At 32.2% G+C, this 72,089-nt stretch overlaps 4 protein-coding genes across 4 annotated transcripts; all 4 read left to right on the forward strand.

The window, feature by feature from the left end:
• The first annotated feature begins 10,748 nt into the window (after window positions 1-10,748).
• On the forward strand, window positions 10,749-11,238 carry LOC110632435 (uncharacterized). Its single transcript, XM_058128558.1, has 2 exons — window positions 10,749-10,815; window positions 10,910-11,238. Exons 1-2 carry the CDS (start codon window positions 10,749-10,751, stop codon window positions 11,236-11,238), a joined length of 396 nt encoding a protein of 131 aa, XP_057984541.1.
• Window positions 11,239-11,258: 20 nt separating this feature from the next.
• On the forward strand, window positions 11,259-11,920 carry LOC131169341 (uncharacterized). Its single transcript, XM_058128559.1, has 2 exons — window positions 11,259-11,724; window positions 11,817-11,920. Exons 1-2 carry the CDS (start codon window positions 11,259-11,261, stop codon window positions 11,918-11,920), a joined length of 570 nt encoding a protein of 189 aa, XP_057984542.1.
• Window positions 11,921-25,913: 13,993 nt separating this feature from the next.
• Window positions 25,914-34,240, forward strand: LOC110632434 (uncharacterized). Its single transcript, XM_058128560.1, has 10 exons — window positions 25,914-26,085; window positions 31,401-31,554; window positions 31,646-31,711; window positions 31,828-31,933; window positions 32,200-32,242; window positions 32,496-32,568; window positions 32,711-32,798; window positions 33,723-33,779; window positions 33,861-33,997; window positions 34,186-34,240. The coding sequence occupies exons 2-10, from the start codon at window positions 31,484-31,486 to the stop codon at window positions 34,238-34,240; spliced, it is 696 nt and encodes a 231-aa protein (XP_057984543.1). The 5' UTR covers window positions 25,914-26,085; window positions 31,401-31,483.
• Window positions 34,241-37,479: 3,239 nt separating this feature from the next.
• Window positions 37,480-53,196, forward strand: LOC110632429 (aconitate hydratase, cytoplasmic). The gene is made up of 20 exons (XM_021780657.2): window positions 37,480-38,053; window positions 38,778-38,882; window positions 39,227-39,387; window positions 39,465-39,557; window positions 44,740-44,925; window positions 45,104-45,265; window positions 48,190-48,334; window positions 48,416-48,558; window positions 48,634-48,690; window positions 48,815-48,894; window positions 49,034-49,109; window positions 49,491-49,676; window positions 49,857-49,924; window positions 50,038-50,156; window positions 50,293-50,414; window positions 50,490-50,588; window positions 50,681-51,160; window positions 51,704-51,802; window positions 51,919-52,161; window positions 52,864-53,196. The coding sequence occupies exons 1-20, from the start codon at window positions 37,741-37,743 to the stop codon at window positions 52,930-52,932; spliced, it is 3,006 nt and encodes a 1,001-aa protein (XP_021636349.2). The 5' UTR covers window positions 37,480-37,740; the 3' UTR covers window positions 52,933-53,196.
• Window positions 53,197-72,089: the final 18,893 nt, after the last annotated feature.

The following is a 72,089-nucleotide window of genomic DNA, read 5'->3' on the forward strand; positions in this document are numbered from 1 at the left end:
ATTTACATATTTACAACATCTCATGCTTAACAATTATTCCTAAGAATATCTCTTAAATTAATTGCATCTTATGCAACTATTTAAAATTTCTTAAAATAATTGCCCCAATGGAGGGCCCATGTTATAATTACTTTAATTATAGCATTTCCAACTTAATCATTTCTTTGGAAGATTTTATGGTCATCCTAATTACTATTAAGGTCTCACTATGCACATTATCCATTTAGCATGCATATATCATATACTGCATACATTCACATACATCTCATGCATTCATGGACAATAAATAAATATGGTATGATCATGAACTTTCTAAGGGATTCAATTCTGAGCCACCATGAATTGAATCAGGGCATTCTTAGGTGCATTTCATTCATTCATATTACTAGAGTTGCTGAAGGAGTACATAATCAACACTTGATATTGAATTCCTCCCACTAGTCCCACCAATGCTCTTGACCTCCTTGATCTTCTTGCAATCCAATTACATAGTAATCCTTAGCATACCAAGGCAAAATTACAAGAACTTAAATAAATGAAATTACAACCCAAAATTATTACAACCGTAATAATACATGTCCAAAATAAATTAAAATTAATTAATTAATTTACAATCCCAAAGAAACATAAAAGAAATAAATCCAATCATATTAGTCTTTTATAGTTCAAGATCATCCATCATGCATATCACTATTTAACAATTAAATAAAACATACATACTTAAATTAAATTGAATATCTCATATTCAACTTAAAAATTCATATTTGAATATGATTCAAACAAATTTAAAAATTCAGATTTGAATCACATTCAAACAACCTTAAAAATTCAGATTTGAATCACATTCAAACAATTTTTAAAAATCATATTTGAATCACATTCAAACAATTTTTAAAAATTCAGATTTGAATATTATTCAAACAACTTTAAAAATTCAGATTTGAATATGATTCAAACAACTTTAAAAATTCAGATTTGAATCACATTCAAACAACTTCTAAAATTCAAATTTGAATCATGTTCAAACAATTTTTAAAATTCTGATTTGAATCAAAATTTAATTGTGTGATTAAAACTCTAATTAAACAATTTAATTAGACATAGGATGAACTTTTAGATCATATAATAATTGCAAATTAAAAAGCCAAACCTTGCGCACACCATGGGAGGAGCCAAACCATGCGCACCCATGGTGCACTCCACCATGCCGCCACCTTGTTCATTCCAACCAGCAATGAATTGATCAACTTTTGATCAAATCACACAATCAAATCTCATATTGAATAATCTAAATGGCAAATATAGTGGCTCTGATACCAATTGAAGGAGCGGAAGCATGAAAAACACAAGTTTAGATAATTGAAATTCAAAATTTTTCTTCTAGGGTCACATGCATCATGCAAGATTTATTTTTATCTATTTGATTTCAATGATAAACAGCATATTAAAACTCTTTTAATATATTTTTGAATCTATATTTACTATTTAAGATTTTAGAATTAATAGATTAATTCATTAGAACCCTAAATTAGATCAAGAATAAGTGCACTAACCTGTTTGATGCACTGCAGTGTGTTTGGCACCTTTGGGATGCGCCTAGGACACTAGATGTTGTCCCTCTAGTTTTTCCACACCGAGATCACCAATGGCAGCCCCTTGAACAGCTTCTAAAGCTTTTCCAATCAAGTAGAAAATCAGGTTTTGCCTTTTAAGAGATTACAGATGTAAACAGGACACTAGAAACGATTTTTAGTATTCTTAATTGAAGAGATTGTTGGGAAATCTCTTTGAATTGATGAGAAATGAAGAAGATGAAAGAGAGAGGTGCTTTGGGGCGGCACCAATGAAACAAATAGCAGCTAGGTATTTTTCTTTTCATCCTTTCCCTTATATAGCTAGGTCACCACTTAAAACCCTTGCCACATGTCACCTTCTGATTGGCTCTAGGTTTAATTGACCCAATCACATTGTGACAAGTGTCAAACCTATATTTAATCTTAATTTTAATCATCTTACATGATTAAAAGATATTTGGCAAGCTTATGTGTAATGCCATGTGTCACCATCTCATGGTGCCACATGTCACCTTGTGAAATGACCAAAATGCCCCTGTGTCTTAATTTTGAGTTCTCAACCCAAAATAATTATTTCTCTCATTCTAATCAATTTATATCAAATATAAATCAATTTATTAATCTTTATTAATTAATTTCTCATTAATTAAATTCATATTTAAACACTTTAAATATAAATTTAACTTATACTATATATCCAATAATCTAGATTTGGTTTCAAGTCATGCTAGGGACTTTGCAATCTAATTACAAACCAAACCTATTTAATTAATCAATTAAACTCTTTAATTAATTAATTAAATCATATTTAATTTGGTGATTACTTGTGTATGTGTGTGACTTACTAGGCTCATCACTAATTGGCAATGAGATATGATATCAACTCTTAATATTATCAGAACTCTTTCTTACCATAAATGATATCTCTAAATCATTTTATGCATCTCATAGACCATGATCAATACCTAGCATAGTATGCCATGGCCACCCAATTAGTAATAAGGTTTACCTTAAATGAACCTATAATCATATGTTACCATGCACTAGAATCTCTCTGTTACAAAATCCCAACTCAAGCTGGAGTCATGGTTTATGTTAAACCCCATTTGCTATGAATATTATGTTCTCTTTTAATTCCAGTTCTTGATTAAAAAGATTTTCTCATCAAAAACTCTTTTCTGATTAAATCTATCTGTCCTGGCCAGGAACTTGAAACATCAAGAACAATTAAATGAACATAGGATTTTATCCCTATTTACTTAGAGAAACAGATTCCATCTTGATCAACACCTACCTCCATATATAACTAGTAGGAGCCAACACATGCCCATATACCCATACATAATATAAGTATGAAAGCAGTATCAAACTCAAACCACCTGTATACAAGATAACTGTGCTATTTCAGGTCTAAAGATTATATGCACTGATATGATTTATGACAATACATTGACAAGAGTAAACTCCATGTGCTTGTCATAAGTGTCACTGGTTCAACCTACTTATCATATATAAGTGCCTATCATGTTTGTTATATGGCATGAGACTCACCATTTCATCTTATTTATATCTCATATAAATAACTTGGGAACAAACATGAATACAATCTTTCAGGATAAGTCATGTCCTTATTGTGAAGTATCCTCGATTGTGAACCTATTTATGATACTTTGTACTAGAAATACTATCACTCATATTCTTAACAACTTAAGAATAGAATTTCTAACAAAATATCAATGGACCTTTTCTATTACACATAAATATATTATGTAAACAGAAAAGTGGAAATGCCTTTTATTAATAAAAATATGTACAAGATACATACTAAATGATATGCTCTAGGGCATACTATTAACAGGTTTCACAATAATTGGAGTTGTATAACTCAAGTTATGCATAATTGAAGTCACTAGACTCAAGCTATCTATAACCAGTCTCATTACACAACATCACATTCTTCCATTTGTTTTGCCATCTCATTATCATATCTTAATATTTACACATCCAATAGCCATAATATTGACACAATTGCATTAAATAGGTCACGAACAATGAAAACCCTAATTTAATTTACCATATACTTCAAAATCATGAAGTTCTATAACACTAACCTTGTGCACAAGCTTCAATCAACCTTCCAATCAACCAAAAACTTGCTCTTCCAACTAGTCTCACCCAATCAAAATTCCCCTCCTTCATTACAATCCAAAGATTTCAATTAATTCAAAAGGAAATCACAAAATCAAGCTTAGAATTCATGAAATCACCATTAACTAAGCTTAGAACATGGTTTACCTTGATTTGATCACACTTCCTCTTCACCAAAACTTCCAACTTCCTTGAATTTCTTGTGTGTTTTCTTCAATTCAAGGTTCACTTTAGTGTTTTCTCTCAATTTCCTAAGGAAAACATGGAAGGATATTAAGGATTCAAGCTTGGTTGCAAGCTTTAATGGTGGAAATAAGTGAGAGAGAAGGGAGAGAGAGTAGCAGACTGTCTTAGAGGAAGAAGATGACTTTTTTATTGATTTTTATCTCTTTATTTATTATTTATATTAATTAAATTATATAATGGCAATTTTGTAAATAATAAGAATGGCAAAGTTATAAATATTAGAACATTCATTATCATTGGATTTGACTAAGTAAAGAATTATATATTAAATTTTTATAATCCTATTTAATTAAATTAATCCTACCTTATAAACTTAATTACTCTCATTTTAGGTCAATGTTAGATCTTTAAATTTAATTGACCTAATTTTTCTTTTACCAAGTTTATGTTCATCTTTTCCATAATACCCGATAAGTCTTTAACTTCATTTTTCACCCTAGCTTTTACTTTACTTATTTGTGCTTATTTCTTTTCATTTTCTTGACTTATTAGTTCATAATAATATCTCATTTAAACTTTAACTCAGGTCTTACAAGGTCCTGCAAGAGTTTGGAGTAGCGACTGAGTCCACAGCCGCTTCCCCGTAGGGTTACCCATCACTAGAATCTTGTGCTCATTTAACCGATTGGTTCTTCACTTCTTTTATTTTTCTTCAACCTTACTTGATATTTATTTGATTTAATTATGACTCCTCACTCTAGTTTAAGTATGGTTCCAAATATTCTGGCTGTCCAAACAGACTTTAGCTTGGTTGGAATTTGAATTTATCAAATTCTTTTGTAATGTTGACCGACATTTTTTCTTCAACACTTTTTTCATCCCTTGCCTTTAGTTCATCAAGGACTCTTGACTTTTTCTCAATATCAAATTCATCTAAATCTAAACTAGAATAATAAAATATCAATCCTCTCACCCTTTCATCTTCCTTCACTCTCTTTCCAACAAAAATGAAAAGTTTTTCAAACAAACTTTCTACCCAAATCTCACAATATCTATGTGTACCTCACTCAAATCTGATGGTATCGTTCTATAGATATCACCAAAACAGGAATTGTAAAGGAAGAAAATAGCCTATAAAAATATTAAATTCTAACTAAATCTGGGGAAGAATAATATATACTCATGTGTAGCAAAAACTCATCAGCTGAATCTTATTTCACTTCTTAAAGAATAAAGTTGAATATTTTACATTAATGATACCAACAATAAGTGTCAAAGGAGAAAATGCTTTCTACACCCACCAATATTATTCATAGAAAAAAAAAATTAAAACACAAACCTTGGATGACATCTATGTCTTTCGCAAGTCTGTTGACTTGCTGCTAAATGGCCTCTGCTGACCGGCAAAACAAAGGAAAATTTGAATGACTATGCATAAAGTAAATTTTAAAGAAGAACAGAATTCACACGTTGATATGTGCATAATTTATTAATTTTACTCCCATCACATTTAATGTTTCTAGGGTATCTTTATGCCTAATTCAGTTGATTAAAGTATAATTATCTATTAGGCATTTGTTTAGAGAGTTGTTGAAATAATTGTGTTAAATGGAGAAATTTTCAGCATTTGCATTAATTTGACTCTTGTTGTATTTTGCAGGGTTTTGGTGAAGTCCCAGAGCATAGAAGTGTGTGGAAGGAAGCTTGAAAAGGTCGAAGGATTGAGAAGCGTTGTTGATACAAAGTACACGAGTCGTGTAAGCACAACCATAGACCCGTGTAACATTCTGCCAGAAGAAATCTAGAGAACCAAGGAAGAAACAAAGTACACGGCAGTGTAACTTGACCCGTGTAAATCCTGAAGGCCCGTGTAACCTTCTGTGCCAATGCAAGACATATCCATTCAGCTCCAGTAAGTTACATGACCATTCGTTGACTATCAGTTTCCTGATTTTGCTCCAATTGCAGTTTTTTACAGAGAGAAAGACTCTTAAACCTAATCCTAGGCCATTTATTATAAATAGAAGAGGCAGCAGTTGACACAAACCATTCAGCAGCCTCTCGACCGGGGGAGGGAATCAGACTTTTGTTCTCCATTCACATTCTAGATTTCTTCAATTTTCTTCTTTAATTTTCTGTAAGCCATGAACATGAGTGGCTAAGTTTTTAATTCAGTTCAAGGGATTCAAGTTCTTTTGCTTGATTTGTGAGATCAGGTTCTTAATTTAATTTATGTCTTTTGAATATCTATTTTTTTCTGATTTCATTGTCTTTGATCTATTGAATGATTTGCTAAAAAGGTCTATTAGTTAATTATTTGATGTGATCAATTGCTAGTTCATCTTCATAATCCGTAATTGTTGTGAAAGATTAAACATGAGTAGCAATTAGGTTTTATTGATTATGATCCCAGTTTTTGATAATAACCTAAGGAAACAATAGGGTAATTAAATGATTTATGCTTCATAAATTGTTGTTCAGTTTAATTACTTCCTATTCCTAAAGCAGTTATTAATTTGATGAGGATTGCTTAATACCAATTCCGTTAATAATTAAAGTCAACAAGAATGTTGGGCTCGAATTGATGAGTATAGAGAAGTTAGGGATTTTACCTCGTTGTTTGGTAAAATTTATGTTAAGTATTCAATAAGAGATAATTGTATTTCTTTTATCTATGATCGAATCAATACATTGGAATGCGAATTACCTTGGACTGAAGTTTGTTTAATTTAAGAGCTTCATATTTAATTTTAGTTCTTAATTTCTGATTTTTTATTTCTTCTTTGGATTGCCAATTACCCCCCCCCAAACCTTTGTTTCTTTTTCCATTACATAAGCGCACAAAATTTAATAATTCAATCTCTAGGGTTCAACCTGGATTTACCACTTACTGCAGAAAATATTTCATAATTGGTAATTTCAGTTAATTTAATTTCTGGTGGATTCGACAGCCATCACACGTTATATTCATCAGTAACAGACTACGTTAATGAGATAATTCAACTGAAGTTAATAGATAGCAATTTCACAAACAGAAAATTTTGCATTCCCATTGCTAACTTACTAAAGAGTTTGCTTGCTAATCTCTCAAGTGCAGAGTACCTTATCACTTATTGTACTTGAAAATTCTTTCAATCAAATGAATTGAACAACTTTTTTAATTCTTCCTCCAATATATTCTACCACAACAGGTGTTCAAAGCATGAAATATTATTCACTTATTGAAGCCAACAACACATATTTTTGGCAAATCAATGTCACTTTAGTAATTAACAAAACCATGAAATACATAGGAAAATATATAAAAAGATAGAGACAAAAAAGAAGCTATAAACTAATGAAAGAGGATCATATTAAAGAAAGATACATAGCTATCTTCAACATCGGCACAATCATCTACAACATAAAAAAGAATAAATTTTTAGTTTCAACATCATTTCTGTAAGTTAATTATTGTAGGATTCTTCAATAACTTGTTCCTAGTACATCATTATATTGCTATCATCTGCAACTGATCATATGGGTAAAGAATGAAACCCCTTAAATAAAAAGATGAGTTTTTCTTCCAAAAATAGAATGAAATAATTTAGTTCCTTCCATGCCTAATTATGTGGAATTAGTTCATAATTTTTACAATTAGATCTTTCTAGATTTAGCCAAAAAGCTAACTCTTCCCACACTTATTCACATTCTAAAATCCTCTGTTTAAAATTCCCAGGCTGCACCACTGCAACATCTCCACAAAAATATTAGACTTCATAAAGTAAATCAAAGGTTCTCATGGCCCACCAAAATCCATTCCATTATCAAATGTCTATAAACAAACATTGAACTTCCATAAATGCTCCAAAAATCTTCCTTATATGATGATGCTTAAAAAGGATAGAAAAAAACATTTACATGTAGGATTGTGCAAAACATGTGCAACCAAGCAATTTTGCTACAAACTTAAATATAGTAATGACAGCATAGGCCAAAATAAACTAATACAAATGTATGTAATGTAGAAAAAAAAATTGATAAAAATTAAAAATGAAATAGAACAACAAGTGGAGGCAACAATGTCAAGCAAACCCATTAAGAAAATATACCCAAAGGATGCTTCCACTAGTCATGCCACCTTTTACCTTATCAACCTCAAACCCATGCTTCTATTTGTTGAGGATCACAATAACTTACATTGCCTTAAAAAGTCATCAAGAAAACAGCTTAGGCGAATCACCTACAATCAAGAGTTCTATATATCACTAGTTGTCTCATTTATCTATATACACATTTATAATTTTTTTTTATATGTTAATGCAGATTAATATGAAAGAGCTTAAGGACCTAGCTTTGAGTTGTTATTACATGCCCAGAAAGTCAACACTGCAAAGAAATGGGAAGGGTTAATCAAATATCTACATTCTATTAGTGTTATCAAAGGCGTGGACAGGCCCAGGCAAGGCCAGGTGCCTCTCTGCTGCCTCACTTGGGACGCCTCTCTTGGTAGTTTGAGAGGCGACGCCTCAGGTCGGCAAGGTGAGGCACGACACAGGCAAGAGGCGTCACCTTCTTCAACGCAGCAGTAGCCCTTTTTTTTAATTTTTTAAGATAAAAAATAATAAAACCCTAAAACCACTTACTTGCTGACAAAAATGAGTTGTAGCCTTACTTCCTCTCTGCGTCGCAACTCCAAGTATGTCTCTCTCTCTCTCTCTCTCTCTCTCATCTTCTTCTTCTTCTTCCTCTATTTACTCTGCTATCCTATCTCTCTCCCTCTCCTACTCTTTTCTTTCCTCACACCTCACTCCTCATGGCACAGCAGCAATTTTCCTTTTTTTTTTCTTCTCCTTCTCTGTGGTTGGGTATTATTAATTAGTTATTTATTTATTATTAATTTAATTATTTTACTTTTTATTTTTATTAATTAATTGTTTAAATTTTATGGGTATTGTCAAATTTATTATTTTACTTGTTAATTAGTTGATTATTTAATATGAGTGTTGTTAAATTAATTATTTTACTTGTTAATTAGTTGATTATTTAATATGGGTATTGTTAATTTAATGGTAATTACTTTACTTTTTACTTATTATTCTTGTTAATTTGATTAGTTTTGCTTTTTGTCTTGTTAATTAGACATTAGTTCTTATTAGTTGTTTATTTTATATAGTAATTATTAATTTATTGTTAATTTGATTATTTTACTTTTTGTTCTTATTAATTAATTGTTTAAATAATATGGGTATTGTTAATTTGTTTGTAATTAGTTTACTTTTTAATTGTTATTCTTGTTAATTTAATTAGTTTTGCTTTGTCTTGTTAATTGTTTGTTTTATATAGGAATTATTAATTTATTGCTAATTTGATTATTTTACTTTTTGTTTTTGTTAACTAATTGTTAAAAATATTTAGGCATTGTTAATTTGTTGGTAATTAATTTACTTTTTACTTGTTATTTTTGTTAATTAGTTGTTAGTTTGATTAGTTTTACTTTCTTTTCCTATTAATTAGACATTAGTTGTTAGTTAGTTGTTCATTTTATATGGGTATAATTTGATTACTTTACTTTTTATTCTTGTTAATTAATTGTTTAATTTATATAGGCATTGTTAATTTGTTTGTAATTAGTTTACTTTTTTAATTGTTATTCTTGTTAATTTGATTAGTTTTACTTTTTGTTCTTGTTAATTAATTGTTTAATTTATATGGGTATTGTTAATTTGTTGTTAATTAATTTACTTTTTACTTATTATTCTTTTTAATTAGTTGTTAGTTTGATTAGTTTTACCTTTTTTTTCTTGTTAATTGGACATTAGTTGTTAATTAGTTATTTATTTTATATGGTAAAATTTGATTACTTTACTTTTTATTCTTGTTAATTAATTGTTTAATTTATTTTTTATTCTTGTTAATTTTTTTGTTAGATTATAGATGGATAATAAGGGTAATACAACTGGATCTTCTACTAGTAGTAGAAGAATGGACCCAGGATGGGCATATGCAATTCAAGTTAGTGAAAATAATACCATTGACCTTCAATGCATATACTGTATGAAAGTTTATAAAGGGGGAGTTAATAGAATCAAGCAATACCTTACTGGAGGCTACAAAAATGTAGTTTAGTGTCCAAAATATCTAGAAGATGTAAGAAATCAAATACAACAATTCATTACTAAAAAAAAAAGAGCAGAAATCAGTTATGAATATGGAAAGACCACCTAAATTTGCTGATGTTGAAGTACTAGGGTTTATGAAAATGAGGAAGAGGAAGAGTTGATGTAAGAAATTGGCAATGAAAAACGAAAACAAATAATTGATGTTAGTGACACTAGTACTGGTGCTTCAAAAAAACTAAAACTTTTACCGCCCCAAAGCAGTAAAGGGCCTATTAACTGTTATTTTCCCCCCTAGACCGGCTGTTATGGAAAAAAATATGATGCAAACTACTATTGATAAAAATAGTCCAGTTAAGAAGAAGTTAAGAGAGCGTGCTTGTGTTGACATAGCACAATGGATATATGATATGGGAATAGCTTTTAATGCTGTAAATTATGATAGTTTCAAGGAAATGATTCAAGCAATTGGAAATTATGGGAGGGAAATGACACCTCTAAGTTTTCATGAGGTTAGTGTTCAGTTACTTAATAAGGAAGTGCAAACCATAAATGATCTTCTTGAGTCTCATAAAGAAGAATGGGAAAATTATGGATGTTCATTGATGTGTGATGGATGGACGAATAAAAAAGGGAGAACCTTGATTAATGTCCAAAGGGAAGCGTATTTATTAAATCAGTTGATGCAAGTGATGAATCAAAGACAACGACATTGTTGGCTAGTTTGATTGAGAAATAATTGATGGAAATTGGTCCTAAAAAAGAGGTTCAAGTGGTTATAGATAATGCATCAAATAATATTACACCAGGTAAAATTTTCATTTAATTTTTTTTATTACTGAAAAAAAATATCATTTTATTTTTATTATTAATGAAATGAATTTTTCTACTTATTTATGATAGGGAGAAAATTGGAAGCAAATTTTCCTCATCTATACTGGACTCCATATGCAGCTTATTATATAGATTTGATGTTAGAGGATATTTTAAAGATCCATGTTTTCAAAGAAACATTCCGTAAAGATGTTGAGCTTACTAGTTTCATATATGGCTCTTCAGGAGTTCTAAATGTATTGCAGAAGTTTACTAATGGAGTAGAATTGCTAAGGCCAGGGCAAACTAGATTTGTTATTGCTTTTATTACACTGGGAAGGATTCATTTTGAGAATGCCAACATTAGAAAAATGTTTACTTCAGAAAGCTGGACAAGTAGCAAATGGGCTAAAAGGTGAAAGGCAAAAAGTGTGAAAGGATGGTTTTGAGTCCTGCTTTCTGGAATCATATTGTTTATGCTCTTAAGGTTTCTAGTCCTCTTGTTCATGTGCTTCAATTGGTTTATAATGAAAAAAAAAGTCAGCAATGGGATATATTTATGAAGCCATGGATAGGGCTAAAGAAGCCATTGCCAACTCACTTAATGGCAATGAAGAGAAATACAAGAGCATTTTTGAGAATGTTGATGCGAAATGGTCACTTCAATTGCATCGTCCCTTTGCATGGTACTGAATACTTTTTGAATCATGAATTTTTTTATCCAAATAAGATGAGAATTGAGTCTAATGAAGAGGTCAATACAGGATTGCTTTCATGCATTCATAAAATAGAAAAAGATTCAGTAAAAGTTGACATGATTCTTGATGAAATTGAGAGATACAAGGCAACTACGGGGACCTTTGGTTTTCCTTCCGCTGTTAGAGGAAGAACAACCAAATCTCCAGGTTATTAATTTAAATTCTTATTAATTTTTCATTTTGCTCATTTATTAATTTATATTATGAATTTAACAATCACTGGTTCTATATTTTAATAGCTGCTTGGTGGAAAACATATAGTTCTTCAACTCTAAACATACAAAAGTTTGTTGTAAAGGTTATGAGTCTCACATATAGTGCAAGTGGTTGTGAGAGAAATTAGAGTGTATTTGAGCATGTAAGTAATATATATATTACTTTGTTATTTTATTTTGAACCTTTTGAGTTTGAAGTTTAACTCATTTGTTACTGTAAAATTAATTGCAACTTCATAATAAGAAAATAAATTGGCTATTTCAAGAACGCTTGGGCAATTTGGTATATGTGAAGTACAATAGAGCATTGCTATGTTGGCACACTTTTGGGGATATCACAATACCTATTGATTTAGCAAATATTGATGAAAGTAATGAGTGATTGCTTGGAAAAGGCGATGGGGATGATGATGATGATTCTCTTATTTTCATGGATGAAGTGTTGACCTAGGGTGATGTTAGTAAAGCAATTGGAGTTTCTAAATCTTGTTATGAATAAAGATCGGCTGCAAAATCAACACCAGTTGAAACTCCATCATTTTGAAGGCTTTGTCCAATGAGAGGTGCATCCTCTTCGCAAGTTGATGATGATGAAAAGGAGGAAGAAAGAATTTGTGATGGCTACTATTGAAAATGAAAATGATTTTGGAAATCTTGATGATGAGTAGTTTTAGTAATAAGTTTTTTATGTGCTTCTTGCATTTTGTTTATTATGACTTATAATTTTTTTTTGTTTATTAAAGTCTAGACTTCTATAATTTATATTTTCTATTCTATGACTTATGACTTATTTCTAATTTTTTAATTTATTATGTATAATTTTATAGCATCACTTTTATCTTATACATAAGCTGAAAATGCAGATATGAACTATTTCTTTTGCTAACATCTCTTATTATTATTTGTGTTGTTACTCATGCTATATATTTTAATTTTACAGTCTCACACTCTCACTTGTATCTTATACTTAAGCTGAAAATATAGGTATGCACTATTTTCAATTTCTCTTATATTACATATAGATATAGTGCAAATAATGTTTTTTTTTTCTTTTTAATATACTTTTTTACTTATCAACTATTTAAAAGTATGAATTTTTATATTATAAGTACACATATATGTATAATTTAAGCAATTAAGGTTATGGCGCCTTACTTTAAAAAGGCCATCGCCCCGCCTCTCACCTCTCGCCTCTCGCCTAAGGCCATAGGATGCTCTATCGTCTTAGTGTCGCCTTTCGCCTTGATAACAATGCATTCTATACACATTTATCCTCTATTCATACACTAAAACATCCTCATCTAGACAAACATCCCCAACATTCTAACTGATATAATCCCAATGCATACGCAAACTATAAAAATGCATAAAAATTGTGAATATATTATTATTTTTTTTAAGGTAATGAAAGCAAGCCCAGGTGAGAACACAAAAGGCAAGAGTGAAAATCAAGGAAAAGCATCAACAAGAATAAAAGGTGAATAAAGAAACACATTAAATGAAGCTTAATCCTCTAAGCACAGACTTCCGGTAGCAGCTGTACCAAATAAAAGGGCAATAATAATCAGCAAAAGGAAGGGTAAAAAAAAAAAAAAGGATAGAACGAAAGAAAAGAGAGGAAACAACATAAACCTATTTAAAAAGGAATGCAAAGTAACCTTGATTTAAAGAAAGAAACCAACAATAAATGAAACTAATGAATTAAGAGCTATTTATATACTTAGCTAAATAACACTGAGCAGCCTTAGCTAAGTGCAACCATTAACCCTAGCAGTTTACCAAGAGACAACCGAAAGCCCTGTGAGAAAGCAAGAGCCAACTGACTGACAGTAAATCTTATAAGGATTCGGAAAGATTTTTTAGAGATTTGGCAGAAGATTTAAGTTGATTTGTAGGGATCACACTAATAGCTCAGCAGAGATTAATAAGTAAAAAGACGAAAGAGTATATAACTTTAATTAATAAAAAAATTATGAAAATACAAATGCAATCTACTATAATATGAAAGAAGAAAAGCTTCTCTTTAACAGTGAAACAACCCATGTCAGTAAAATTTGCAGGGATTTGTAATTAGTTTTCAGATATTTGGCAAGAAATTATGTAGATTTGCAAGATTATATTGCAACTAATCAATGATTAATATGTAAAAGACCAAAAAGTATGGAAATACCAAAAAAAACCATGCAATATACTGTAATAGTATAACTTAACACAATTTAATAACCCAACAAAATGCACCAAACCCTTATTCAAACCTAAACACTTGAATTGATATAAAAATGCCCAGCACACCTTAAAAATCACCAACAATGATTTCAATCGAAGAAAAGAAAAAATAAAACCAACGCAGCAAAAAAAAAATGCATTTAAGATAAGAAAACTCAAGAGAAAAAAAAACAAAAATACTGTAAAAAACTGCTATAGAAATGCCCACTGAACAAAGAAATAAAAAAAAATGAGCACTGATACAATAAAAAAAACCAATAGCATCTAACGTACCAATAACTGAAGGAGTATAAAAAATGAATGAGCACACCTAAGGCTCAAAGTAGGATGCGATGCAAAACAAAAAAGGGCAAGAAAAAGGGAAAAAAATAGATAAGATGTTAAGGGAAGGCAAGGGCTGAAGGAATATGACCAATGAATAAAAACACTTGAGGTTCAAAGCAAGAAGTGACACAAGAAAAAAAAAAGGGCGAGAAAGGAAAAAAAAAAAAGCAAAGTAGATGTTAAAGAAAGATGAGGTCGTTTTGGAGTGGAGGCAAGGCAAGCAAGTAAACAAAGCAAGGACATAATGAACCTAATAGAAAATGGTAGGGTAAGGACAGAAAAAATGCAAGAGCAAAAAGACCATAAAACCTATACCTGTCAATGAAGCATTTCCATTAGGAAAGGGCTAATTTATAATTGAAGTTTCTCAATTGATTTACCATTCAATGGAAACTCACTTTTAATGTAATTAAATTAGTTGCATCTTGTTTTCTCTTTATCATTTTAATGATTGTCTTTCTATTAGTTCTTTTGCAATATTGATTATTATCTTTTGTTAGTTTGCTTGATTTATATCTTCTCATCTTCTAGTTGTTATATTAAGTTTCTTAATCTTATTTTGGAAGCTCTTTGAATGTTGAAACCGAAATCGATGAATATTGGTTTGATTCACTTTGGTTTTCAAAATATTAACTTTATTTTTTCAGTTTAATTCATAATAGAATCAGCCAATTGCATACCCTAAATTTATATAATTTACTAATACATACTCGTAAGTTGAAGTATTATCTGTGTAGCTTATACCTTTTGTCTTTGATCCATCCTTTCCCTCACTACTTGTAACATTGTGTACATCTCTTCCTCGTCTTTCTCATTGCTTAGTCTCTTGTTTTTACTAGTACATTCCTTTTCAATATTAAGCTATGATATCTATTTACTCTCAATTACATTTAATTTTGGGCTCTTTCTTCTTTTTAGTATATTTTATGAATGTCAATCAATGTTGTGTTCTGCTACATTTAATGACTAATTTTTGGTACTTTTGCGACTTCTAATCCAAATCCTAATAAATCCATTTGGGTATTCTTTTCTCATTTCCTTTTTATTTCCATAACGAATCTATTTAAGTATTCTCTTTTTATTTTATTAATCTTTACATAATATTTGGTTTTATTCAATTATAAATTTAGAATTCATTTCAAATGAATTTTTAAGCTATTTTGATATCAATGAATTCTATAAAATTTTGTGAAATTCATTTATAAATCTAAAATTTAAATATTTAGTTTAAATTAAAATTTATTTAAACTCTTAATAATCAATTCCATTAAATTTATTATAACTAAACCAAATTCTATAAAAATTGATAGAATTTACAAATTAATTTCAAACTTAAAATTATATATATATTTTAAGTAACAAAATTATCCTTTTTTATTATATATCATTTGATTGTATTTTCTCTTATCATTTATATTCTCTCAGTTTGTTTATAGGATAGACACACATGTATATACACAAGCACATTGACACAAACATGAATAGATGCAAACACATATATAAACACAAATAGACATAGACATAGACACGAATATGGACAAACACATAAACACAAATGCAGGCATGCACAAATAAATAGACAGTCGTAGACATAGACTCGGACAAAAATAAGCATACACAAAAACTCGGACAAAAATAAGCATACACAAATATAAATAGACAAATAAGAACACAAAAACAAACATAAATATAGACATAGACATATACAGGCGTAAACAGACAGATACAAACATAAATATGGATATAGACATAGAGAGACAATGACATATACAAATGTAGACGAACAAACACCTATACAATCATAATATCTCTAAAAATTAATTTTTTTAATTAAATTTTTACTAAATTAAAAAGAGTGAATCATTTTTTAAAATATTTAATAAATATTTAAATTATTATTTTGAATATATAGTAATCTTCTTTATTTTTAATTTTATATCTTACTATGTCAAAATTTAATTTAACATATTAAATATTATCTTTTATCTAAATATTTTCAAATTTTAACCATTAAAAACTCATCTCCAATAAAAATATTAATAGCTATTAAAAGTTCTTTTTATTACATCTCGTAAGAATTTTAAAATTTTTAGATTTCTTTTTATTATAATATCTCTAAAAATTAATCATTTTTTAAATTAAATTTTTATTAAAATAGAAAAAGAGTGAACTACATTTCTAAAAGTGTATATGCAGACACAATATTTTTAAAAAAGTTTCTTATTATATTTAAAATTTAAGAATTTTAATAATGATATTCAAAAATTACCATGTGACATATGCAATTTTTTTTTTCTCTACTAATTTTATTCTTTTATCAGTATATGTAAAAAATAATAAAAAATAATATATTAATCAATTTATTTATCTAATAACACTTGAAATAAAATTATAATTAATTAAGAGTTTTATTATTAATATTTTATAATATGATTATCAAAATATAAAATAAAAAGAAATATATATTCAATTATATTATTAAAATAAAAAACAAATAATTTACACAACGTGAAGCAAACCAACTAGTTACTATCTTAGAAAAGAAGTTTATAATAAGTAGGGGAGAGCATTCGGTTGGTTCTGTTCGAACCGAACCGATTACCTGAGGATAACTAAACCGAACCGAATCGAAAAATAACGGTTCGGTTCGGTTCTGTTGCATTAAATCGAAAATATTAAAATTTTACAAAAAAACTATTTACATTTAATAAACAATAATTTATTAATAGCAATCCTAAACCTATTTATAAATATTAATAATATATAAAAATCCATTCAAAAGTACATATCATATAAATCCATAAGTCCATAAAATTGTAAATCCATACTACATAAAATGTATCATCAAATTATAATCCAAAATACATAAAGTCCATAAAAATAGTAAACATCACTTCATTAAGTGATAAAAGTCCACACACATAGCACGTTTGACATTTCTATATTCAAGGTTCACACATTACATAGAGGTTAAGTGCAGTCCATAATAGATTAAAATCCAATGCAAAATAAAGTTTATAATGAATTAAAATCCATGTAAAACACAAAATCATAAGAGGTCAAGAGCAGTCCAACAATTCTATGCCTATTTGAAACTTGCATGAAGTAGATAAAAATTACCTAGTCATCATCCAAGGAAAAATTTAAAAAGCATAAACTAAAACTAAGCATAAAGCAATACTAAATATTCAACAATTAAACTTACATTTAATAGTTAGGAGTAGGGGTAGAACTTGATCCTCCTAAACCATGGGTAATTCCAACAAGTGGCAACACTGAAAATTGAAGTGTTTTAGACAAAAAGGAAAGTCTATATCCAAATGAAAATATGAAACAATAAAATTGAAATATTTAATGAATTAATTTCATACACTTTTCAAGCTTTTTAAGTTCTTGTAAATCTTCCTCAACACTTATTGGTCTATTTGATGAACGAAGCCAATCTTGTGCACATATCAAGCCCTCCACAATTTTAGGAGTCAAAGAACTCCTAAAGGCATCAAGCACTCTCCCACCAGTACTGAAAGCACTCTCTGAAGCAACTGTACAGCCAATATTTCTCTTGCCATTTTTCCTAGGATAGGAAATCTCTTAGAATTAATCTTCCACTATTTAAGGATATCAAAATCTTCTTTGTCCTCTTGGATAGCCTCACTTAGATACACTTCTAACTCTGTTTTTGAATATGCACCACCAAGAGCCTCCAACTTTTGCTTCTTGCAGTGATGTTTCAAAAAAAAATTTAGCTTAAGACTTATAGAAGAGCCTATACCACCAATTGAGATATGTGAACTATTATCATTTGAGTGTTCAACATCAGATTGGTACATTCTCTTATACTCATTAAACAATTCATTCATTAATGTTTTCACCTTCTGGAATAACTCTACACCCTTTTCCTTACCATACATTTGGCAAAATGAATACTCCATATACTCAAGTTTATCACGAGGGTCAAGAATAATGGCAAAATAAATAAGTTTATTCATTTTATCTACATCTCCCTAGTACTTGTCAAATTTGACCCTCATTCTTTTCCCCATAGATTTCATCTCAATATCATTACTACCCATCCATTGGTTCAATATAAAAGCTAGGTCACTTATCTCACTAAAGAACATGTTGGATGTGACATAACGGGAACCCGAAATATGTAAAGTCAACTTATAAAAATGAGACAACATATCAGCCATGTTCTTAACTTGAGGCCAATCATAAAAATCAGGCATCCCATTCTCTCCAATGTTAAGCTTGAACATAGGTTCTTATGACTGATACCTCTCAAATGCCCTTTCATATTTTTGAGCTGTATTCAACATTAAGTAAGTTGAATTCCACCTAGTAGGCACATCCAAACACAAAGAAGCATTGCCTTCATTTTTTTCATATTCAACACACTCCTTAAACTTTTTCAACCTAGCTGGAGAACTCCTAATGTATCTTACTACATTCCTAACCTTCATCACCGACTCACTAACATCTTTTAATCCATCCATGACAATCAAATTAATAATATGTGCCATGTAACACCCCTATTTGCATAGCCTAGTGTATTTCACTGTTCCGGTGATCGGTGTCGGTCCGGACAATTAAGGGGATTAGAACTACATTTAAGACACCTAGATAAGCCCTAAATGAAAATAAATAGTGATTGCCAGATAGTTAAGTATAAGTAAGAAAAACAAAGCATAAAAGTTAAATGAGCCAAGGGTCACAGCGATGGGTAACCTTACTAGGAAGTGACTGCGAGGTCAGTCCTAACCCTACTTTTGAACCGGGAAATGTGACACCGCGGTCCTAAGGACTATTGTAAACCTAGTGGAAAAGAGAAAATCACAGAAAAGAGCTGATAAGTAGGTCAAATAATTAGGTTAGAGATCCGAAAGAAATATTGAATTGCTTGTGAATCGGGTCAAACCAGCGAGGGGCAATTTGGTCAATTCACACCTGAAGGTGACTCCTGACCTAACTGTCCAATAAAATTGAAGAAATGAAAATTTTAGAATGGGAAATTAAATTAAAAAACTATTAAAAAATTTTAGAAAAAAGAAAAAAAATGAAAATGGGACTTATTACACCATGTTGGTGACCTCACCATGACATCATAAATAAAATTTAAATTACCCAAATTTTTACTAAGTCAAATGTGACTTAATAAAACATAAAAAGGCATAAAAATTAAAAGAAAAATCACTCTCTTTTCCACCCTCATCTTTGGCCAAACTCCCTCACTCTATCCTTCCATGCATTTCCTCCATTAAAGCTTGATCTCAAGCTTGATTCTTATGCACTTAACCCTAATTTCCCCCAAAATTCTCTATAAAATCTTGCTATCTCAACTTGAGAAGGAATTTAAAGAAGGAAAGAAAGGAGAAAAGTGAAGGAAATTGAGAATTGAATTCCAAAGAAGAGGTTAGTGATTTAAATTAAAATTTTTAGTTTGATTTATGTGTTTATGGTTCCATACACTTAGAATTAAAGTGAAAATGCAAACAAAACTATCATGGGGGACAAATTGAAAATTTCGGCAGCAATAGAGGGGGGGTAGAATGGCATGACTTTGATGAAATTAAAGGGTTAATTGAGTTGAATTAGGTGTGTAGAAGTTGGAAATACACTTTAATTTCATTAGTTGAATGAAATTTAGAAATTAGGGTTCTTGAGTGTTGAAATTGGGGGAAAAATTATAGGAAATTGTCAATTGATGCAGTTGACCCTAATTGAGGTTAAAAATGGTCAATTGGGACCAATTGTGATGTGTTGGAATGAGTGGAAACAAAGCAAAATTCGGATTGGTTAGAGGCCCCAATCTAGCAGTTTGCCTAGGTCCCTTTCAGGGATCAAACCTCAAATTTAACCAACTCAGTTGGTGTGAGGCTAATTGAGAATGAAATTAGACACATAAAGACACAATTTTCATTTAGAAACCATGCCCAGAAGATGACATTAAGATAGTGAACAATTAGGTCAAATCCGGGTAATGTGTACTGCCACTATACAAAAATAATCAAATGAACAGTATTTGTTCATTTAGCCATAACTTGGTCTAGACAAGTCCAAATGACTTGATTTTTGTGGCATTGGAAAGCTATGACATAGCACTACAACTTTCATGAAGAATATTAACCCAAATTCTGCCCATAACCAAGTCATTTTACCACTCAAAATTAGTTGTCCAAAACTGCTAGAACCAATAAAGTGCCCAGAAATCTGGGTAACACCAATCCGGCCAGCCTTAGTAAAATAGTCATATCTTAGGCTACAAAACTCCAAATGGAGTGATTCAAAAAGAGAATTAAAGATAAGACAATAAGAAATAACTTTTGTGAAGAATACTTAGCCAAATTCCCACAGCAACTAGACCAATGGAACAGTGTAAAATAGGGCACAAAAACTGAAAATTTGAAATTATCATTAGGAGACCTAAAATTTTAAATGGTAACCAAGACCAACAAATTTGACACTCAAAATGTGGTATATGGGTGTAATTGGTATTCACATACCTATTAAGCATAAGAAAGTCAACATTTTAACTTGAATAATACCATAAATAGTAACCCCGAAATGCAAATTTTTAAGAATATGATTTTAAGTATATTAATATTAGAATTAAGTAGACATAAATTTATTATTAGATTTATTATAAGTTATGATACTAAAACACCGCAAATTATGTGTTTCAGTTGAAAAGAATACAGGAAAGGAACCTGAAACATCGAGTCAAAGCCTAGAGGCAACTCGTACGAGGTTTGTGCACAACATAGAAATTTCTGTAAATTTTCTTCTACAAATTATTTTGAATGAATTGTGATATTAAATTGTGACTTATTTGTATTGAAATTATTATTTGAAAGGAACAATATGCTTTTGATCTAAACTGTTGGAAAAATAAATTGTGTATGTTTGAATTACAAAGTAATGTTTAAAAAATTGTTAAGATAGTTTTGAAACCACAGTACCATGACCACATATCTGAATGCCTCACTAGCTTGACTAGTGGGAGGAATTAGTTTTGTATTCCCTCTCTGGCTGAAGTGTTGAGATGTGTGCCAGTAGAGGAAGAAATTTTAATGGGTACCCATAGATTTGAGCTAGCTGGCCTTGGTATTCCTTATAAGCCTCTGGCTATTAAGATGAACAATATATTAATGGCATGATATGACTGTGTATTTTTATAAAAATTTGTTTTGTGACTTCTGAGGTGAAAGAAAAAAAATTATTTGACTAAAATTTAAAATTGTGTTTTGTATCTGTGTACCATTTTCAGTACCATATTTGGATAAGTGTGATTTAATTTATGCATAAATTAGTATTTTTAGTATATTGTGCACCACTGAGTCATTGTACTCAGCGATGGCTTTTTTATTGCTATCGCAGGTAGAGAGACTAGTAGAGCAGCTGAGTGAGCTGCTGAACACTACAACACTGCCTTTGAGATTTTGTTGGGTATAACATTATACCCTTACTATACATATTTATTTCAATGTATATGACTGTATGTACATATTGTAAATTGGTCTTGAGCAGTTGTACAGAACTTGTAATAATATTATTTTGAATTTTCTAATGTAAATTTAGATCAATGAATGTAAATCAATTTTTCTTTAATAGAATGTGAATGAAATTCTTTAGTATTAGTTTTGAAAATAATTGAGTTGAGTATTGACTTGAATTGTGGAGTTGAGAAAAATTGTGTTGATTTGAGTTGTGATGGTGGTTGATTTTGATGAAGTGAATTATAGGAAGTACTTTTCTACAGGTCAAAATTTTGGTTTTTCTCAATTACAGCCGACACTCTGCCGAAATTTTTACAAAATTTGCATAAAAATAAAAATGGTCAAAATTTTTACCTAACTTTGAAACTTCACTCAAACGTTTGTAATACCTATTAAAAATGCTTGCCACCTTCAAAAAGAGATGAAATTGTTTTAAAATCCCTTATAGTGTATTTAATGGATTATCGGTAGGCGAAGTTTAATAATTCATTAAGTATACTACGAGATCATATTATGCCTTACAGAGGGGTAAGGTGTGACATGCCATACACCTCATATGAAGGTAAGTAGAATTAGCAACATTAACACCCCAATTGGCAAGCTTCTTTTTCAAATAAGAGATTGCAACATCATTTGAACTTACATTGTCTACTATAATAGTGAATATCTTATCTAAACCCCACTCTAGCAAGCAAGTTTCAATTGACCTACCAATGGCATCACCTTTATGACTAGAAATAGGATAAAAATTAATAATTCTCTTGTGCAATTTCCAATCGTTATCAATAAAGTGAGCAGTGATACACATATAATTTATTCGCTGCAATGATGTCCATGTACTGTAGTAAGACTCACTCTTTGACAATTTCTCTTGAAAAAAGACTTCAATCTTGACCTCTATTCAATAAACATTTGATAACAATCCTGTGAAATAGTCTAACGGGAGGGAATCCTAAACCTAGGACATATAGCTCTCATGAATCTTCTAAATCCCTCACCATCAATAAATCTAAAAGACAATTCATCAATTATAATCATTTGAACAAGAGCCTCCCTAATTGCATCTTCATCATATTTTCAAGTAGAAAGTGTGCTTACATCCCCTAAAACTTCATCAAATGAATTTGGTTGCAAAGCTAATTGTGTTTGCTTAGTCTTAATGGCATATGGGTGTTTTTTGCATGCATTCATGTGATTCCTAAGTGTAGTTGTTCCATTTTTCTTTAGATCACAACAAAATTCTTTGCTAAAATAATTACACTTGCCTTTAATTTCGCCCTTAGTATTTGTGAACTTAGTGAAGTGATCCCAAACTGGAGACCTTGGTCTAACTGGCTTTCACTTCACAACCTCTTTTGATTTTGATTTTTAATTAGATGTATCTACAGCCTCAACTTCACTTTGATTAGAATCAGCAGTACTTTTAGTTTTTGGATATTCTTGCCCACTAAAAGAATCCATTTGAAGCTGTTAACAGAGTAAAAAAGGAATTAAATTAAAATCTAGTCACTGAATGGTAAATTCATATGTAAAATAAAATACCTAATAAAATTTTAAAATATTATTATTAGAATAGTAACTCAAATTGAGTTTTATTATATATAAGTCTCGATAGGGGAAGCTAGAAGTCCTAGAACAAATAGAGAATCAAACACCTCATTGATGGTTAGTATTTACTTGTTTTTCGATTTTGCTATTGTAGGTCCAATAGGCAGTCTGAATTGTATAGGTAGGGGCTTATGGTTTTTGTTAAAATAGAATTCACTGGACCTATATACTTGTTTATTTGATAGTTTATCAATTGGTAAAGATGGGGTTAAATTATGCATGACAGCATGAATACTTATGCTAAAAATGGTTGATAGCTTCTATAATAGCATCAGTGGAGTTTAATAAAGGGAATGAATAACTGAAATGTTAAGATGAGACAAGATAATATTTTAACTCGAAAAATAGAATTAAAAAAAAAACAAGACAAACAAAATTTTAAGAGAATGTAAATATCCAATTTTATATGATTTTTGAGAAAGAAATAGTTGCTAAGAAACAAAGAGTTAACCAATTAAACTTACAGTATTATAAATTTTACATATAATTAAACACATAAAGCATTTCACACAAACTCAAAAATCCAGCACACATGAAACACTTTTATAATCATTTAAATTCATCAAAAAGCCAAAAATTAAAACTAAATATCAATAATCCAGTAGGCCATGGCTACTTACTAAATAGTGATGAGATAGGTAATTTTCGAAGGCAAGTGAAGGTGATTTAAAGAGGCCAAAAATCTTTAATCCACACTCCACAAACTGTTCAAAATGATACCCATTTCAGTAACTACAAATCTCAACATTTAAAGCTCAAACAAGAGAAAACACTCAAGAGAATACTAGAGAAGAAAGAGAGGCTTACTAGGGTGGTGCTAGCATCGAATGGACTTCTAACGAACAATAGCAACTCATGATGATGGCAACAGATAAGGATGGCAACACAAGGCAAAGACTAGGGAGGAATAAGAAAAGAAAATAGAGGAGAGAACTGGGAAGGGAGGCGGGGCACAGTGGTAGTCGTAGACTCACAATCAACGGCATAAGAAAAATTAAAGAGTGAATGTTTTAGGGATTTAACAAGTTAGGGTTCTCTATTGAAGACTAGAGGTTAATTTTTGTTTTTTGGGCTGGACTTATGTATCTTGAGCCTTAGACTTATGCATCTTGGGCTAAAATTATATGGGCCATTTTTACTATTCGATTAATCGGTTTTATCGGTTAAAACCGATAAAAAGTCAAATCAAATTGAAAATCAAATATTCTAAAAAACTTAAATTGAACCGCACCGATTGAACTAAAAAACGAGATTGATTGAACCAAAATGGCTTGATTCGATTTTTTGGTTCACACCAAAAACTACACACTCCTAATAATAAGCATTGAAATATAATTTATTAGAAAATAATTTTACTAAAACAAGTAACTGAAATAATGAATTTTATGTAAAAATATCTCTCTTCGATTATTGTCTCTTTCATTTCATATTTATTACTCTCCCCATACGTCATCCTCTCTCTTTCTTTCTCTTTATTATAACTATTTATATGTCATCCCCTCCATCTCTCCTATTACCATATGTTCCTTTATCTCAAATGTATCATTACTTTTTATATGCATATTTGACTACCTTTTATGTGCCTATTTGACTGCATTTAAAAAGTTAAAATTATTTTTTAAAATAAAAGTATTATTTTAAATGTTATTAAAAAAATAATTTAAAAAATTATTTTATAATTTTAGTATTTTTATGATTAAAATTTATTAAATTTAATTTTAAATTATTTTTTAATATTTTCTAATTAATATATTTTAAAAAGTAATTTTTTCAACAATAATTTTAACAAAAATACTAAATAAGTCCTATGTATATCCTCCCCCTCTCTCTTTCCTCCCGTTTTCCACCGTAATACATATATTATTATTCTATGTATTATTATTCTCCCTCTATGTAACTTCTAAAACTCTCTCTCTCTCATGACTATGTTAATATTTTTTTCTCTCATAGATGAATAATAATAAATAAGAATATTTTATTAATAAAATTATTTATAATTTTATTAATAAAATTATAAATAATTTAATTAATGAAAAAATACATAAATGCTTTTATATTTAAGTAAATAATTACATTTTAAAAATTATTATATTTTTATTTAATTAAATATATTTTAAAATTCAACTTTTCAAAATGATGTGATAAATTAGATAATAAAATTAAGCATATTACTAATCTTAATATTTATAATATTTTTTAATATAGATTATAATTATTAAATTTATTTTTATTAGTTATATATTTTATAAAATTTACCCTTGCAAATGTCTTTTCTAAATTTGTATAAAATAAATATTTTTGTATAATAAAGTAAAATTTTTTATTTAATTGAAAAAATAATTGGCTGACGCATGTTTGTTCCCACCCTTCGATCTCCTTATTAATCCAAAAAATAATCTATTTTACCCTAGGCTACGTCGTTTGAACAAGCTCTCCCTTCACAAGTAAACCTAAACCCTCCATTCACAAATAACGGAACCTGCAAGCTTACACAACCGGCACTCTGCCCACCTCCCGGCAAGGCTCCACCGGATTCCCTCTCACTGTCATCGCCATCCTTTCCTCTCCTTCAGCCTCTCTCTCAGTCTATCGGCCCTCAAGCTCGCCACTGCTACTTCACGTGTTGCCGCTTCTAACAGGTGAGTTATTTTGTTCTTCCAGATCTTGTTCCCTTCTCTCAATCTGAAGCAAATTAGATGTATTGATATCTGATATTGGTTTATGTGATTTATGCTCTAATATGATGTTGGCTTTAAAAAATGTTGGCTTTGTTGATATATTGACATGTTGCTTTATATGATTTATGCTCTAGTTTGGTTTTAGCGGCAGCTTTGTTGTCTTTAATGAAATTCTTAAGCAGCATCTTAGAAAAGTTGTTTGAGTTATTTCATATTTTAACATTTATACAGAAAATTAATAATCTAACAAAAGTTTTTCTCATACGTGCAAAACTTCCTGCAGATATATTGCCTTCTCTCATCTTCTACATGAATGAATTTACTATAATACTACTGAAATATCTGTGATTTTATGTTCTACTCTTCCTATTGGGTATGGCCATATGTATTTACTCGAGGTCTTTAACCGTGTAAACACTCTTTTTTCTTTGCGGATTTTGGTGTTATGTTTTTTTTTTTTTTTGGGGGGGGGGGTGTTGCTGAAATTTGCAGGGTATTGTATTATTGATTGATTGTGCGTTGCATCTGGATTGTTGATAGTTCTCTTCTTCTTCTTCTTCTTCTTTTTTATTTTATTTTATTTTTAATAAATATTATGGAACGAGGATTGTTGGGAAATTGGAAGAATGGCATCTAGGTATTGCATGAGTTTAGTTGCTGAAGCTTTGAATTTTGATTGAATCTTGAAATTGAAAGATAACCGATTGACTGAACTGAATCAAACTGATTTATTTTGATTCAGTCTCTCACAAATGCATTTTGGTTTTTCAATTTTGGTTCAGTTCCAATGGTAACCAGCCAAATACTTTGCCCAAATTTAAAGTGTTGTTATTTCGCATGTTTGATATAATTTATGTATTATGATTAACATTTTTATATCATGTTTTATGTATTATGTAACTCCGCCTAAGTAGTTTGCGCTTAGCCGGTCCCAAGCCCGGATAAAGGAGGAGGGTTGCGGTAGGTGACAACCAGCGTAAAAATTTCGTCACACCTTATGATATGGATTCAAATGATATAAACGTTGGGCGTCCTCTACTAACGATGCGCTACATCGGAGCCCGGGTGTAGTGAGAAATATGCAAGGGTGTAGGGCGTTCACCGAAAGTGACACGTCATACCGGCGCCTGGGTGTGGTGTTAAGTGAGTAAGGGTTCCCACATCATGGACGGGTGTGGGTAAAGAAGTTAGTCCATAGGATAGATAGTGGAACAGAACATAAGATAGACATAGAAAACAATAGAAGATATTATAAAATGAGACCAATTAGGAAGGAACAGAATAGGAGGAGGATCAGGGTTGGTACTTGGAATGTTGAATTACTTACAGGAAAATTAATGGAGCTTGTGGATACCTTGGAAAGGAGAATGGTGAATATTACTTGCATTCAGGAGACTAAATGGGTAGGAGAGAAAAGCAAGGAAGTGGGTAATTCAAGGTACAAACTGTGGTTTACCGGAAGGTAGAGAAATAAAAACGGAGTGGGCATAATCATAGACAGGACATTGAAAGACGCTGTAATAGCTGTGAAAAGAGTAGGAGATAGAATTATACTAGTAAAGTTAGTACTAGAAGGAAAAACAATAAATGTAGTTAGTGCTTATGCCCCACAAATAGGACTAGATAGTGAGAGTAAACAAAGGTTGTGGGAAGATATGGATGATTTAATGCAAAGCTTACCGAATGAAGAGAATATTTTCATTGGTGGAGATTTGAATGGACATGTAGAAAGTGATAGGCAAGGCTATGAGAATGTTCATGGGGGTTTTGGTTTTGGCAGTCGAAATGAAGAGGGAAAAAATATCCTAGATTTTGCTATGGCATACGACCTAATACTAGCAAATACCTATTTTATAAAAAGAGAGTCACATTTAATGACTTTCAAAAGTGGGCAACATAGAAGCCAAATCGATTTCCTCTTAACCAGGAAGACAAATAGAGCTCTATGCAAGGATTGCAAGGTCATTTCAGGAGAGGCTTTAACAAGTCAACATCGATTAGTGGTCTTGGATGTCAAGTTTAGGAACAATTCAAGTAAGGTCAGAAGAAATAGTGTAGCTCGAACAAAGTGGTGGGAGTTCAAAGGAGTAAAGCAAGTGAAGTTCAAAAATGAGGTTCTCGAGTCCGAAGCATGGAAGCTGAACATAGAGGCCAATCATATGTGGATACAGATGGCATCAAAGATTAGAAAAGTAGCTAGAAAAGTACTTGGAGAGTCTAAAGGACATGGACCACCCTCAAAAGAGAGATGGTTGTGGAATGAGGGAGTACAAAAGGCAGTGAACAGAAAAAGGGAATGGTATAAGAAATTACCTAAATGTGATAATAATGAGGTGTATGAACAGTACAATATAGCAAAGAAAGAGGCAAAAAAGGCAGTTAGTCAAGCAAGAGCGCAGGCCTTTAAAAAGTTATATGAGAAACTTGGAACTAAAGAAGAGGAGAAAGATATTTATAGATTAGCAAGGAGCAGAGAAAGGAAATGTCAAGATCTCAATCAAGTTAGGTGCATTAAAGATAAAGAAGGAAAAGTGTTGGTGAAAGATGAGAACATTAAAGAAAGATGGAGAAATTATTTTAATGATCTCTTTGATAATAGTCAAAATAGTAATAGCGTGAATGTAGACTATAGAACGATAGAAAAGAATGTGAATTATACTAGAAGGATTAGATCTTTAGAAGTAAAGGAAGCACTTAAGAGAATGAAAGTGGGTAAAGCCTGTGGACCCGATGGAATACCAATTGAAGTGTGGAAGTGTTTGGAAGATATGGGAGTGGCATGGTTAACTAAATTATTTAATAAGATTCTAAACTCAAAGAAAATGCCTGATGAATGAAGGAGGAGTATTTTAGTGCCTATTTTTAAAAATAAGGGAGACATACAGAGTTGCTCGAACTATAGGGGAATTAAACTTATGAGCCATACTATGAAGTAGTGGGAGAGAATTGTGGAGTATCGACTACGTCATGATACTTCTATCTCTCTCAATCAATTTGGCTTCATGCCCGGTCGTTCAACTATGGAAGCGATCTTTCTCATTAGAAGCTTGATGGAGAAATATAGTGATGTGAAGAAAGATCTACATATGGTTTTTATTGATTTGGAGAAGGCTTATGATAGTGTTCTAAGAGATGTCCTATGGAGTGTGTTAGAACAAAAAAGGGTATCTATTAGGTACATACAAGTGTTGAAAGATATGTATGAAGGAGCAACTACTATTGTGCGCACAGTGGGAGGGGACACAAGAGATTTTCCAATCTCAATTGGATTACACCAAGGATCAGCTATAAGCCCTTACCTTTTTACATTAGTTTTAGATAAATTGACGAAACATATACAAGAGAGTATTCCTTGGTGCATGATATTTGCGGATGATATTATTCTGATAGATGAGACGCGAGAAGGAATCAATAGAAAGCTAAAGCTTTGGAGAAGTACTCTAGAGTCAAAGGGCTTTAAGTTAAGTAGAACAAAGACAGAATACATGCATTGCAAGTTCAGTGAAGGCCAAACTGGTTATAGGGAAGGAGTTAGTTTGGATGGAGTGTTACTGTCCCAAAGTAATCACTTTAAATATCTCGGCTCAGTCCTTCAAATAGATGGGGATGTGAGGAGGATGTTAATCATAGGATTAAAGCCGGATGGTTGAAGTGGAGACGTGCTATGGAAGTTTTATGCGATCACAAGATTCCTAGTAAAGTTGAAAGGAAAATTTTACCGTACAGCCATACGACCGGCTATGTTATATGCTAGTGAGTGTTGGGCATTGAAGGAGTCGTATGCGTCTAAGATAAAAGTTACAGAGATGAGAATGTTAAGGTGGATGAGTGGCCATACTAAACTAGATAAAGTCCGTAATAAGAGTATTAGAGAAAAAGTAGGAGTGGTACCAATTGATGATAAGTTGAGAAAAGGGAGATTGAGGTGGTTTGGTCATATAAAGCGTAGACATACGGAGGCTCCAGTTAGACAAGTAGAGCACATTAGGTTAGAGGATAAAAAGAAAAAAGGGGTAGACCTAAATTGACTTGGAGGAGAGTAGTACAACATGACCTAGAAGTATTACAAATTTCTGAGGATTTAACCCAAAATCGTTTAGAGTGGAGAAAGCGAATCCATATAGCCGATTCCAAATTTTTGGGATAAAGACTTAGTTGAGTTGAGTTGAATTGAGTTTTATGTATTATGTTTGTTTAAATTATATAAACTTTGGTGAAAATTTAGTACGATACGTTTAATTGTTTCTTAAAAATTTTCTTTTGCAACACTTTATTTAAAATTCTCCAAAGTTTTCGGTTTGTGTTCGGATATCCAATATGCTTAGTCATTTTTTCCTTATTTTCCAGCAAAAAGCACAAAAAAATGATTGGGTTCGGGTGGCATTGGGTAGTATGTGGGTAGTAGTAATCTAATTTGAGATGGGTTCATGTAATTAATGTACTTGGCTAGTTCAGGTTTGGATATTTTAAAATTCGCGGGTATCCTATTTGTTGTCTTTCTTAGTTATACCGGTTGTGTTATGTAACCTGTGTCATAGGCATATCTATGTTAGGTTTGAGCATTTTGATATGATTAATTAAATGGGTCATTCGGATTAGACTTATTTATGTTACATGTGTATGTTGACACAACCCATTTGTGACCTATTGCTAGCTTCATGGCGTTGCTAGAGAATATGGGTGTTTACATTTGATTTTGTGTATTTTGAGTATTTAATCTCTCTATTGTGCAAAAATTTCAGGTTAGATATTTTGCTGAGACTAATAATCTAATATTTTATGTAATAATGTTAAAAAAAAAAGTCTCAAGAATAGCAAGCAGGAAATCAAGAAAAGCTTCAGAAGGTTTATTACTCATTATTTGGTTTATAATACCATCTTTCAAGCTCAATCTTACATAAGATTGTTGTGTCTCTGATTTTCTCAGACTATAAACTTGTGCTCAACATGAAATGATATGAGATGGACTTAGTTTGGGATCACCGGTTACCTTGCTGAGACTAATAATCTAATATTTTATGTAATAATGTTAAAAAAAAAAGTCTCAAGAATAGCAAGCAGGAAATCAAGAAAAGCTTCAGAAGGTTTATTACTCATTATTTGGTTTATAATACCATATTTCAAGCTCAATCTTACATAAGATTGTTGTGTCTCTGATTTTCTCAGACTATAAACTTGTGCTCAACATGAAATGATATGAGATGGACTTAGTTTGGGATCACCAGTTACCTTGTCACTTTCACTTACCTTAGTGCTGCCATGTGTTCCTATCTTAGGTCACATCTTTCTATTGAAGTAAAAAGACTGGTGATGAGATAATACACTTAGTTATCCATCGAGGCAAACACAAATCAACACAATGGGGAGGGCAAAAAAGGGCCCTAAATTTGCAGCAATGAAGAAGATAGTCACCTCAAAAGCAATTAAAAAGTGAGCTCTTTTACTTTTATCTTTTCTTCTGTGTATTTACCTATTTACTTCTGGCTTTGTGTTGATAGTATTTTTTTAATTGTTTATGAAGGTATAAAGAAGAGGTTTTGAATCCAAATAAAAAAGATCTCTCCAAGGACAAGCTCCCTCGTAATGTGTAAGTCTTTCTGTTTTATGTCACTACCTTGGTTCCCTATTCTCTTAATGATTTCTGAACTTAAAGTTATATTACCTTTTTTAGTAACACATTTTTTTTATTTTATTGTAAATTAGGCCACAAGTTTCTTCTGCACTTTACTTCAAATACAACACAGCATTGGGGCCACCGTACAGGGTTTTGGTGGACACCAACTTTATCAATTTCTCCATCCAAAGTAAAGTGAGTGGATATTGTTCTCATTTCAGTTGTCTCCATCTGATTTGGTTGTGGTACAAAAAATGTAAAAGTCTAAACATTATGATTATAATATGAGAGATCCCAAAAAGTTAAAATGAAATTGAATGTTTTTGTAATTCTGTTCTTAACAAACATTAACAGTTGGTATACATTCACTTGTTCATTTAGTTTTACTGGGAATTGCATCTCTTTTACTATTTATTTTAGCTCTTACAACATTTTGCCTCCCCCCTCCCCTTTATTTGCAGTTGGATTTGGATAAGGCAATGATGGACTGTTTGTATGCAAAATGTGAGTTTTGGGGTCTCTGGTTTCCTTCACTATTCTGAACTCTGCATCTTGTTCTTTATTCTATTGATGCCTTGATGTTGCCGTTGATGGTTATTGCTGAATCATCTGTTCCAAAATTTTGGAGCCCTCATCTTATGCTTTCAGAAAAAAAATGATGGATTGATTATCAAATTTATAAGAATGAGAACTGAGACAAATTGTTCTCTCTTTCTGCTCTATTTTTATTGATATATTCCTCCTTTTTTATTGAAAGGTACACCTTGTATCACTGATTGTGTTATGGCAGAGCTTGAGAAGTTAGGTCAGAAATATCGTGTAGCTCTGAGGTATTTTCCCATGTGATTTAGTTACTTCATACTTTTGCTAGTGATATTGGCAAGTTTTGATGACAAATTTTTGTCATCATCAATGAAAATTTATGCATCTTCAGTAAGTATTTATTAAGTGTTTTTATTTATTGTTTAATAGAATTGCTAAGGATCCACATTTTGAGAGACTGCCCGGTATACACAAAGGGACATATGCTGATGACTGTATTATTGACAGGGTTACTCAAGTATAGTTCTGTGCTAATTTCCTAGGTGTTATCCCTCTTTCTCTCTCTCTCTCTCTCTCTCTCAAGTGTTTGTCTTTGTCTCTAAATTTTCTCAACTAGGATCTATATCTGCAGAGTTAACTGCCATCCTGTAGGTTATTTGAAGTACCAAATTGAGTACTCCAACATAAAATAAGAGGTGTAGGTTCAGGTCGTCTTATCTTCCATTTCTGTGGCTTCTTCACTTTTGTTTGGAAGATGTTTAAATTTGATTGGAACTAGATAATTGTCATGCAAGTTCCTACATCATCTTTCCAGCCAATCAGTGCACCAAGAAATTGAACAAATAAGATAAAGACAAAAAAAAGAAAGTTTATTTTAGTGATGCATTCTTAATTATAAAGAAATTTAAACCAAGATTGGGTTTAAAGAAGATAAGTTTTGTCACTGAATACCTCCTCCTAGAAGCTAGACCATACACTATCATGTCATGGGAGTTGACCTAGTAAAGAGTGTGTTTACATGCATCTGAGGTAGCTCACACAATAGAAATCCAATTCTCGAGAAACTGCCTTAACTTTCCTTAAGAGTAGTTTGTTTTACCCTGGCATGATCCCACAAAAACACCCCCATCGCCTGCACAAAACTCACCCTCTTCTATCGCCCCACCTGTCAAAAAAAAAAGGGAAAAAGGAAGAAAGTATTTATGCGAATGTTCTTTGGTAGTGACCTGCACATTCCTTATGGTTTTTCTGGTTATACATCCAACATTTCCGTTCAAACTTGTTTGAACTTGCTTTGGGAGCATTTTGTTAGTTATTCATGGCTCTGTTTCTAATACATGCTAAATTGATAATGCCTTTTAATTGATTGGTTGCTTTTATCAATACATCTATGCATAATCTTGTGGGCTTCACTTACATGAACCATTGTTACTTGGAATAGCATAAATGCTATGTTGTTGCTACATGTGATCGTGATCTGAAGCGAAGGATATGCAAGGTACATTCAATAATAACATTCAGTGCATTTAAATGAAATTTGAGTTGAGTTTCTGCTCCAAAGTCTTTTGTTTACTTGCAGATACCCTATGTGCCAATTATGTACATTACTCAACACAAATATTCAATTGAGCGGATGCCTGAAGCAACAATAGGTGGACGTAAGCTCTTTGTTGTGAAACATAGTGTTATGCTCTTCCAATTGGCAGATTTAAATTGGTTTTTTTTTTTTAATGAAAACTTAATATGGGCTGATGAGTTGCAAAGTCACTGTTGAATAATACAGAGCAGCAGGAGACATCTATCATATTTTTTGGAGTAATTTATATGGTTTGATGATTAGTAGTTGGTTCTAAAATGGGAATTCTCAATCATTTTTCTGACTCACATATGTATTTTTGTTGCAGCTCTAAGATTTTGAGGCATCTCAGAGGAGTGAGAAGATACATGGTTTTGTCATAATCTCATATGCTTTTTCTATCCGTCCAATGTTTGGCTGTGTCCTCTAGGATGTTTGGTTCCTATCATGAATTCAAAACATAGTAATAGAATTTTTTTTTTTAAAATAAAAAATTCCTATTATAATATCTACTGTTTAATTAGGTGCCCCTTAAACAATTAAGGGCAATAATATTCCTTATCATTTGTTTTGTTCCTAAAATTAAATAATTATAATTTTGTATATCATAATTATGAAATATTTATTATTCAACACAAACACACACACATATATATAGACACACACTACGACTATCAAAATGATACCGGTGATCGAGTAATGGATAGCGCTGCTCGAGTTTGAATCCGAGCTCTGTGCATTGCTTGTACATTCACTCTTACACTATGTTTGGAAAGAGGGAAAATAAGAGAAGAAAATTTAAGGGTAAAATAATTTTATTTTTCATCATTTTGTGTTTGGATAGAGAGAAAATAAGAGATAAAGAAAAATTTAAGAGGAAAATAAAATTTTTTTTATCTATTTCTACTTTCTCTTCAAAATGAAGTGAAAGTGAGAGAAAAATATATAAAATTATAAATATATCTCTATATTATGTAAGTTTTTATTTCTTAACTTGGAGGTAAAATTATAATTTTACTATTTATAATTAATTTTTCTTCCTATATTTTTCTTCTATTCAAACATAAAAAGAAAAATATATTTTTTCCTCATCATTATTAATTTTTTTATTTTATATGTTTTCTTCTCATCATTATTAATTTTTTTATTTTTCTTTAATTATTTTTCTTCTTTCAATCCAAACACAATGTTAAGATATTTGGATAGGTGATACACGTTCAACAGCCAGTTTTAATATTCATTGGACTTTCAAAGATTACAAGTCCCAATTAGATACAATCTCTTAATTTTAATAGAAATTTATACTAAAATCTATATAAAGGCTATATATTTATTTACAGTTTAGTTTTCATAACTGACGGTTAACTAACTCACTTTTAGTTTACATGCAGCTCCAATTCTTAAATCCATCATCCTGTACCTGTAAAAGAGAAAAATAACATAAAAATATAAGGGAAGAGACAATTTTAGGTAGGTCTGCCTTTGAATTAATCTATAAATATTAAAATTAAATTATTTTTTTATAATAATTTTAAATAAAATAATTTTCACATCAGCTCAGTATATTTAAAATTTTAAATAATTTTAAAAATAATTGTTAACCAAATCGGGTTCTGGACAAATGACTCAAATTGATCTTTTGTACCTCGTGAGAAAGAAAGTTCTATCTTTTTCATGCGTCTTTTGATCCTTTTTTTTTTTTGAATCTTTTGATTTCCAAACGGTGGAGAAGTTCTAATTTGCCAACTCAATCATCTAGCCAGCTCATTCACACTAACGAAGGTTCTCTAAACATAACATGATAATATTAAATTAGGCCCCCAATCTTAACCCGCAAAAAGATATTTTAACGGATGAATGGTCATTTTTACCCTTACATCTTTTATTAATACTCAATTTTATTATTTTTAAATTTTTTATTCAATTTATTTTATTTTTTGATTTAAGTTAAATTAATTTTTTCCTTATAAAAGTTGTGCATAAATTTAATTTTTATATATTTTTAATATTAATTAATTAAAAATATGAGTTAATTATTTCTATATGAGAGAATTAATTTTAATTTAAATCAAAAAGTTTGCATTGATTACGCTCAAACTTGAAAAGGATAAAATCCGACATAAACAAAAAAAAAATCCCAAAAAAATAGTTTTCTTCCATATTTTAATTATATGAAAGTGCAAACTGTGGCCTTCTAAATTCCACTAATTACAATTCTACGATGTTTTTAATTTCTATTTAATTATAATTTTGCTATTAAACTTTATAAGTATAATTATAGAAAATTTAAATTCAATATAAAGATGAGTTTAATAATAATAAAATTAAATATTTGTATTTAAATTTATATATTTATTATATACATTTTATTAATTTTATATAAATTTCAATATAAATATTTAATTTGATGATTATTAAACTCATTCACATCAAACAAAACTAATATTATATGCATTCAACTTTATTCAATTACAATTCTCATGTTTCTTGAATATTTATTAATTATAAATTTGTCATTATTAATTTAAACATGCCTTTTAAATTCTATTTAATGAAAATTTAAAATGCTTTTTTTTATTTTAATTATAGATATATAAGTAATGACTAACAACATTTTTTTATAAACAAATTAAAAATTATGATGTGGTCAGTTTCAATTGAAGAATTATGGTTTAAATATTACTATTTAAGATAATATCACTGATTAATTTTTATGTAAGTAACAAATGTCACTTTTCACTTTTAATTATAAATTTATAATTAAAGTATTTAATATATTATATAACTAATTTAAATTTATAACGTTTATAGTATATATTTATAATTAATAATTTAGAAGAAATTATAAAAAAATTTTATACTTTTAATTTTTTTTTAATTTTATCTTATATTTTAAAAACATATTAATTAAATTTTATATTTTTAAATATTATATAATTTTGTTATATTATTAGTGTGATGTGACAGGGACGTAATATCTTCATCAATCACTTAATAAAAATAGTAATGATAGGATAAATATAGTATTAAATTAATCATTTTAAAAGTATAGAATAGGAATGAAAAAATTTTAGAAATATATGACTTTTTTTATAATTTTTTTAGTGAAATTTACATTTTTTGTTTTAAAAAATAATTAAAATTTATATTATTTTTTATTATACCAAAAATTTTATTAAAATATTATTTTTTTAATTAAAATATATATATATATATATATATATATATATATATATATTTTTTTTTTTTTACAAAAAACTCTCTCACGAAAACTCAGAGTTTCCGTTTGAGCCCTACCAAGAGTCGCCCACCTTTGAACTGTTTGGTGCGCCATGACCCCATTTTAGAAAACAAAAGGTCAAATAACCACATTTCGATTTACCATTGGTTTGCACTAATAAACCCTACTAGACTCGGAAGCACTGAAGTAGCTTTGGCTACCAGATTTAAAGGAGATGAGGGAATAATACCATGCCACTTGTGAAACTTACCAAAAGTTTGCCTAGAAAAAGTCATTACGGCAACCAGGCAGATTCTTTTGTGTTAACGTGGAGGAATCCAATTGGTGAAGATCCAAAATAACATAAATATCTAACCGCATCTAATCATTCCCCTCTCGTCCATATCATTGACTCTTCCCATTTACCAGTCCGAGCTCTGAACCAGTTTCGCTTCTAGAAATAATAAGGGCACGGCACGCAGCCCTAGGTCTCCATTGCTCTCCACACGCCCCTCTCTCTCTCTCTCTCTCTCTCTCTCTTAAATCATCAAATCGTGTATACAGAAACTGTTAGCTTTCTTCCTCATCTCTGCAATCATCTTTCTTTGTCTCTCTCACCTTCATCTTATCTGCAAATTTGAGCTTTTTTATGTGAAATTCGTCATGTATATAACGGCTTCAACCTCAGCCTCTTCGCTCCTCAGAGCGTCTAGGGCTAGACTTTCCTCTTCTCTCTCTTCCTCCATTACTAGAGCCTCGGCTCTCGCTTCTCCGCCTCCTAAGGTCTCTCCTTCGTCTTTCGCTAATACTACTCAGCACCGATCTCTTAGCTTCTCTGCTGCCGTTAGATCCCTTCGGTGCTCGGTTCCTCGCTGGAGTCACGGTGTCGATTGGCGGTCTCCGGTTAGTCTCCGGTCCCAGATCAGAGCTGTTGCTCCTGTGATCGAACGATTTCAACGAAAGATAGCTACTATGGGTACAGTGATATTGATTTCCTATAATTTTGGAGTTATTGTTTTTGTAAATTTTCATGTTTCTGAGTTTGATATGCTTCGCTTTGGAATCTAGTAATGCTTGTTTTGATTTCTGCGATCTGTTTTTAGCTACTTTGAATGATCGTGCAATTTAGTTTGGTTGGACTATATCTGTAAAAATAGAATAATAAATGGAAAAAGGCACTAGCTTTTTTTTTTTTTATGTTTGGGAAAATGAAAAATGAATTCTGTCTTTCCAATTAATTTGGTGAGTGGACTTTGGTCGGTCAAACGTTTTATTTTCCTGCAGGCTCATCTTACTTGAAATTGCAGATATGCAAAAAGGAAATTGTTTATTTATTTTACTATTTATTGTTGAATTAGCATTGATTTTTTTTTTCGTTGGATTAAGTCCAATATTTGGAATTTTATTTGGGTGTTTTGTAGATCTCATGTCATTTTCAATCATATCTGCGACACTTCTGAGAATAATTAAAAAAAAAAAAAACTTTTTAAGGATTTCATTCATAAAATGGAACATTGAAGTGCACAGCGTCTCTTTTATTTCAAATCCTACCGCAAGTGTTGCTGCTTTCTTAGCATAGAATCAACGTATTCAGTGTATTTTATTATTATTATTATTATTATTATTATTATTATTATTATTATTATTTTTAATCTGATTTTTTTTTTTTTTTTTTTTTTTTTAAATCTGATTCATTTCAGCTCCTGAAAATCCTTTTAAGGGAATCTTTACATCTCTCCCAAAACCAGGCGGTGGTGAATTTGGGAAGTTCTATAGTCTTCCTGCATTAAATGATCCAAGAATTGGTAAGTCTCCAAAACATTTTACTGAATTGCAATATTTATGCTTCATCTATTTAGTCCCTGTTCTCATGTCAGGCTATATTGTTACTGTAATAGTAACTAGTTAGTTATCATAATATTGATTGGTCCATAACTAGCTAATTATCATAATGTTGGTTCATTGGATGCTATTATATTAACTTTAGCTTGTTATCAAAATGTTCAATGTGGGTTAATTATCGAGTTCACTGGAAGTCTGGAAGGTTCTCCATATCTTGTGAAGTTCCCTAGTTTATAGTTAACAAATTATTGTCTGTTGAGTGCTGAATATGATACCGATGATGTGTGCTTCCTTGTGTCCGTAACAGATAAGCTGCCCTATTCAGTCAGAATCCTTCTTGAATCTGCAATTCGTAACTGTGACAACTTCCAAGTCACCAAAGAAGATGTTGAAAAAATCATTGATTGGGAAAATTCATCACCAAAACAAGTTGAAATTCCCTTCAAGCCTGCCCGTGTTCTCTTGCAGGTATGTCATAACCTTGGTAATTACTGTTGTCATGATAAGAATGTCTTCATGTCTCAATTCGTCTCTTCGTTCACCAGGATTTTACTGGAGTACCAGCTGTTGTGGACCTTGCTTCTATGCGTGATGCCATGAGCAACCTTGGTGGTGATTCCAACAAGATCAATCCTCTGGTGAGTACTGTATTCATCATGCAATTCAGGATAAAAGCACTAGGATTTTTCTTTTAGTTTTTTGCTTTTGAAACTGGTGTTGGAACTCTTTTTCGATACAAAATTACTCTGGTATTTACCATTGCTCCGATAACAAGTGTATGCATGTTTATCTGTAAAGGTTCACTGGCCAAAAAGTCCAAAACTTTACCCACTTTTTCAAGTTTAGGCATTCCTTTTATTTTTATCAATTAGTACTTGAAACATTGACATTTGTTTCAATTTTAGCAATCAATTTAATTGGGCACAAATAAGGTTGAACTAAGGTAGGGTAATTGACAAAAAAGAAAAAAAAGCATCCAAACCTTTGCTCACATCATCAATTTTAGCCATTCCTTTTAATTTTTTGATTTGTATCTTTCTCGTTTACATTTGCATCATTTTTATCAATTAAACTTAAATTGATAAAAAATATTATTTTTATCAACTCAACTCAACTAAGCCTTTATCCCAAAAATTTGGGGTCGGCTATATGGATTGGCTTTCTTCACTCTAAACGATTTTGGGTTAAATCTTCAGAAATGTGTAATGCTTCTAGGTCATGTTGTACTAGTTTTGTCCAAGTCAATTTAGGTCTACCCCTTTTTTCTTTCTATCCTCTAACCTAATATGCTCTACTTGTCTAACTGGAGTCTCCGTATGTCTACGCTTTACATGACCAAACCACCTTAATCTCCCTTCTCTCAACTTATCCTCAATTGGCATCACTTCTACCTTTCCTCTAATACTCTCATTACGGACTTTATCTAGTCTAGTATGGCCACTCATCCACCTTAACATTCTCATCTCCGCAATTCTTATCTTAGACGCATAAGACTCCTTTAGTGCCCAACACTCACTACCATATAACATAGCAAGTCGTATGGCTGTACGGTAAAATTTTCTTTTCAACTTATTGGGAATCTTGCGATCGCATAAAACTCTCGTGGCACGTCTCTACTTCAGCCATCCGGCTTTAATCCTATGACTAACATTCTCCTCACATCCCCTATCTACTTGAAGGACTGAGCCGAGATATTTAAAGTGATTACTTTGGAACAGTATCACTCCATCCAAACTAATTCCTTCCCTATCACCAGTTTGTCCTTCACTGAACTTGCGATGCATATATTCTGTCTTCGTTCTACTTAACTTAAAACCCTTTGACTCTAGAGTACTTCTCCAAAGCTTTAACTTTCTATCGACTCCTTCTCGCGTCTCATCTATCAGAACAATATCATCCGCAAACATTATGCACCAAGGAATACTCTCTTGTATATGTTTCGTCAATTCATCTAAAACTAATGTAAAAAGGGAAGGGCTTATAGCTGATCCTTGGTGTAATCCAATTGAGATCGGAAAATCTCTTGTGTCTCCTCCCACTGTGCGCATAACAGTAGTTGCTCCTTCATACATATCTTTCAACACTTGTATGTACCTAATAGATATCCTCTTTTGTTCTAACACACTCCATAAGATATCTCTTGGAACACTATCATAAGCCTTCTCCAAATCAATAAAAACCATATATAGATCTTTTTTCACATCTCTATATTTCTCCATCAAGCTTCTAATGAGAAAAATCGCTTCCATAGTTGAACGACCGGGCATGAAGTCAAATTGATTGAGAGAGATAGAAGTATCATGACGTAGTCGATGCTCCACAACTTTCTCCCACAACTTTATAGTATGGCTCATGAGTTTAATTCTCCTATAGTTTGAGCAACTCTGTATGTCTCTCTTATTTTTAAAAATAGGTACTAAAATACTCCTCCTCCATTCATCAGGTATTTTCTTTGAGTTTAGAATCTTATTAAATAATTTAGTTAACCATGCCACTCCCATATCTCCCAAACACTTCCACACTTCAATTGGTATTCCATCGGGTCTATAGGCTTTACCCACTTTCATTCTCTTAAGTACTTCCTTTAATTCTAAAAATCTAATCCTTCTAGTATAATTCACATTCTTTTCTATTGTTCTATAGTCTATATTCACACTATTACTATTTTGACTATTAAAGAGATCATTAAAATAATTTCTCCATCTTTCTTTAATATCCTCATCTTTCACTAACACTTTTCCTTCTTTATCCTTAATGCACCTAACTTGATTGAAATCTTGACATTTCCTTTCTCTCTTCCTTGCTAATCTATAAATATCTTTCTCCCCTTCTTTAGTTCCAAGTTTCTCATATAACTTTTCAAAGGCCTGTGCTTTTGCTTGACTAATTGCCTTTTTTGCCTCTTTCTTTGCTATCTTGTACTGTTCATATGCCTCATTATTATCACATTTAGGTAATTTCTTATACCATTTCCTTTTTCTCTTCACTGCCTTTTGTACTTCCTCATTCCACCACCATCTCTCTTTTGTGGGTGGTCCATGTCCTTTAGACTCTCCGAGTATTTTTCTAGCTACTTCTCTAATCTTTAATGCCATCTGTATCCACATATCATTGGCCTCCACATCTAGCTACTATGCTTCGGACTCGAGAAACTCATTTTTGAATTTCACTTGCTTTACTCCTTTGAACTCCCACCACTTTGTTCGAGCTATACTATTTCTTCTGACCTTACTTGAATTGTTTTTAAACTTAACATCCAAGACCACTAACCGATGTTGACTTGTTAAAGCCTCTCCTGGAATGACTTTGCAATCCTTGCATAGAGCTTTATTTGTATTACTAGTTAAGAGGAAGTCGATTTGGATTTTATGTTGCCCACTTTTGAAAGTCACTAAATGTGACTCTTTTTATAAAGTAGGTATTTGCTAGTATTAGGTCGTATGTCATAGCAAAATCTAGGATACTTTTTCCCTCCTCATTTCGACTGCCAAAACCAAAGCCTCCATGAGCATTCTCATAACCTTGCCTATCACTTTCTACATGTCCATTCAAATCTCCACCAATGAAAACATTCTCTTCATTCGGTATGCTTTGCATTAAATTATCCATATCTTCCCAAAATCTTTGTTTACTCTCACTATCTAGTCCTATTTGTGGGGCATAAACACTAACTACATTTATTATTTCTCCTTCTAGAACTATTTTTACTGGTATAATTTTATTTCCTATTCTTTTCACAGCTATTATAGCGTCTTTCAATGTCCTCTCTATGATTATGCCCACTCCGTTCTTGTTTCTCTCCTTTCCGGTTAACCACAGTTTGTATCCTGAATTACCCACTTCCTTGCTTTTCTCTCCTACCCATTTAGTCTCCTGAATGCACGCAATATTCACCATTCTCCTTTTCAAGATATCCACAAGCTCCATTAATTTTCCTGTAAGTGATCCAATATTCCAAGTACCAACCCTGATCCTCCTCTTATCTTGTTCCTTCCTAATTGGTCTCCTTTTATAATATCTTCTATTGTTTTCTATGTCTATTTTGTGTTATATTCCACTATCTGTTCTACTATTTATCCTATGGACTAATTTCTTTACCCACACTCGTCCATGATGTGGGAACCCTTGCTTACTTAACACCACACCCGGGTGTTGGCATGGCACGTTGCTTTCGGTGAACGCCCTACACCCTTGCATATTTCTCACTACACCGGGCTCTGATGTAGCGCGTCGTTAGTAGAGGACGCCCCAACGTTTATATAATTTGAATTCATATAATAAGGTGTGACGAAGTTTTTACGTTGGTTGTCACCTACCGTAACCCTCCTTCTTTATCCGGGCTTGGGACCGGCTAAGCGCAAACTACTTAGGCGGAGTTAAAAAGTATTATTTTTATTAATAAAAAAATATTATTTTAATTATTTAAAAAATATATATATTTTTTTTCTTTTAACTCAATCTTCTCTTCTTTTCTCTCTCACAATTACAAAGTTGCTTAGACTTTAGGTCTAGTAAATTGATGCAGCGTGAAGATCCAATAGAACACTCTACACGCACAAAATACACAAGTACTGAGAGAAAACCTCTGCAGAATTTTTTTTTTTTTAATTAAATTTCTAAAAACTGAAAATACATAGAATTAAGGGCTATTTATGGAGTTTTGATCTCCTAAGCCTATAGCAAAATATAAATCCTAACTAAAGTAGGAAGTTTAGTTACATCCAAAATAGGAATCCTAATAGAATAGGAAGTTAGGACTTAGGAGGAAATAATCTAAATCCTTATTAAAATAGGAAGAAACAAATCCTAACTAGTATAGGAAAATACATTAAAATCCTAATTAGATTTGGAACTTTCTAAGTCCTAGATGGAACAGGAAACTAAAATGGGAAATCTAATTAGAATAGGAAACATTAAAACTGAAAAGGAAAAATTAAAAAAAAATTACAGCTTCCACATGAACATGCTCTGCATCATAAATAGAAGAATCCTGCACTTCAAATAAAATAATGGCCAATAAAAATGTGACCAAAGGCGACTGAATGTACTTGCAAAATATATTGCATTTGTAATGGAGGCATGGAGAGAGAGAGAGAGAGAGAGAGAGAGAGAGAGAGAGAGAGAGAGAGTTGGATGGGGTTGGTTGGGAAGAAGAGATGGAGGGAGGGAGAAAAAAAAACTAATTAAAATAATTATTCTTTTTAATTTAATAATAAAATATATGTTTTATTTATCAATCTGAGTATGATTGTTAACATTGATATAAATGTAAAAGGTTTTAATTAAGTGCCTGTTCGGTTGAGCAGTTGGGACCTAACTTTCAACTTTTAGGCTTCCAACCAGGGACTTGGAGTGTTTGTTAAAAACACCTTTTGAATCAGGTTTTCAGCTTTTGACCCTTTATCTGCTGGCCGTCGACAATTGACTGCTACTACTGAACCAGACAAGCCCAAAAATTAAAAGAATTAGATAAAATTGATAATGTAAGCAAACTTTTGGATTTTTTTTTTTTAATTTTTGGTCAATTAACCACTTAATAATAAGCTCGTTGCTAAAATTGGTATGAATGTCTGGGTTCTAGGTGCTAATTGATGAAATTAAAAGACTTAGCATACATTTGGTATTTTTCTGGTTATTTGGCCATCATAAAACCCATAAGCTCTTCTAACAAGAATACAGGGATTGCTATTTCATCTTCAACCTTTTGCACCATTGGAGTGGTTATCCTGATACACTTGCTTATGGATGTGAAATTATTTGACCCATTTCATCTTACACTGCCCTTTTTATTTATATGTGGACTTTGACTGTTGTTTGCAGGTTCCTGTAGATTTGGTTATTGATCATTCGGTTCAAGTTGATGTGGCACGATCAGAAAATGCGGTGCAGGCGAATATGGAGCTTGAATTTCAGAGGAACAAGGAGAGATTTGCTTTTCTTAAATGGGGATCAAATGCTTTCCATAATATGCTTGTAGTTCCTCCTGGTTCTGGTATTGTGCATCAGGTATGGTTTGGAATGGGAACGCTGCAATATCGTCTGTTGTCTGTTTTTACATATAAAGTAAATGCCAATAATTAGTTGATGCATAGTTGAAATATATTTGTTAATTTTCAGTTTCCATAGGTATTCTTTCCTTTTCAGGGATTTGGCATGGCATGATATGACATATTTCAAATTTCAGGTGAATCTTGAATACCTTGGACGGGTTGTTTTCAACACTGATGGCACACTCTACCCTGATAGTGTGGTTGGAACTGATTCTCATACAACCATGATTGATGGATTAGGAGTTGCTGGCTGGGGGGTTGGAGGTATTGAAGCTGAAGCTGCAATGCTTGGCCAGGTGACTAATGGAAATATTCTCTGGGATTATGGAATATTATCCTCTTTTGTCGATTACCATTATTGAAATTGGTTAAAGAAAAAGTTAGAGCTCATTTTTATATTCTATAGTATGTGTAGGAGGGGGTTCGTGAGGCGAAATATCATACACTAGAATTATATAAAATGCACCAGGTAATGCCCAGGAAAGATGGTGGAGTCACAATGGTCTCACTTAAGCACCACCTCCTTAGACAGCATTTTCCTAGACATGCACTTTATACAATCCTAATAGAATCAAACCACTGGTAAATACCGTCTTCCCATAACACTACCACGGTACTAAGAATTTATGCCACAAAGGCATAGATAGACAGGAGTCGCCATCTGGATAAAAATCGGAACATATTCAGTGTTTCTTCTGAGGGTCATGGATGGTCACTTACTCCTTGCAGAATTTCCACAACCGTCATTACCATAGCCAATGCCTAGGTTCAGAATAGTGGGTACGTAAGGGGAAGGTGTTAGGTACCCCTTACGCCCGGTCTAACCTCGTTAATTCCAGTGTCAGTCCTCTACTAATGTTTCTAGAAGTCTTGTTTATTATTCCTTTATTAAACTTTATCCTAAAAAATGCAATTCTAATCCTACACACGTAAGTAATTCATAAAAGGGTTGTTGTTTATAAACAGTTTTCATGCACAAGTAATTTCTATCTATGGGGTTAATTATTTAAATGATATTTACCAGATAATTAAAAATAATTTATTATTAAGAATTTAATTTACAAACAAATTCAATTTCAAATAATCCTACATTTTTATTTAACCTAATTAATTAATTTTCACCAAGTTACCTTAAGAATAATTGAACTAAGTTAATTATGTACATGCGTAATTTATTCTAATATCACATAAGGATCAAACAATCACAACCTAATAAAGTTTCTAATATGCAAATTTATTTTACAATTATCAAGTATTAAATTAAATTTATTTTACATGCCAATGTTAGTTTAATTTACAAACAAGATTAATTTTAATTTATAAATTATTTATTTAAATTAATTATATGCAAACGTCAGTTAAATTAAACATAAAGTTAATTTTAATTTACCAAATAAAAATCTTATTATTACTACAATTTCATGCAAATGGTTATTCAAGGAGTTTAGGGCTACTTACCTGTTGGTAAATGCAGTTGCCATTGGGGCAAGCTACCCCTAAAAAAATGGTCTTATCTTCTAGTATGGCAATGATATCCCTGGCTTACTCCCGTTTAGCTCCACATAAGCTCCACGCAAATACCCTTTTTGGTATTTACCTTAGGGCTTTAAGAAATATCGCTAGAAAGAAAGAATTAAAAGAATTTTGGCTATTCCTCTCTTTAATTTTTTTTTTCCTTTTTTATATTTTTTTTATCTTCTCCTCCCCCCTCTTTTTTTTTTTTTTTTTTTTCAATATGTTATTTATAGGGTTTTGGGTGAGATTGAGATATGAATGAGGTGTTTAAACTAATAAGAAGATAGGGAAAGGGGAAGGCACCAATAGGGAGTGAGGAAGAGGTGTGGCAAGGTTTGAAGTCTTAGTGTGATAAGGTTTAGATAACTTAAACAATTAGGATTGTAGAATTTGGGTGAGATTGAGATATGAATGAGGTTTTTAAACCAATAGGAAGATAGGGAAAGGGGAAGGCACCAATAGGGAGTGAGGAAGAGGTGTGGCAATGTTTGAAGTCCTAGTGTGATAAGGTTTAGATAACTTAACCAATAGGAAGAAAGGGAAATGGGGTGGCATCAATAGGGAGTGAGGAAGAGAGTGGGGCCAAAGTGGGAGAGAGAGTTTGTATGGGAGAGGGATAGAGAAAAATATATTTTCTTATTTTAATTTTCAAAAAATAAATTAAATAGATCCTATTTAAAATTTCTAACTAGGCTTTCTTAGGCTCATGTGGTCTAATTAAACTTAATTAGGTAAATTTAAAAACTATCCATATTAAATTTAAATAAAATAAAATTTTATTTAAATTTAATTAAATTCACTTCAAAAAAAAAAAAAAACATTAATTTTTTTTCAAGATCATACCACAAAATTAATAATTCAGCTCCATGCCTCAAATTACTTCTTACAGTGATATATTTTTTCATCATCGGGTTTTCCACAGCCTCAATGCACATACTCATCACAAAATAAGGGTCTACAGTAGGATAGAGGTGTGGATACAAATGCCAAGAGTTTACATTGTGCTAGTGCACATTCTCCTTAAACAATACAGCAGCTAGTTGCAATGATCCTTCACTGATGTTTATCTACTTGTAGTACATTCTTATGTAAATTTTCCTCTTAATTATAGAACAAAGCTAGTTCCTTGGTACTAGAACGGCTTATTTTACCAGTTACAACATTTTTCATCATATGGGGATTTTTATGCTTCTTTGTGCCTGTTTGGCATTGCATTGGAGGGCCAAAACTGTTTTTTTTGAACAAAGCGCCATTTTAGATGCTGTTGAAAAAAACTGTTTGTTATTTTATTATTCTTATGGCTAAACTTTATTAAATTTAATTTTAAATTATTTTCTAATGCTCTCTAACTAGTATATTTAAAAAAGTAATTTTCTCAACAGCAGTTCCAACAGCAATGCCAAACAGGCTCTTTCACCGTATTTATGGCTCCAAATCATATGGGCTCATTCTTGTTTACCCTGTTTAATTAGTTCCATACATTTGAGTAGTCTGTCTTTCTTGTTTTATTCCCTTCTGTGCATTCTTTAATGTTTTGATCATTTGCTCAGTTTTAAAATGATACTCCACAAAATGAGAGAGAGAGAGAGAGAGAGAGAGAGACAGTTGATTCCTTGTAACTCCATTACATCTGGTTTCATCTTCTGGGTCACTTCCACTACCTGAATTCATTTGATCTTTGTGCTTTAATCTTTGACATTGACAGCCCATGAGCATGGTGTTGCCTGGTGTTGTTGGGTTCAAGTTATCTGGAAAATTACGCAATGGTGTTACAGCTACTGACTTGGTTTTGACTGTGACTCAAATGCTGAGGAAGCATGGTGTTGTTGGCAAATTTGTTGAGTTTTATGGTAATTCTATTCTCATGGTCCTTAATTGAATTATCTATCAATCATTTTGGTCAAGGTTCTCATGTCTATATGTGCTTGCAGGGGATGGTATGGGTGAGCTATCATTGGCAGATAGGGCCACTATAGCTAACATGTCTCCCGAGTATGGTGCAACCATGGGATTCTTCCCTGTGGATCATGTTACTTTACAATATCTAAAACTGACTGGAAGGAGTGACGAAACTGTGAGTATTTCATGCTTGTATAGGTATTTTGTACAATTTTGAATTTTAAAATGAGGTGACTTCTTGTTTTTTTAGGTGGCAATGATAGAAGCATACCTTCGTGCAAATAAAATGTTTGTTGACTATAATGAGGTAAGATATTTTCTTCTTCTTCCTTTTCTTCTTTCTTCTGTTATCACTCTTTTAAGTATTCAATGCAAGATGAAATATTTTGTCTTGTTTTTTATTGAACTTTTTCCGCTGCTAATAATTCCAGCCCCAACAAGAAAGAGTGTACTCATCATATCTACAATTGAACCTTGCTGATGTAGAGCCATGTATTTCTGGACCAAAGAGGTGTGTACATGCTACATGCATATGCTCATTCATCAATACTATCTCATGCTCTAATTCTGTGTTTTGTTCTTCACTATCAAGTTTAAATTCATTTTCTAACATTTACTGCATATGCAATTCTAACCATTGTTATTTGCAGACCTCATGATCGGGTCCCTTTGAGAGAAATGAAGACTGACTGGCATTCTTGTCTTGACAACCAAGTTGGATTCAAGGTTAGTTGTAAACTTATGCCCATCGAATTTTTCTTACTCTTTCGGAAACTAATTAACTTATTTGTTCCCTTTCCTATTTTGGACTAATTGAATCTAAATTTTTCTGCTCTTTTTTTTTTTTTTAAATTTAGCTGATAAATGAATCAAGCAGGTGGACGTAATTTATTTATGGTGTAGAGTGGTTGTATGACAAATGAATGTGAATTATGAATTAGTTTTTTGAACTTGGGATATTGAATTTCAAATGACCTACACGGAATACACCATTTTGAATAAAATTTGTATTTTTAATTCCATCCATGTATGTGCCTTGTGCTCATCTTATTATTGCTTTGTATGTAAATTATGTAACATTCTTCCCATGTTCTTCTGGTTTTGCAGGGCTTTGCTGTACCAAAAGAAGCACAAGACAAAGTGGCAAAGTTCTCATTCCATGGACAACCAGCAGAGCTTAAGCATGGTAGTGTGGTGATTGCTGCAATCACAAGCTGCACAAATACATCAAATCCCAGCGTGATGCTTGGGGCTGGTCTTGTTGCAAAAAAGGCTTGCGAACTTGGTTTACAGGTCAGACATGCTCATGCTATGGTTTATAGATTCTGTAACGTCATGCATTATCTTCTCCCTTAATGGAAAGTAGGATGGCATGGAGATTTTTTTTTTCTGCCTCTTGTTTCATTTGTAAGAATGTGAACAGTAATTTATGTAAACTTCCTGATAATGGCTGTGTAAATGATTCTTTACCAGGTCAAACCATGGATAAAGACAAGTCTTGCCCCTGGTTCTGGAGTGGTTACAAAATATTTGCTCCAGAGGTATTGCTTGTGATTTATTTAACTCTTTTATAGGGTTGCTGCACTTTAATGTAATTTCTTTGTTCTGTATTTGTGGGTGAGTTGTGAACTAATTTTTTGTTTACATGGTGCAGTGGACTACAAAAATATTTGAATCAACAGGGCTTCCACATTGTCGGGTATGGCTGCACAACATGCATAGGGAATTCTGGTGAATTGGATGAGTCAGTTGCTTCTGCTATTTCAGAGAACGGTAATTTTTGAAATTTCTATGTGTGTATATGTAAATAAGTAATGCACAGTGGTACGTGTCTTATAGCTTAAGCTTTAGCATGTCCATATTTTCCCTTTGGCTCATATATACATTCTTTCTTCTCCTTCTTTATCAGACATTATAGCTGCTGCTGTGCTCTCCGGTAACAGGAATTTTGAAGGTCGGGTTCATGCATTGACAAGGGCCAACTACCTTGCATCACCTCCTTTGGTGGTTGCCTATGCTCTTGCTGGCACGGTATTTCTTACTATTTATCCTCATTGTTATTTCAGACCTGTTGTATCAATAGATTAACATGAAATTACTTTCCAGGTTGACATTGATTTTGACAAGGAGCCAATTGGAACAGGAAAGGATGGTAGGAATATCTATTTCAAGGATATCTGGCCAACTACAGAAGAAATTGCTGAGGTAGAAACTCTTAAGTTGCATTCTCATATGTAGTTTTCTGACCTTACGTATAACTGCTGGTATGAAATGACTTGGGATGTCTTGCTGTGTAGGTTGTGCAATCTAGTGTGTTGCCTGATATGTTCAAAAGCACTTATGAGGCTATCACAAAGGGCAATCCCATGTGGAATCAGCTAACTGTATCAGCTAAAATTTCATACTCATGGGACCCTAGCTCCACCTATATTCATGAGCCTCCATACTTCAAGAACATAACCCTGAATCCTCCTGGAGCACATGGAGTGAAGGATGCTTACTGCTTGCTGAATTTTGGCGATAGTATCACAACAGATCACATTTCACCAGCAGGAAGTATCCACAAGGACAGTCCTGCTGCCAAGTACCTCCTTGAGAGAGGGGTGGATCGCAAGGACTTTAACTCCTATGGAAGTCGACGTGGAAATGATGAAGTGATGGCTAGGGGAACTTTTGCTAATATTCGCCTTGTTAACAAACTTTTGAATGGGGAAGTAGGACCACAGACGGTACATATTCCTACAGGAGAGAAACTCTATGTATTTGATGCAGCAACGGTAAGCTTTTATGCTTCCATCACTTTTTTTCTTCTCTAGATAATATTAATTGTAGTGTTCTTTCTTCTTTATTATTATCATCATTATTATTGTTATTATTATTATTTTCATTCTTTTGGGGTTGGGGTTGTGGGTGGGGGTGGGTGATGTTAAAAATGAGCTCAATTCCAAGGCCTGAATGATGTAATGGACATTTATAAAAATGTCCCTTCTTTTGGCGTGTATTGCAGTGATTTTCTTAATAGATATGTTAGTTCTATATTTCCATTACTGAGTATATTGATGGCATGGCATCATGAATTGCAGCAGACATCTTTCATATTGGAAAATGGATTAATTATGAAATATGATGTAGTTTTGTGACTTGAAGTATCCCTGTGATATCAATGGGAAAATGTCCTTGTCTGGGAGACATGTTGACTAGGATTTATTGCTTAATTTATTAAAGCCTGAATACTTGTCATGATCTGATAATCTTCAAGATATATTAGCTAGGGTTTGTTACTTTCAATCTCTAAGTCTGGGTGATCACTACTATTTCAGAGGTACAAGACTGCTGGACATGACACCATTATTTTGGCTGGAGCTGAGTATGGAAGTGGAAGCTCCAGAGATTGGGCTGCCAAGGGTCCAATGTTATTGGTGAGCCTGATGATTTATGTTTAATTAACTTCAAACTTTTTTTTTTGTGCGGTTTAATTTTGGGTGTTTGCTTACCTTTGTATTGTTTTCTGATTTATTATTTTTCTTTTTTACAGGGAGTTAAAGCTGTGATTGCTAAAAGTTTTGAGAGAATTCATCGCAGTAATTTGGTGGGAATGGGAATTATTCCACTTTGTTTCAAGGCTGGCCAGGATGCAGACACACTAGGGTTGACTGGTCATGAGCGGTATACCGTTGACCTCCCAAACAATATCAGTGACATAAAGCCTGGCCAAGATGTGACTGTCACAACTGATAATGGAAAATCTTTCACCTGCACAGCTCGCTTTGACACTGAGGTAATTCCCACTATTCCTTTAGCCTTCTTCAAAATTGGGTTTGATATTGTGGAAAAGTAGGTGCCAAATTGCTGAATGCTAGTGTTATGGAACTTCTAAGGAAATTCATTTGGAAGCAAACCTATAATCTCTAAACGTAAGAGAATATGCATGCTATTGCCATGCGTTAGCACTACGGATTAGCGGAATTTTTCCCCTTGCTGGGAACATCGTGTTGCAACTACTTGAAAACTACAGGGTTTATGATCATTATATTAAAATTGTGATGACTGAAACGTCTACCAGCACTAGAACAAGTAATTTAAACGTGAAACCAATTGAATTTTTATTCACTGATGCTGCTACTTTCTTTTTAGGATGGACGTCTTTTATTTATAAGAGAATTATTCCATTGGTTTGGACCAGTGTGATGGCGCTAAATGTCCAGTATATTACATAAATGATTCAAGTGACTGGCTTTGCGCTGTTTGGACGAGTGACTGATATTACAAGTTTTATGCAGTAGCTTAACACATTCCGTATTTGTCATTTTGTTGGCCTGCATGTTTTCTGAATTTAATTACCGTTCCAAAAGATGAAGAGCCGTAACATTTTTTTTTTTAAAGTTGTGGTTTTATGTTATTTTTTGTCTGCTCATTAGGGATAATGAGTTAGTATGCAGCTCTGGTGGGTTAATGATGTGGGTTTTAATTGCAATTGCAGGTGGAATTGGCATATTTCAACCATGGAGGAATTCTTCCGTATGTTATCCGCAACCTGATGACGCAGTGAATCATTTGATCATTGGCAAGTAACATTTCTCCATGAAATGAGATTTTCAATTGTAGAATGTGAGAATTTGAGAATAAAGTTTTTCAATAATAGGAAGAAGAAAACCCTTTGATGGGACTGCCAATTTTTTTAGCATTTTGAGATGAACACTCAAAAGGATTCGCAGTTTAATTCCTTTTTCTGTTTTGATGATTACTGAATCCCATTGTGAATCCATAATTATGGAAGTTTTATGTTTATGGAAACTGGTGAATTCCTGTAAAAGTGTTTTTTTTTTTTTTAAATGACACTGTTTGCCCCTTTTTGATGAATAATTTATCCGTCTCTTTCTACTGCAAAACTTTTTGGTTTATTATATCGACAAGTAAATCAATTTTATTTAAAAAACTCTTTTTAACTTCTTGTTTGGAAGAATTCAATGCGATTGATTTTTTTTTTTAATAATTTTATATTTAAAATAAAAAAAATTAATTTTTTTAATTTAATAAGAAAAAGAAAATTAAGGTCAATTTATTTGCATAAAATAATTTTTTTAAAAAATATTTTATAAGAAAATAATTTATTCTCTTATTTGATTGTAATTTTTAAAAATAAAAAAGTTATTTTCATATTAAAAAATATTTGAACTATAAACTGTCGCTTTATTATTGTTTATTTTTTAATATAAGAAATATAGGGAAAAATAATAAATCATAGCACTTACCGCCAACTACCGATGGCCGCCATTAATTGATGGTGAATGGTAGACTAGTAAGTATATGATTGTATAATACTTCTATAAAATTTTTTATATTTTAATAATTTTATTGAAATTCAGAAAATAATTTCTTACATTTCAAAGTAGAGTGATTTTCTTGAATAGTGCTTAATCTTTTCTTTAATTCGGATAATATATTTTTCAGAGCATCTCAAATGGTGGAAATTTTTTTATGGAATAGAATTAAAAAAAAAAAACAAATACTGTACATTTTCATTTTGCTCCAAAGCCATTTTTAAAATTAATTTTAAGGGTGCTTCATTAAATCTCGTTATGCTCAGAAAGGAAAGCTATTTAATAGTTTTAAAACAAATAATCTCTTTCCTTTTTATTTAAAAATAAAAATAAAAATTTGAAGAATTCTATTGCTTATTTTATTTATAAATATTTTGTTTTTAATTCCTTGCTAATCAATTTTGCAATGAAAATTTTCAATCATTCATTCTTAATTAGAATCAAATTGAAACCGATGCTAATTTGTTTCTAATTATAAATAGAAATAAATATAATTCTAATCACAAATAAAATTTCGATTCTAATTAGGAATAGAGAAATTTCTTTTATTTTTAATTGAAAATAAAATTTTATTTTATTTTTAATTATAAAAAATGAACTCTTTGAAAATGACACTTATAGCTCTTTTGGGCCTAGGACCTTAGCTTATCAGTTGATATTCTTGATTTAATTTAACCCCATAAAAAGATATCTACCGCCAAACTTGAGGTAGTACATAATGAGATAAATTATTGGATAATCAACTGTCTCTTCTCATTAAACTCTTAAGTAGAAATAATACTTAGTCATCATACTAATAAAAAAAAAATTTTTCTTTGCTCACTATTTATATTCAGCCAGAAATTTTTTAAAGAATAAATTATGTTTAGAAATATATTTGAATTTCGCTGATAATTGTAATTATAAATGAATTCGATTTTATTTTGTTTCAAGAAAAAATAATAATAATAATAATTATTATTTATTTATTTTAAAACAATTTATTTTTTATTTGAACATGCAAATTATGGCTTAAAATATAATTACAAGGACTATATTATAACTAAAAAAATAATAAATGACATAAAATTAATTAACAAATAACATTCATAAAATATATTTGCAACATCATTTCCTGTATCTCGCGCGTCTGCTCATGCATCATCTCCTGCTTGCATACGCTCATGCATCATCTCCTACTTAGGGATAGTATCGGTAAAAATTATCGAATCTAAATTAAAACCTAATTAACCATTTTACATTAAATTCGTTCTAAATTTAATTAAAATTTATTTTTATCTACCAGAATTAATTTCAGACTTGATTATTATTATTCAAAAAATATTCAAACTCATTTAATTTTATACATTTTAATTAAAAAAATTATATAAAAATTATTTTTATTAAAAATTTATATTTAAAAAATTTAATAATTCAATTTTATTTTATATAAAATAAAAAATATAAAAATTTATAAATATTATTATAAAAAACATATATTTATATTTAACTAAATATTTATATAAACAAATATGGGTAACGAATACCTAACATGTAAAATTCAAACTCGACTTGAACCTGTTATGAATATTAAATTTTACACTCAAATCTGTTTTATCTTATTATATACTATCCAAACTCATTCTGTTAGGATTTGGTTGGATAATACCTGTAAAAATTTGATCCATTGCCATTCCTACTCTTACCCGTGCTATCACTATTATTCTCTCCTCCAATGCAACAAAAGTTTGCTCTTAGAATTACCAACTAAATAATTTTAGTTAATAATTATCGACTATTTAGCAACTTAAAAGGATTTCAAAATAATTAAAATTAAAATCAATTTTTATCAACTAAAATACCAATAGATTATCGACATTAAATTTACCAACTACATTATTTAATAGGTTATATGCCAACAAAAGTAACAACGAATGATAAAATATACCAACTACATATTTAGTTTGTAATTACTAACTATAACATATTTAATAGATAACATTAAACGGAAAATAAAAATAAAATTTTAAAATGCTCAAAAAATATACCGATTATTTGATATAGTTGATAATTCTCGACTAAATTATATTTTGTAGGTAAAATTCAAAAAAAAAATTAAAAAGTCTAAAAAATATTCCGACTATGCATTATAGTCAGTAATCACCGATTATTTCTAATTTAGTAGATAACATTAAACAAAAAGAAAAATAAGAAATAAAATTGTAAAATAATAAAAAAATATATCGACTAAATTTTAATAGGTAAATTAAGCAAAAAAAATAAAATATACATATATATATATATATAATGAAATTTTAAAATGCCAAAACATATTCGGACTACTCTTTTTAGTGGTAATTACCGACTAAAAGGAATTTAATAGGTAAAATTAAACAAAAATAAAAAATAAAATTTTAAAATACTAAAAAATTATACTGACTACTTCGTATAGTTGGTAATTACTTATCAACTTTGATTTAGTAGGTAAAATTAAAAAAATAAAAAATAAAATTTAAAATGCCAAATAATATACTAACAACTCGTTAGAGTTAGTAATTATTGACCAAATTAAATTTAGTAGGTAAAATAAAATTAAAAAAATATAAAATAAAATTTGTAAATGCCAAAAATATACCGACTAATGGATATAGTAAGTAATTACCAATTATGTTGAATTTAGTAGGTAACATTAATAAAAAAATAATAATAAATAAATTTTGAAATACTAAAAAAAATATGCGGACTATTATTTTAGTTAGTAATTATTAATTAAACTGAATTTAGTAGATAAAATTAAAAAAAAAAGAAATGAAATTTTAAAATGCTCAAAATCTGTATAACTATTTAAGATAGTTGGTAATTATTAACTAATTTGGACTTAGTACGTAGGTAAAATTAAACCCAAAAATAAAAATGAAATTTTAAAATGTTAAATTACCGACTAAATGCAAATCGAAAAGGCCAATGAGACAAATAGTTAAAAGCAAAAGACCAAGGAGAGAAATCGTCACATGCTCGTCGCCACCTACCAGTTAAGATGATGGGTGAGTTAGGACTGGAATCATCGCTTGTGTAATGAGAACTTATACATTTACACTACTAGATTAATTGAAACACCACTTGTGCAATGATAACTTTTATATTTACACTACTGGTGTAACTGAAAATATCACTTGTGTAACGACAGCTTTTATTTTATATTATTAGTGTAATTAGAAAATACCACCACTAGTGTAATGATAGCCTTTGTATTTACACTACTGGTGTAACTAGAAACACCACTTGTGTAATGACAGATTCCATATTTATAGTACTAGTGTAACTGAAAACACCACTTGTATAATGATAGCTTTTTTATTTACACTACTAGTATAACTGAAAACATCACTTGTATTAAAAATTCTTTACTTCTCCCTGCATTATACAAAATATAGTGGCCGAATACAATAGTAGCAACTAGTTTTTTAATTTTTTTTTTGAAAATATTAAAAAATTATTATATTTTTAAAATGTTAAGTATTATTATTTTAATCCATGTCAATTCATTTTTGTCCACATTAGCAATAATTTGGAGAAAAGACAATAAATTGCCTTTTGCTAACGATGCAAAACCTAGGTACCATTTGCAAATCATATACTTGAAGCGAAAATGAGTGAAATCGCATAATTTTTTTTTTGTAACGTCTCCTCTCAATGATCATAAACTATTAATTTTTCTATGTTTATAAATATTTTTAATTTAATAATTCTCTATATATTGAACTCAACATTTAATTGAAAATTTATTGTCTTAATATTTTATTTTTAATATTAATAAAAATAATTTATTTCAAATAATCTTATTAATCAAATTCTCAATTTTAGCACCATTTCTTTTGTCAAAATAAAATTTCCTCTGATTTTTTCCTTAGTCACTGCTGCCCCATTCCAAAATCTGTTTTCCTCCCCTCCCTCTCTTCTTATCTGCCTTAATCTGCCCCATTCGACTCCCACGAATAGCCACTACTGCCTCCGTCGAAATTGGAGGAGAACGAACCAGTGGTAGCGTTGGTTCCCCTTCTAGCCAAAGCGAGCAGGCCATGGCCATGCTCGCTAATGGATTGGAGCAAAAGCCTTTTTGAGTGTCTAGGCTTTTGGCTCATCTAGTTCCTATAATCTTTCCTTCTCATGGATTCTCATACCTGTATTTTTATCTGGATGTTCTTTATATTTTTTTAATTAATGTGCAGATCATGTATTTGATGAATTTGCACAAATGCTAGATTTTACGAGCTTTTTACCAAGGATATCATCCATGCGGCTGTCGAGGGTTTCAATGGTATGTCTTTTTACTAAAATCATATGAGTGGATCTAGCTTTAATGGGATGGGTACAACATAGGATCAATACAGATAAATAAGAACAAGTACTTTCTACAACAATGCCATTGGCACTCTCCTTCTGAGCACACCATCAATGGTAGGAGGTATGTCTCTCAATCAATAATTATAGTAATAGTTAAGAAATAGTCTTTAATTAGTCTTTACAAGCTCATCGAAATTGTCCTTTTCTTTTATATTAATTAATTGGTTAGGTATGACATGGTTCATGTAAACATAGACCCAAATGTGAAATATAATATTATTGTGATTGGTCTCCTCTACAACATTAGTCCACCTGATGCTTTCCTCTGCAAGGTAAAATCTTAGCTCTTAATTCCCTCATATAAATAAAGATTTTTTGAATTTTCTTTTTCCTTTAAAATTTTTAAGTCCATGAATGATCACAAGCAAGAGAGAGCCATGGGAATGGTAGATTCTAGAGAGATCAAAATGGGTGACAAGAAATATTATAGATATTTGGGTTCCCTCACTATTCCTCCTTGCACTTGGACCATAAACAAGGTAAGTAAAGTGGGAAAAGTGTTTTAGCTGAATTGATATTCACGCTTAATCAGAACTTGAGTTACAGAGATAAATACAAGTTACAGGTTTAGTTATTGCTATAAGTTAGGAGTTTTGAATTTAAAAATACGTATTACTAGGAACAATATTAACAGCTAGTGACTACAACAGAACACGGTAAAATAGCCAGCTACGTTGAAGCCTTATCAGCCCCCCTCAAACTAATGGTGGGAACTACCGTCAGTTTGTCTCTGAGATGCAAGAAATGGTGTTTGGACAACGGTTTGGTAAGCATGTTGGCCAGCTGATCATACGCTTTACAGCTTGCCAATGATCAACAGATGGAGAATGCATAAATTGAGCAACTTTGTTTACTGCCATGGTCACATCCGGTTGAGTGAGAGCTAGATATTGAAGACTACCCACAACTTGCCTAAAAAGAGTAGGATCTTCAAAAGTGTTGGCGGAGTCACTTTTCAAGACCGTGCGTGGGCAAGAAGGAGTAGCAACTGGTGTGGCTTCGTGCATATTGGTTCGTCTCAAAAGGTCATTGATGTACTTTTCTTGACAAAGTTGAAGACCACCATTAACGGAAGAGACTTGTATGCCAAGAAAATAAGATAGAGCTCTCAAATTCTTTAAGGCCACCTTAGCACCAAGTTGAGAAAATATGTGTTCAATTAGCCGTGTACTGGAGCCTGTCAATATGAGATCATCTACATATAAGAGAAAATAGGCATTATCAGCTCCATGGTGATAATAGTAAAGAGAAGTATCAGCTTTTGATCCCTTAAATCCGAGAGCACATAAGGCAGCAGTGATACCAAGCCCGAGGGGCTTATTTAAGACCATACAAGGATTTTTTAAGGGCACACACGTGATTTCGGTGTTGAGGATCTACAAATCCAGGAGGCTGCTCCATAAACATGGGTTCATCTAAAGTACCATGGAGGAAGGCATTTGACACATCCAATTGATTAATGGACCAACCATAGGTGACTGTAAGGGAAAGGACTAGATAAATTATTACTGGGTTGATTACTGGACTGAATGTTTCGACGTAGTCAATGCTCAGTCTTTGATGAAAGCCTTTGACAACAAAGCGTGCTTTGTAATGGTCCACTCCTCCATCAGGGTTTAGTTTTTATTCTAAAGATCCATTTACACCCAATTATGTTGGAAGCTTTAGACCGGTGAACAAGATTCCATGTGCCATTGGCTAATAGAGCATCAATTTCTTCTCCCATAGCACAGCGCCACACCTTGTGCTTGGCTACCTCTGTGTAAGTAGATGGGGCAACAACATCAGTAGCACTGACTTGATAAAATTTTTGGTTTAGAATTACTAGTTTTAGAGCGTGTCATTGTTGGGTGAGTAGACGTGGCAGTCGTTAATGTTGGTCTCATGGCTGAATTGGGTTGCACCGTTGTGGACGTCGGTGGTGCATTGGAAATTACTGGTAGTGCTGGCATAGAGTCATAGATGATAGGAGCAGTGGTCGGAGCGATAATAGTAGGGGGACAGTTGTTAGGTGTTTGTGCTAAAGGTAGATGGATGACTGGTCATTCGATTGGTGCTGGTTGCGGTGTTGAATGTGGTTTAGAAATGGAGAGAATTGGCATGGTATGGGTATGTGGATTTTGGAAAGCAGACTCACCAATCGATTTAAAGGGGAAGACCTGTTCATCAAACAAAACATGTCATGAATAATAAAATTTGTGAGAGGAAATATCAAAAGATTTATAGCCTTTGTGAAGAGTACTATATCCCAAAAATACACATTTGGTGGAACACGAGTCTAATTTACTCTTACTATATGGTCGAAGTCATGGGTAGCAAAGACAACCAAAGACTCAAAGAGAATTATATTCTAGTTGTTTGTTGAAGATAACTTCAAATGGTGATCGAAAATTAAGATTAGGAGTGGGGAGATGGTTTATAACATAAATAGCAGAGGCAAATGCATGGTCCCAATATTTGTGTGGTACTGACGCATGATAAAGAAATGCTCTTCCAGTTTCAGTAATGTGGCGCACTTTCGTTCTGCACACCCATTTTGTTCGGGAGTGTGCAGACACGAGCTTCGATGAATTATGGAATTTTGTGCTAAATATGGTTGAAGTGCCTGAAACTCCCCTCCCCAATCAACTTGGAATTGTTTAATTGGCCTGTCAAAGAATTTTTCAACTATAGCATGGAATTTAATGAAGCAATTGTAGACCTCAGATTTATGTTTTAGAAAGTATATCCAGGTATATTTTGTGAAAGAGTAAAAAAAGATGACATAATAGTGGAAACCATCAATAGTTGTAATAGGCAAAGGACCCCATAAATCTGAACAAATAAGTTCCAAAGGTGCATTAGCAACATAAGAAGATTTAATAAATGGTAGTTTGTGAGATTTACTCACGGAACAAGATTCAAAACTAAATTTGAACAATTTATTCGAAACAGATAAATTATTATTAAGCAACACTTTATTCACTGTGCGAGAATTTGCATGCCCAAGATGAACATGCCAAGTTGTTAAGGACATCGAATGGACTTGTGGGTAATTGAAGGTGGATGAGGAGAGTTGGTAGAGCCCATCTTGAACTATACCCTTATGGAGAGTCTGACCCATCTACATATCCTTAATCAAAAAATAATCAGGAAAAAATTCCAATGAGACTTGATTAGTGTGAGAGAATTCACGCATAGATAATAAGTTCGAACAAGCAAAAGGAACAAGCAACACATTATTAAGAAAGTAAGAACGAGAACTAAGAGGAAGAGTTGTAGACCTAATATGAGAGATTGGAAGGCTTTTACCATTTGTAAGCTGAACTTCCTTAGTATCGAAATATTCTGAATGAAAACTAGTGTTTTCCTCTTCTGGAGTTAAATGGTGAGTTGCACCGGTGTCCACTACCCATGATTTATTGGAAGTTTTGGATTTGGAAGTCATATTGTTGGTCGATTTTAGATTTTGGGAGGTATATTTGGGGCTTAGACATTAAGGGAGGCATGTCCATACCCACCACAGTTGTAGTAGGTTGGGTTAAGTCATTACCATTGGAGGAAGGATTACTTCTGCCTCCACGACCATTGTTGCTACGACCACCACAGTGTCCACATCCTCGACCACGAGAAGAGAAATGAGCCACAACTGCCAGTGTAATTATCAAAGATGATGCTTTTAATTGAAGCTCCTCACTGAGTAATAGGCCGAATAGGTCATCAAAGGACACTAGAGTTAACCGAGCCTCTATGTTCATTGTGAAAGGATGGTAGTCAAGGCCTAAGCCACACATTATGTGATATACAAAATCTTCTTCAGGAATCACAGAACCAAGGGCTAACAGCTGGTCATAAATTCATTTGGCAAGGTCCAAATATGTGGCAATATTGTCGTTACCTTTTTGAAGATCATAGAGAGCAGTTTTGAGAGTTCAAACCTGTGCCCAAGAACCAGAAGCATACATTGTTGTAAGCCGCTACCAAGCTTCATGTGCTGTCGTAACTCCAACAATTTGTGAGATGATGAATTCGAAAATGGATCTTATTATCCAGCTCAGGACCAACTGATCCTTGATGTACCAGTCGAAATACAATGGATTTGGAGTTTAATTAATGGTTACAGGTGGAGCAGATGTTGTGCCATCAACGTGCTTATGGGTTGATTACCACAGAGGATGGGTAACAGTTGTGTTTTCCACAACAAATAATTTGTGGAATTAAGCTTGATTGGTAATTGATTATGCATGCTAGGAAGGATGACTAGGATGGAGGATGGAGGGACGGTGTTTGGGTTTGTTTCTGGGACGGTGGTGTCACATGAAGAAGTCATAGCGTGAATGAAATAAAAAAAAGGAACGTGCTAGGGTTTTTCAATCTCATTAGGCTCTGATACTAAGTGGAAAAAGTGTTTTAGCTGAATTGATATTCCCGCTTAATCAGAACTTGAGTTACAGAGATAAATACAAGTTACAGGTTTAGTTGTTGCTATAAGTTAGGACTTTTGAATTTAAAAATACGTATGACTAGGAACAATATTAACAGCTATTGACTGTAGAACACAGTAAAATAGCCAGCTGCGTTGAAGCCTTATCAAGTAAAACCCACCATAACTAGCCTAATTTACTTTGTTTGCTTCGCTTAAAAATAAAAATCCTTATTAATTATTAACTCCAATTTAAACTTCCCTCAGGTAAGGACTATTTCAGAAGACCAAGTTAAAGCACTCAAAAAGGTCGTCCATGATGTAAGTGATCAAATCTAGTGAATTTACATTATTAGCAATTCACTCTAGTTCCTGGAATGCTCTCCATAACTTTAGGATCTTGAGTAATCTCTGAAATTCATTACATGAAAAAGAAAATAAGTCGAAATAAAAAACTTGCAAACATTGAATAATTAAGATCATATAATGTATTTATTGCAATAGTTATACTTAACTCCCAACTTTCAAGCTCTTCAGTGGATTCTTCAAGTTGGATAGGTTTGCTTTTATTTCTCAACCAATATTGGCAACAAATTAAGACCTTTGCAGTAGTTGAAAGCAAAGAACTCCTGAATTAATTCAAAGTCCTCCCTCCATTGCTAAATGTAGATTCAGAAGCCATAGTTGAACACTTAATAGCCAAAACATCTTTGGCTATCTTAGATAAAATTGGATACCTCACTGAATTAATTCATCTTCCACCACAATAATAGGTCAAAATTGTTAGTGAACTTCTTAGGAAGTTCTTCCAAATACCTATCCAACTCGGATTGGGTAGCCGACTTTTGTTCCTCCATTTTAACAAAGTAATCATCAATCTCTTCATACTCTTCCAGCATTGCATTATTGCATTTTTCATCACCAACATTCTGTCTAGAACCACTATCACCCGTGTCACACTTTACCCGTAGTATAATATTTTGTCTGTAAGGCATAACATGATCCCGTAATATACCTAATGAATTACTAGACTTCGCCTATCGATAATTCATTAAATATACTACTAGGGATTTTAAACCAATTTCCATTCTTTTTTAAAGTGGTGGGTAGTGTTGACAAATGATTAAAAACCTTTAATCGATATTTAAGTCTCAATTCAAAATTTTAATTAATTTAAAGTCTCCGCAAATTTTATAAAAATTTTGGCAAAGTACCATCTATAATTTGAAAAAACAGTTCTTCAAAAACCAGTAAAAACACTCCTAATATACGTTTAAATCCCAACTCTAATATTCTCATCCCAATCCTTTCTCAATTCAACACCATTTCAAGCAATTCATAAAAATATTTCAAAATAAGCTTAGCATTTCATTAAATAAAATAAGAGGTTTATATTGCAACCATTTACACAAATTAAAAATAAATTCCAAAATTTATTACATAACTGCTCGAGTCTAATGTACATACATACAATAACATATATATCAAAATAAAATTTACAAGGGTATAATCTATATACCTAGTAAAAATCCAAAATGTTGGTCCCTTCAAGTTGCAAGTAGCCTACTCTGCTGCTTTATCTATCTCTCTACTTGTGATAGCAATAAAAAGTTATCGCTGAGCCAAAGATTCAGTGGTGCATAACTTAAAAAAAAAAAAAATTATACAACAATTAGTCACAATTTTTTCAAGGTAAATCAATTTGAATATTAGCACATATAGAATCATGCTTTATTTCTGAAGTCAGAAAATTTCTTAAATAAACCAAATTCCATTCCATAATCACAAAATAAAATTTGAAAAATCACACAGCTTAATCATGACTCCAATATCCAATACATCCCACTAGCCAAAGGCTAATGAGGAATACCAAGGCTAGCTAGCATAAATATATGAGTACTCATTCAATTCGTCCTCAACTAGGTGTGTGTTGAGATTAAGGCTATAAAAATTTTAATTGCTGGATTATTATTAAAAGTGATTTAAATGAGTATTGAAACACTTTAAATTGTGTGTTTCAGTAGAACGAGACACTGAGAAGGACAAAGAAAAAGTGAGTTAAAGCCAAGAGGCGACTCATTTGAGGTTTGTGCACAACAATTAACTTCTATTTGATTTTCGATTTGAATTTTTAATTGAATGATTTATGAAATCTATTTATGACTTCATGGATATTGAATAATTTGGTTGACAAAGAATTTTATGCTGTTAGCCCAAATTTTGGGACAGTAAATTGTATTGGATTCGATGGATATTTTGAAGTTTGGATAATTATTGAAATGGTTTGAAACCATAGTTTTCATGACTATATGTTTGAATTCCTCACTAGCTTGCCTAGTGGGATGAATAGGTTTTGTATTCCCTCTCTAATTAAAGTATTGAGGTGTGTATTGAGCTGGGATGAATTGGTTTTTCAAAATGTTAGAGTAAGAGAATTTGTTCAATATATTAAAAAGTGCTCATTAATGTTGACAATGAATATTATATAGAGGAGATGCCTTAAACATATAAATATAAAAAAAAAATTCTGATTTTGAAAATAGCTATAATAGGGATGGTAACGGGTTGGGCATTTTTTAGTATTCAATTTGATTGAACTCTGTTGAGATGGATTCGGATGCTATATAATCGAATTTAAAATAGGTTCGGATTTGATTTAGATTTTTTGTGTTGGATATCCATAACTTTCGTTTATATAAATAATTATTTAAATATAAAGTATATATTTTTATAATAATATTTATAAATTTTTATATATTATATTTTAAATAAATAAAAATTAAATATTTTGAAAATTATTAAATTTTGATAATATAAACTATTTAATAAAAATGGATTTTATACAAATTATTAATTAAAATATATAAACCTAAATGAGATAAAATATTATTCAAGTAATAATAATTGAATTAGAAATGACTTGAAATAATTTTAAATAAATTTGAGGCAAGTATAAATATTGAAACAATTAATGGAATTTGAATTCAAGGAGATGATTTTCATTGATACCTTATTACACAAAATTTATTCTTGAAATGAATGAATTTAATTAGAAATAAATTCCTGATGATGGAGAGAATCCCAATTGAGATTTTTCTACCCATGAAAATGCTACATTCTCTTTATATATATACTCCACTGATTTTCATATCCTCATAGAAATACCTTATTTTTTTTTAAAGCCGTAAAAGTTATACTATCAATAGTTTGCCAAAATCTAGAAAAACGTGACATCAAAATCAACATAATTACTTAAATTTTTCTTTAGGAGATGAAATTAAAGAGAAATTTTATATTCATTTTATTTTTGATAAAGTTATCGCAACTCGATCTCATGGGCCGGACCGGCACTAGGACTTGGTTCAGCATAAGGCCCCTAAAGCCCGTAGTAAATCTAACTGTTCATTAACCTAACCTTGAAGCCCATATACAAGCCCATTTCAAGAAACCAGCCGGACAGAGTCCAGCCATAACCTGGACTATCCAACAGGGAGTTTTCAGCTCACCTGACCTATGATCACAATATACATATATTCAGGGAGCTTAGCTCACCCTCACCATTCCCAACATAGCAATATAAATCAAATGGGAGCTCAGCTCCCTAACCCAAGGTGAACATTCATCCACACATTCACACATACATAGATTAATAAGTTTACAATTCCAAAATAAATATTCTTTTACAGTCCCATACCAAATAAAATATTTCTAATACATGCAAATATCTAGATTTCAAAATAAACAACACAGAATACAAAAATAGCAACTAATGGACCTGCAAAAAAGAAAGCAGGTTAATGACAAAGAAAAGTCCTCCTGTAGCCTGGAAAAATAGGGTGAACAAGAGTGAGCGTTCGACTCATAAAGTAAGATATTGATTTCACATACAATTTCTATAACTATCTAGTACTAATGCATCTCTAATGATAAAATGTAGCATATATTAGCAATTTGAACAATTTTAATAAATATTCGCACAAAGAATAATTTGCAGCACTCACACACCCGTGTGTCACACTAGTATAAATACAATATGAGAGCTGATCCCCTATACAACTCTCTTAATCTAAGGTCTGCCAGCAAGATTAACTCGAGCCAGACTTTTTTTTATAATCCAAGTGCGAGAGTCAGCGAGATCAACTCAAAGTCGTACTCATCCCAACTTATCACAAAGGACCGAGTCCCAAGCTAGACTAGCGCAAGCTGATTCTCCTGTCCTACCCATATCCACTATCAATACACTGTACGCAAGCTTACACACACACACAACTCCAAATTACCCTAAGCCAACACGCAGATCAAATCATCAAGTAATAATGCAACACAAAGCATGCCTATAATAGCTAATACATAAAACTATAAGTGATACATGGGCATGTCGTGAACTTATAATAATAATATTGAAATTGTAAATAAAATCAACATCTACTCACTAATTAACTAGAAGTCACTGCAGCGGCTGGGCGGAGGAGGAAGGCTGACTCGACTCACCTAAATGATTATATTACAAATTCATCAGTATTAATTTCAAACAAAGCTTTAAAGAGGCAAAAGATACCCTAATTTATTTCAGAAATCTAACAAAGTTCTCCCTGTACCTAGGACCTACCCAACCTACAAAGGGGTTTAAATAACACTTCTAAAGCCACACATCATCTCAACAACAACACATGGTCCCTCCTGGGCTCTCCAACTCAGGCAAATCTCACACATTCCAATAATTCAATTATAAGGCTTAAAACAGATATTTTGCAAAAGTCATTCTAACTAGCTCTAAAAATTCTAAAATTTTATCCTGCGATCCTTAGCAATATTATAGAGCTAATGCAAAAGGAATTATAATTTTTAGCTATCCACAAATATTTTATGAAATTTTATTCTAAACTCAATACTATGAAATTGAAGGAACTTGGAGTTTAGGTTTACCTATGCCAATTCTGATGCTTGGAATGTGTCCGGGGCATTTGAAAATGGTGGGGTAGCCTATAACTTTTACCCAGTTCCGAAGTAGTTTTGGCAGCTTATCTACTCAGTCCAAAATTGCAAATCCAGGCAACGATTAAATTTTCATAAAACAAAAGTACCTACGCGAAGCTCACAACACCAGGGGTTAGAATAAAATTATTACAAAATTAAATAAGCTCATTTGAAGCTCAAAAAAACATTGCGAAGTTTGTGAGACCCACCGAATTTCTGGTGTCAGAAAATTTTGAAATTTATATTGTCGCGAAGCTCTTGTCGTGTAGAGCACGTCGGTACTCTTAGAATTCCTGTGGGGTTTCCGGTTTGGGAAAAATTTAGCCTAAAAGTCAAAATGGGCTAAAACTTTCAGGGCAAAAATGAACAATCTACCCAATGAATTTGTAATCTTGGTGTCTATTGAAAGCTCTTGAGGAGTAGAAGATGTTTGGGATAAGACCATATTCGATTAGTGGCCGGATTGGCTAAATTTTGGCCGAGAAAGTGAAGCATCGCACGAGCACATAGGGAGGTTCAAATGCATTTTTCTGGCATTCCTAATGGTGACCGACAGTGAGGGAGGGTCCAAGCTAGTCACTGGCAAGTAGGGGAGGGAGGGGAGTGGCTTGCCAGCATGGTGGAAGAGGGAGGAGAGAGAAAATGGGAGACAGAGGGACAGTGCCGGGGCGCGCAGGGGGAGGGAAAAGAAAAAGGAAGAAGGTCGGTCCGATTTGACTGGTCCACTCTGATTCAGTTAGTTCGATTCAAAATGCCCAAAATTGAAATTTTACTCTGCTTAGGACTAAAAACGAGGCTCAAAAATTTTGAAAAAATTACCAAAATCTCAGAAAAATTTTTGGAGTTCAAATATATTTTCCATTTTACCATGTGGTCTTTAAATTAATTTTTAAAAAATTAATGAAACTTATTATCTTAAGAAAATCAAACCCGATTTTTAAAATTTCAGAAAAATTCCAAACAAATTCTCATAATATTTAATACAATAAAATATTAATATTTAGGTACAAAATAATTATTTAAAAATTATGCGTGTTACATTCTTCTTCCCGTACAGAAAATTTGTTCTCGAATTTTACACAAGGTAGAATAAAATTATAGGATTACATATTGAACAAGTACGGATACTTGCTGCGCATGTTCTGTTTTGACCCCTAGGTATACTCTTCTACCGATTGACTCCTCCACAAAAACTTAACCATAGGGATTTGTTTTGACCTTAGCTGCCTCATTTGAAAGTCCACTATGTCTACTGGCTACTCCTTGAAGGTTAGGTTTTCATTCAACTCTATTGTATCAGGTTGTAACACATGAGAAGGATTAGGTATGTATTTCCTAAGCATGGAGATGTGGAATACTGGGTGAACATGAGAAAGGTTTGGTGGTAACTCTAACTAATAGGCCACTGCTCCAACTCTGTCAGTAATCTCAAAAGGTCATATGTATCGAGGTGCTAGTTTATCTTTCTTCTCGAATCTCATAACTCCCTTTATAGGGGAGACCTTCAGAAATACATAATCACCCACTGCAAACTCTAAATCGCTTCGCCTAGGATCTGCATAGCTCTTCTACCTGTTAAAGGCAGTTTTCAATTGTTTCCTGATCCTAGGAACCATCTCCGAGGTATACTGAACCAGATCTAAATCATGTACCTTTGCCTCTCTAACTTTTGTCCAACGCAGAGGGGACCTACACTTTCTGCCATATAGTGCCTCATAAGGTGCCATCCCGATGCTAGAATGATAACTGTTATTGTAGGTAAACTCTATCAAGGGCAGCTAATCATCCCATTGTCCCCCAAAGTCCAGGACACACATACAAAACATATCTTCGAGTGTCTAAATTATCTTCTCTGGCTGTCCATCTGTCTGAGGGTGGAAGGCTGTACTGAAGTTCAACTGTGTGCCAAGTGCCTTCTGCAACTTTCTCAAAAATCGAGAAATGAACTGGGGCACCTTGTTAGATATTATGGAAGCAAGAACTCCATGGAAGCAAGAACTCCATGTAATCTGACTATTTCATGAATATATAGCCTGGCATATTAAGCAATACAGTAGATTGTAACTGTAATGATCAGACTCCAACCACTAGAGAAATTGTCTGCTTTGGCTATAAGCCTTACGGTTTTGTCCCATAGGTGGAATGGAGAACTTCCCAGGAGGTTACCCATCCTAGGATTTCTCTCAAGTGAGCATGCTTAACCCTGGAGTTCTTCCAACTCTCCAGGCTATTCTACCAAAAGGCGCCTCTAGTGATTAGTTCCTCCATTTTATATATCATTACTTTTTAAACACAAGACCATCTCCGTGCTTTGCCGATGTGGGATTTGCCTAAGGGACCTTTCTCCTCCCCTTTCGGGACTCATCGTTCTCGCTGAGGTTTGCCCCACTATCGCCCAAGAGGACACGCTAGCGGCTCTGATACCAATTGTAACGATCAGATTCCAACCACTAGAGGAATTGTCCGCTTTGGCTATAAACCTCACGGTTTTGTCCCATAGGTGGAATGGAGAACTTCTCAGGAGGTCACCCATCCTAGGATTTCTCTCAAGCGAGCACGCTTAACCCTTGAGTTCTTCCAACTCTCCAGGCCATTCCACCAAAAGGCGCCTCTAGTGATTAGTTCCTCCATTTTATATATCATTACTTTTTGAACCTAAGACCATCTCCATGCTTTGCCGATGTGAGATTTGCCTAAGGAACTAGTGACGCCTTTTGGTGGAATGGCCTGGAGAGTTGGAAGAACTCCAGGGTTAAGCATGCTCGCTTGAGAGAAATCCTAGGATGGGTGACCTCCTGGGAAGTTCTCCATTCCACCTATGGGACAAAACCGTGAGGCTTATAGCCAAAGCGGACAATTCCTCTAGTGGTTGGAGTCTGATCGTTACAGTAACACCCCTAATTTTCAAATAATTATTTTATATGTAAATATAAATATTTTAGTCTAACCTCTGGTGTTGTGGGCTTTGCGTAGATACTTTCGTTTTATGGCAATTCGACCGTTACCCGGATCTATAATTTCGGGCCGAGCAAATAAACTGCTAGAATCACTTCAGAACCGGGTCAAAGTTATAGGCTACCCCACCTTTTTCAAACACCCCGGACGCGTTTCAAGCTTCAGAATTGGCATAGGTAAACCTGAACTCTGAGTTTCTTCAATTTTATAGTGCTGGGTTTAGAATAAAATTCTATAAAATATTCATGAGTAGCTAGAAAATTATAATTCCTTTTGCGTTAGCTCTATAATATTGCTAAGGACCACGGGATAAAATTTTAGAATTTTTAGAGCTAGCTAGAATGACTTTTGCAAAATATCTGTTTTAAGTCTCATAATTGAATTGTTAGATTATGTGAGATTTGCTTGAGTTGGAGGGCCTAGGAGGGGCCTTATGTTATTGTTGAGATTATGTGTGGCTTTAGATGTGTGATTTGAACTACTTTGCAGGTTGAGTAAGTCTTAGGTACAGGGGAGGCTTTGCCGGATTTCCGGCATAAATTAGGGTGTCCTTATTTCTTTAAAATTTTGAATTGGGTTAGCATTAATAAATTTATAACATAATTATCTAGGTGATCAATGTCATCCATCTTCTCTCCTCAGCCACCGCAGTAGTTTCTGATCAATCAGTGAGTAGATATTTAAAATATTTACAATTTCAATATTATTCTATTTCTGGCATGCTCATGCATCACTTATACTTAAATTTATGTAGTTAAATATTAGGCATGCCTTGTTTTGCATTTATACATGATGATATTACTTTGGTTCTTGTGTTTTGATAATCTAGAGCTATGTGTGTGAGTTGGTGTGTATGTGGAGTATATGGATATGGGTAGGACGAGTAGACGCAGCTGAAGCTTGACTCGCTGAGACCCGATCCTTATTATGGATAAGTTGGGGTAGGTACGGCTTTAAGTTAATCTCGCTGGCCCCTGCATATTGATTATTAAGTGAAAGTTTGGCTCAAGTTGATCTCGCTGCAGGTCTTGGATTAAGAGAACTGGGTAGGGGGATCAGCTCCCCATATATGTACGAATGAGTATGGACTTGACATGGGTGTATGAGTACCCCAGATTATCTTTGATGTGACTTGTTATGGAAAGTCAATCACTATGTTATGGAAAGTCAATCACTATATTATTTCTCTGTATATTCTGTATTCTGTATTCCTATTTAGGATTTCTTATTTAGAATTTCTTCCTAATTAGTAGAACACAATTATAGGAATCAATTGTATATATATACCCATGTACAGATTAATTGAAATCAATGAGAATCATCTCTTTCTACATGGTATCAGAGTAGGTCATCAATCTAGGGTGACTATTTGTTCTCACTACCCAGCTCGGGAGAGACCTTGGCCGCCGACTGGCCGTTTCAACCCCGATCAACATCACCGGCGTCGCCTTAATCCCCTCATTCCACCACTGTGTGCTGTTGCTTGATCCAGTATACCATTAAAGGACTTCTGAGGTTTGGCTCTCAGATCCTATTTCGGTATTTTCTCGATTTGTGATTTTGGGTTATTTTGCTGCTATAAGCACTTTGGATTAGCGTTTCGGTTAGTTTTTTTTGTCTCAACAAATGGCAGACAATAAGAATGTTATTTCTGATGTGATTCCGGTG

Source organism: Hevea brasiliensis, chromosome 10, assembly GCF_030052815.1.
Source record: "Hevea brasiliensis isolate MT/VB/25A 57/8 chromosome 10, ASM3005281v1, whole genome shotgun sequence".
NCBI classification, from domain to species: domain Eukaryota; kingdom Viridiplantae; phylum Streptophyta; class Magnoliopsida; order Malpighiales; family Euphorbiaceae; genus Hevea; species Hevea brasiliensis.

What these genes read in the sequence shown, in the direction of transcription:
- LOC110632435 (XM_058128558.1), top strand. Translation starts at nt 10,749, where the DNA reads ATGGAAATTGGTCCTAAAAAAGAGGTTCAAGTGGTTATAGATAATGCA. An exon ending in ATCAAATAATATTACACCAG is followed by an intron (nt 10,816 to 10,909) that starts GTAAAATTTTCA and finishes TATTTATGATAG; the next exon opens with GGAGAAAATTGGAAGCAAAT.
- LOC131169341 (XM_058128559.1), top strand. Translation starts at nt 11,259, where the DNA reads ATGGTTTTGAGTCCTGCTTTCTGGAATCATATTGTTTATGCTCTTAAG. An exon ending in AAGAACAACCAAATCTCCAG is followed by an intron (nt 11,725 to 11,816) that starts GTTATTAATTTA and finishes ATATTTTAATAG; the next exon opens with CTGCTTGGTGGAAAACATAT.
- LOC110632434 (XM_058128560.1), top strand. Translation starts at nt 31,484, where the DNA reads ATGGGGAGGGCAAAAAAGGGCCCTAAATTTGCAGCAATGAAGAAGATA. An exon ending in ATTTCTCCATCCAAAGTAAA is followed by an intron (nt 31,934 to 32,199) that starts GTGAGTGGATAT and finishes CTTTATTTGCAG; the next exon opens with TTGGATTTGGATAAGGCAAT. An exon ending in TTATTGACAGGGTTACTCAA is followed by an intron (nt 32,799 to 33,722) that starts GTATAGTTCTGT and finishes TACTTGGAATAG; the next exon opens with CATAAATGCTATGTTGTTGC.
- LOC110632429 (XM_021780657.2), top strand. Translation starts at nt 37,741, where the DNA reads ATGTATATAACGGCTTCAACCTCAGCCTCTTCGCTCCTCAGAGCGTCT. An exon ending in ACGAAAGATAGCTACTATGG is followed by an intron (nt 38,054 to 38,777) that starts GTACAGTGATAT and finishes GATTCATTTCAG; the next exon opens with CTCCTGAAAATCCTTTTAAG. An exon ending in TTCTGCTATTTCAGAGAACG is followed by an intron (nt 50,157 to 50,292) that starts GTAATTTTTGAA and finishes CTTCTTTATCAG; the next exon opens with ACATTATAGCTGCTGCTGTG.